This window comes from Phyllobates terribilis, unplaced genomic scaffold, assembly GCF_046119375.1.
Source record: "Phyllobates terribilis strain yellow unplaced genomic scaffold, ASM4611937v1 Scaffold_7__3_contigs__length_470593459, whole genome shotgun sequence".
Taxonomy (NCBI): Eukaryota; Metazoa; Chordata; class Amphibia; order Anura; family Dendrobatidae; genus Phyllobates; species Phyllobates terribilis.
The window spans coordinates 117,977,852-118,049,940 of record NW_027362767.1 but is presented as its reverse complement, the minus strand read 5'-3'; the positions used below and the strand labels follow the sequence as shown (position 1 = coordinate 118,049,940).

Genomic DNA, 72,089 nt, shown 5'->3' with positions numbered 1-72,089 from the left:
CCAGACCACGTCTGTAGGTAACGGCTGCCCACGTCGTACTGTGCTCACCAGGTGAGGGGCTCAGACAACTCCCAGATAACTTTGGAGCACTTCACAGGACCCCCTTTGTGTGTCCTTTGTCTGGCCTTTCTTACCAACACTTCTGTCCGGCTGCCTCGGGCCTCCTCTTGGTAAACTTGACGCCAGTTTCCCTGACCCTATGTGGTGCCTTCCTAGCGGGTGTAGCGAGGGGCTGCGCCACATAAAATGTCAGAGCCTCCGGTTTCTAGCTGAGGGTCGTTTCCTGCCTCCACTAGTTCGGGGACCGGTCTCCCCCTTTGGCCTGACCCCTCCACGCAGGTGGATTCGGGCGTGCGGTGGCGACTCGCCCGTCCGCACCCCTGGGATCCCTTCATTCCTCGTTCCTGGAGCCTTCTCCGCTCCTCTTCCTTCCTTCTCCCTCTTCCAGGCCTGGGCCTCTGTTACTAGGCCCGCCTCCGGAGCAGAGCTCATGCAGAGCCCCTGCTCCCTGCCACTTCTGCTCAGACTTCTCTGCACTGAACTAAGATGGTGCCCACCTTTTATACTCCCTTCTCAATGCACCCAGGAACTGCTTCCTCCCTGCTCCTACACTACAGGGTTCCCCTTCCTCAGTGTTCCCTCCCCCCACTCCAGCCAGGGACAGGGACTGTCGTGCCCATCTCAGGGGCATATTGGTCGCTCTGCCCCACGGCAATGTGGTGTAATGCATGCAGGTGTCGGGTCCTGATCCACACTCCATCCTTACCTGAGAGTGAGATATCACACCTCTGGGTGAGGTGCAATACGTCTGTAGCAACCGAGCCCTCAGGGTGCTACAGTTCCATTTATCTTCAGCCTAGGTGACGTATTGCGATACAGGGCCGTGATTTTGGCTATAAAAGGGTCCCCTAGACCCCTACCCCAAGCTTTTTAAGAGAATCATATATGGCGTGCCAGGAGACTCTATGGAATGCTTTCTCAGCATCCAACGAGAGTATCTAATTACAAATTTTTAACTGCATCTAGCCCAGGAAATACTTTGTGCCTAGTAGCAGTGTCTGCTAATCAGCGGATTATCCCGGCTGTTAAGCAAGCTACACCACCTGTAGTTTAGACACTTAATTTTTTCAAAGGAAATGATTCGGAACCATGGGATACTTAGTGAAGAGCATCAGGAGGCACCCCAAGGCATAGGGGCTGGGACTGGCAGTAGGATGCCTTGCGGTGGACAGCCGAGCTCGATACTTATAAAAGCTTTTTAACTGCAGCAGCTTTAGTGGACGCTACTGGAGCTGGAATTACGCGGCTGCTGGCATGAGACTTGCCCTCCAATAGATCCTTGTAAATGGATTTAAAGTGTATTCATTCAAATTAGAGAGACAATTTAAATTAAAAAGCTTAGAGCTGCCTCCACCACAGGGGGGTTCGCTCGACCCACCAGCGGACAGGCACCAGTATTGGGAGAGGGGGGCTGGCCGTCAGGGTTCACCGCGGCTCTGGCACAAACCCGGCGACACGGAGGTGGCACGGGCAGGAGCGGACTGGCCGTGTCGGCTTCTCACTTTTTGGATTTTAGAAGGGCATGACATGCCTATATCTGTGTCTCCCCCTCCTTTTACTCCTCCACCTCTTTTATTTTCGCATGACTATATGTACTTGTCACTTTTCCATGTGTTAGTTATGTCTTCTGAGCAGTTTGTCAGCTTTTGGACACCTTTGAAGGTGTTTTCTATGTGTTTCTATGTGTTTTTGTTTGCCTGCCATTGGTTTTAACGGTGTTCGAAGGTGTTCGACGAACCGAACCGAACTCGAACACTACGGGGGTGGCTCAACACTACTGCTAATGCTTATAATTTCAAAAATGACCATTTTTTTGGTCTTTATTAAAATGAAAAGGTTGATCGAAGAGTGTGGGGGATCTAAAAGTGTGGCAACCCAGTAGTCAGGATTACTTCGAATTCTGACAATCTGAGGGTCATGTTGAAGGTAGTGCAGCAAGAAGGCACTTATGTGTCTTGCGCATCTCGGAGCCCCAAAATTATTTTCCGGGCTAGATTCAGCTAAAAATTATTATTAATTTTAAATCTGGTGGAGCTTAGTATAGATGGCCTAACAGAATCAGTACTGCACACTGCTACAAAGCCCAAATTATTTTCCAGCCAAGATACAGATAAACATGATTAGTAATTTTAAATCTGGTGGAGCTTAGTATAGATGGCCTAATAGAATCAGTACTGCACACTGCTACAAAGAACAAATTATTTTCAAGCCAAGATACAGATAAACATGATTAGTAATTTGAAAGCTTAAAATGGTTGGTGAGGTGATTTTAACCAATCATCAAGCTTTTACTCTCCCCAGGATGACACAGGGGTAGAAAAGTTGTTTCGGATCCATGATTTGTTCATCTTTATGAACGTGAGTCTGTCTACATTATCAGTGGAGAGCTGCGTGCGCTTATCTGTCAGCAAACCACCAGCAGCGCTGAACACACGTTCAGACAGAACGCTGGCTGCGGGGCATGACAAGATCTCCAAGGCGTAAGTGGCGAGCTCCGGCCATATATCCAGATTGGAAGCCCAAAAAGAGCAAGGGTCCAGTGACACAGTCATGGCTTCAATGTTTACTTGGAGATACTCCTGTACCATCGTCTCTAGGCGTTGACTATGTGTCAGACTTCTTGTCTCCTGTGGCCTTGCAAAGGATGGGCTAAAAAAGTGGTGAAATGATTCCGCAAAATTGATGTTACCAGCAGATACTGTGTTTCTGTTACGGTTTGAGTGCTGAATACTCGACGGTCCCATGGTTGGCAAGTTTGAACTGTGAGATTCACTACGTGCACCACTGGTGTTTTGTGGAAAAGCACATGTAAGATTCTGCAACAGTCTCTGCTGATACTCCTGCATGCGTGCATCCCTTTCTATGGCAGGAATTATTTCTGCAAATTTACTTTTGTACCGGGGATCTAACAGTGTGGCAAACCAGTAGTCAGGATTATTTCTAATTCTCCCAATTCGAGGGTCATGTTGCAGGTAGTGCAGCAAGAAGGCACTCATGTGTCTTGCGCATCCAGGAGCACCAAGTCCCTGTTGTGTTGGTGGCGAGGTAACAATCATGCTTCCTTCCTCTGTCCTCTCCCCCCAACCTCGCACAACAGAAATGTGATCAAGGTCTCCCTCATCTGATGAGTCTTCCATCAGTTAGTCCTCCACTTCTTCCTGGGCTCCTGCACCTTCCTCACTAGTTTGGCTGCTACCATGCGCCCTGGTAAAACCATCTCCCCCACCCTCACATGCCTGCCGCCTTGGTGCTGCCGATCGTTTGGACCTTGCAGATGTTAGCCCTTCCGCATACAACTCCTCCTCCTCCTCCTCTACTTCCTTCACCTCCTCTTCTGCCACCACCTGACTCCGAATTCGGTTTAACATGTGCTCCAGCATGTAAATCACCGGAATAGTCATGCTGATAATGGCATCGTAAGCACTAAACAACTTCGTCGCCATTTCAAAACTGTGCAGAAGGGTGCATAGGTCCCTGATCTGAGACCACTCCTCCAGCGTGATTTGCCCCACCCCTGTATCCCGTTGGCCCAGGCTATACGTCAGAACGTATTGCACCAGGGCTTGTCGGTGCTGCCACAGTCGCTGCAACATGTGCAGAGTTGAATTCCACCGGGTAGGCACATCGCATTTTAGCCGGTGAAGTGGCAGGCCCAACGACTTCTGTAGAGATGTAAGTCGCTGAGCTGCGGGATGCGAACGGCGGAAGAGAGCACACAGCGACCGTGCCCTCTGCAGAAGGCCATCTAGTCTGGGATAGTGGGCTAAAAATTGCTGGACAACCAGGTTCAACACGTGAGCCATACAAGGCACGTGTGTGACATTGCCCCGGCGAAGGGCAACACCCAGGTTTGCAGCATTGTCGCACACGGCCTTCCCTGGTTTCAGGTCTAGTGGAGACAACCATTCATGAAATTGGTTCTCCAGAGCTGACCACAACTCCTCAGCTGTGTGACTCACATTTCCCAGACATTTCAAAGTAAAGACCACCTGATGACGTTGAGCCCTACTTCCAGCATAGTAAGGAGGTGTGCAGGATCCCTTCTGCGCAGTTAGAAAGCTTGTGGCATGACCAGACAGGCTTTGGGTGCAGGTGGATTAAAGAGAGGAGGTTGAGGAGGCAGAAGCAGTGGAGGAACTTTGACATAAAGAGGATTGACGCACAACTCGTGGGGACGGCAAGACTTGGACAGCAGCCCCTTGTCCTGCTGTCATCATAGTTACCCAGTGCCCAGTCAGCGAAATGTAACGCCCCTGTCCATGCCTACTTGTCCAAGTGTCTGTGGTGAAATGCACCCTGTCACACACAGAGTTTCTCAAAGAAGCAGTGATGCTGTGTGCGACATGCTGGTGGAGCGCAGGCACACCTTTCTTTGAGAAGTCGTGCCGACTGGGCATCTGGTACTGGGGCACTGCGATGGACATAAGGTCTCGAAATTCCTCTATGTCCACCAGGCGGAAAGGCAGCATTTCTGTAGCCAAGAGCTTGCAGATGGTGAAATTCAACCTCTTAGCTTTCTCATGGCTAGGAGGAAATGGTCTTTTACTTGTCCACATCTGAGGGACTGAGGGCTGGCTGTTGTGCTTAGACCGGGTTGAGAAGGGTGTCCCCGGCAAACTGCCGGTCTGTGAGGAAGATGCAGGCGGACATGTTAGGTTGCCTTGATCCAAAGGTGGTGCTATCGATGTCGGACAGCGCTGAACACCAGCTGGTGTTAACACCTCCAAAGAAAATGATGACCTGCCAATCATGCTGGCTGTTGCGGGTAAAGAGGTGGCAGGTCTGCGTCCCAAAACAGGTGTGACTGCTGTCCCCCCAGTCACAGAGAATGAAGAGGCTGCGGATGCACAAGATGTGGCAGACGGCGGTTGGCCTGGCCGGCTAGGCCGCATTGTAGCACAGTGAGCTTCCCACTGCAGCTTATGCTTCATGTCCATGTGCCGGTTCATGCATGAAGTACTCAAACTATGTATTTTTTGGCCTCTACTTAGCTTTTGCTGACAAATGTTACAGATAACACAAGTTGGGACATCTTTATCGATCTGAAAAAATGCCCAGGCTAGGCAAGGCTTAGCACCATGCGACCTGAAGAGCCACCACGACTTGTGGTCAGAGGCAGAGTTGTGTTTGAGGATGCAGTTGTTGACGTGCTTCCAGTACTACGTCTCTGTCCAGGAAGGCGCAACCTGACCTCGTCGTCACTAGCATCCTCCTCCACCTCCTCTGCTGACCTCATCACTTGGCTGACTGTGGGTTGACAGTAAGTGGGATCTCCAACCTCATCATCATCACCCTGTGTGTTATCACACCCGTCGTCCTCAGAGCCAACCTGTTCCTGCCCTGACAAAAAACTAAAGTTGTCGCTCCAATCAGGTATTTGAGTCTCATCATCGTCTTCCTCATTGTCTCCAACAACAGGAGTTACAGTTTGGGAATGAGGGTCTACATTATGGTCAGAACCTTCTGCGTCTGGTCCTGGATCCGACTCATAAAGATTCTGGGCATCAGTGCAGATTATTTCCTCGTCTGGATTCACAGAAGCGCTGGAGCCGACCTCTGATTCCCAGGCTATAGTATGAGTAAACAGCTCTGCAGACTCAACCATCTGTTCTACCTCATACTCAGACGGGCAGCTGGAGATTTGGGAGCTGTGAGGAAGCAAGTGCGAGTGGGGTGACACCTCTGAGGACTGGAGTATTTGTGATGTTGAAGTTGATGTGGAGGAGAGCCCACTTAAAGGAGCACTTGATATCCGTAGAAGCACCTGCTGTTTTTGTGCCTCATCTGGAATTTGTAGCGATTGGCGTGGCCGTAAGAAAGGGATCTTATCACATTGTCCGCTAAAAGAAGTAGACATTTTAGTTGGTCTTTCTTCTGCAGATGTTACTGTTGCTTTAACACCTACTCCACGGACACAACCTTTTTTCCCCTTCCCAACACGCCTATTCCCCTTTCCACCAGCAGCAGGCCTTTTCCATTCATTTTGGTGGTTTACTAATTCACAACTCTGGAGTTGTTTGCACAAAAAAGCAATGGATGGGAACCGAGCAGAGCTGAGTGGCCAAAGTGTGGTATTAGGCCAAAACTATTGTCTGGGTTAGATGCAGAAAAAAATTATATTCAGTTTGCAACCTGATGGAGGTCAGTATATATGGACTAATAGAACAAGCCCCACACACTGCTAGAAGGCCAAATATTTTTTCAGAGCTAGATGCAGAAAAAAATTATATTCTATTTGCAACCTGATGGAGGTCAGTATAGATGGACTAATAGAACAAGCCCCACACACTGCTAGAAGGCCAAATATTTTTCAGAGCTAGATGCAGAAAAATATTATATTCAATTTGCAACCTGATGGAGGTCGGTATAGATGGACTAATAGAACAAGTCCCACACACAGCTAGAAGCCCAAATATTTTTTCAGAGGTAGATGCAGAAAAAAATTATATTCAGTTTGCAACCAGATGGAGGTCAGTATAGATGGACTAATAGGACAAGTCCCACACACTGCTAGAAGGCCAAATATTTTTTCAGAGGTAGATGCAGAAAAAAATTATATTCAGTTTGCAACCTGATGGAGGTCAGTATAGATGGACTAATAGAACAAGTCCCACACACTGCTAGAAGGCCAAATATTTTTTCAGAGCTAGATGCAGAAAAATATTATATTCAATTTGCAACCTGATGGAGGTCAGTATAGATGGACTAATAAAACAAGTCCCACACACAGCTAGAAGCCCAAATATTTTTTCAGATGTAGATGCAGAAAAAAAATTATATTCAGTTTGCAACCAGATGGAGGTCAGTATAGATGGACTAATAGAACAAGTCCCACACACTGCTAGAAAGCCAAATATTTTTTCAGAGCTAGATGCAGAAAAAAATTATATTCAATTTGCAACCTGATGGAGGTCAGTATAGATGGACTAATAGAACAAGTCCCACACACTGCTAGAAGGTCAAATATTTTTTCAGAGCTAGATGCAGAAAAAAATTATATTCAATTTGCAACGTGATGGAGGTCAGTATAGATGGACTAATAGACCAAGTCCCACACACTGCTAAAAGGCCAAATATTTTTTCAGAGCTAGATGCAGAAAAAAATTATATTCAATTTGCAACCTTATGGAGGTCAGTATAGATGGACTAATAGAATGATGCTATGCCCAAAAGGTTTTACTTCACTAGGTGCATTAAAAAAATTGGTATTCTATACACTGGTGGTGTAGCTTGCAACACAGATAGGCTACTCCACTGACTAACACACTCTGCAATAGGCCAAAAAGGATTAGCTTTGCTAGATTTAGCCAAATGCTGTGAAAAAAACTTGTACAGCACTGGCACAGACCTGCCTGGCAAAAACTGATAGGAACGATGTAACTTAGTCCTGAAAAGGACTGCAATTACAATTAGTCTTTACTCCCACAACCTATCTATTTAAGAGCACAGACCTGCCTGATAAAAGTTGTAGGAAATGCTGTAACCTAGTCCTTAAAAGGACTGCAATCACAACTATTCCCTACTCCCAAGCTATCTGTAGATTTGTGCGAAAATTGGCTTGAAATTAACAAGGTATAGCGCACACAGCAACAGCGGTGCCGTCTAACACGCAGCTGCAGCAGTGAGAAAATGGTGGCGACGGGTAAAATGGCTGGGTCTTATAGGGCAAGGACATGTGACATACACTGCCAATGACACATGCCCTTGCTTGTGTGAAAAAAAGCACTTCGCTCCGTGTGTGCGCTGCTGATAGGCTGACAGATTGCACCTCCCCACTGTAAATGCGGGAAAGAGAAAAAAAAAGTGGATATCTTCATTATTCCTGCAGAGATCCATCCCCTGCCCCTCCCCCCGTCCCGCTGTACACTCAAACTGCGTATTAACATTCATTTTCATCATTACTGAGAAAAAATCCAGTTATGATTTTTGTGCACGAACAGTTATCGAACATAACCTCGAACAGCCGAATTTTTTTCAAATCGTTCGTGTTCGCCGAACGGCTCGAACACCGCCCAAAACTGCTCGAATTTGAGATTGGCGAACAGTTTGAGTCGAACAACACTCATCTCTAATCGTGAGTGATGTTTTTGGACAATGCGTTGATATTGATGTGAACGACCAAAGCAGTGTTGAGAGGGCCTCTTCCCATGCAATTCTCTGTCCCAAGAACGATGATGTGGCTCGCTAAATTCCCGTGTGATGGATAGAATGCCTTGAAAGTATAAATTGTACAAAAGTGATGATTCAGTGGATGTAGACAATGAAGATGAACGAGAGCATTATCCAGTTGAATTTTTAAATAATCTTACGCCATCAGGAATGCCATCCCACAGACTACAACTCAAAGTTGGAACAACGTAATGTTGCTGCGGAATCTAAATACAAAAAATGGTCTATGTAATGGAACTCGCCTTAATGTTACTGGACTCCATTCCCACATAATTCAAGCAAGAGTGATCCCTGGATCAGCAAAAGGAGACGAAGTGTTCATTCCACGCATTGATTTATGTCCTTCAGACACGGGTCTTCCATTTAGGCTTCGGCGTCAACAGTTTCCAGTAAAACCAGCTTTTCCCATGACAATAAACAAGTCACAAGGTCAAACTGTACACCGTGTTGGCATATATCTACCGGAGCACAGTTTTGGTCATGGACAACTCTACGTTGCATTTTCAAGAGTTAAAATGAGATCCAACGTCAAGGTGCAAGTTCTTCATACCCCTTTACAAGGAAGGTTGCTTATAGATAGTCAAAACGTATTCACAAGAAATGTGGTGTTCAAAAATATTTTGGGTTGATATTGTTAGCAAATGTATTATAGTGTCGATGTATTTCTTTCGTCCGATGATTTATTTAAATACAGTTAGATATTTATGTAATGGTTTATATATTTTGATGATCTGTTTAAAAATTTCGTTCAGTTGTATTAAGTTCTATGAGCAATAAAATTTAATGATAATGTATATATTTTACCCGGAACATCCTGTGTATTCATTGCATTATTCTTAAATCTTCATAAATAAACTACAAACATATTCTAGAATACCCGATGCGTTTGAATCAGGCCACCATCTAGTATAATTATATATAGTATATACAGCTTGTATAACCTGGGTATTTTCTGTATATAGTTAAATAGAACCAGTTGCATGAACTCAGTCTTGTTTAGGTCCGTTACTTTTGGGGTTGCAAGCTTGAGGGTTCGTGACTCGACGTTCTATACATGGGAGGTCACTGTGACTACTCACCTTTTCTTTAAGATCTCGCTATCCCTGTTCTAAGTCTCCTCTTACTGTTGATCACCTCAACAGCAGCACTGCTCACTTTACAAGCTAAACTCCAACTCCAACTAACTATATCCAGGAAGCAGTCACTTACCCTTCCACTATGGGCAATTCCCAAACATTAACTCTATCTTACCCTAGTAAAAAGAAGGATAAAAGGGGAGACAAGGGGTGCAGAGTCTAAGTGTTTATGAATATATGCATTTGCCACAACAATGTTTGTTTTTGCACTCACCCTTTAGATGTCTTGTGTTTTCACTCAAATGATCTGTATAGTGGATCAGCTCTTTGCAATCCTCCGGTCTGCAGCACAAATGCGGGAACTATGTCAGTCCTGGTATAAGGCTTGCATGTTGGATAGTGTATTGGAAAGACGGTTTCCCTTTTTCGGCGCTTCCGGAAGATAAGGATGGTTTAAGATGAATTATTTTTCTCAATATCAGATTTATTCGAACATTTTTCTAAGAACAAACAATGCATTTCTGGCAGCAACAGCCTTCATCAGGTATGATATGCACTTGTAAGAACTTCAAAGGAAGACAATCTTTATAGACTGGTTACTTTTAAGATGTCATGGTTTTTTCACCTTTTTATTCCCCCCCTTTTTCCCCCTTTTTTTCTGTAAAAATAACTGTCATATCTCATGATTCTTTTATGAATTTTTACAAATTAATTAATAATCATTATGCATTTTTATAATCAGTACTATGTAATTTTTTATAACCATCACCAGGTATATTTTAATCACAACTATGTATTTTAAAATTACCATTATATTATATATATTGAAAGAGAAAGAGACACAAAGGTGGGGAAAGGGAAGGTAATGAAAAGTGAAAGGAAATTTTTTTTTTTATTCTTTTTTTTTTTTTAAAAAGTTGTTTATTTAGGAATTTTTATTTTTATTTTATTTTATATATGTTCATTCTAATATCAAAAAATATACCATTCTAGTATTCAGAATGATGTTAGAGTGTAATGTTGAACAACTACCCACTCTCCTAACCCAATTAGGGTGTGGTGTCAATCCTAACTAATCTAACTAAAGAAAGGGAAGGAGAAAAAAAAGGGAAAACAAAGGGAAAAAAAGGGGGGAGGGGGAATAAAAAGGTGAAAAAAACATGACATCTTAAGAGTAACCAGTCTATAAAGATTGTCTTCCTTAGAAGTTCTTACAAGTGCATATTATACCTGATGAAGGCCGTTGCTGGCAGAAATGTGTTGTTTGTTCTTAGAAAAATGTTCGAATAAATCTGATATTGAGAAAAATAATTCATCTTTAACCATCTTTATCCTCCGGAAGCGCCGAAAAAGGGAAACAGTCTTTTCACTACTCTATCTTACCCTAATGTCATTACCTATGCTACAGTCTACTATATCCCCATACTACCTATCTTATACACTATATCCTACACTATACACCCTATACTGTATAGTACTTATCTTACATTATACGTTTGAACACAATTCACATCACATGATTTATACAAAGACGCATGTCCATGAATAGAGATGAGCGGTGTTCGACTAGAACTGTTCGCCAATCTCAAATTCAAGCTGTTTTGGGCGGTGTTCGAGTTGTTCGACGAACCCGAACGATTTGCAAAAAATTTGACTGTTCGAGGTTATGTTCGATAACTGTTCGTGCACCAAAAGCATGTCCTGTATGTCTGGCGCTATTTAGAGCACCAATCATGCAGGGATTGTCTGCCACTCACTGTAATGCCACAGCCATGGTGGTTGTGGCATTAGAGTGATTGCCCAAATCGATGGGAACTGTGCTCACAGTGAAACATGAAAAGCCAGCAATTCAGCAGCGGCGTACACCGGTACCCGACAATTTAGAACCGAAAGAATAGAGCTTCACACACAGATTAGATAGATAGAAACATGTCAGTCACATATATAAGAAGTACAGTGATAGTGTTGATTACTGTACTTGTCATTTAGTGTAAAGGATTTATTAAAAAAAATATTAGTGTTTTCATGCACCGTTTCTTTAAAAAAGCCGGCCGGCAATTCAGCAGCGGTACCCGACAATTTAAAATAGAAGGAATAGAGAATCACACACAGATTAGATAGATAGAAACATGTCAGTCACATATATAAGAAGTACAGTGACAGTGTTGATTACTGTACTTGCCATTTAGTGTAAAGGATTTATTAAAAAAAATATTAGTGTTTTCATGCACCGTCTCTTTAAAAAAGCCGGCCGGCAATTCAGCAGCGGTACCCGACAATTTATAACAGAAAGAATAGAGCATCACACATAGATTAGATAGATAGAAACATGTCAGTCACATATATATGAAGTACAGTGATAGTGTTAATTACTGTACTTGTCATTTAGTGTTAAAATAAAGGATTTATTTAAAAAAAAATTGGCGTGGGGTTCCCCATAATTTTAGGCTCTAGCGGAGGTTAAGCAGAGAGCTGGGGCAGATGTTTGAAGCCTGGGAAGGGGTAATACCCACTGAGCTTCCCAGGCTACTAATATCAGCCCCCAGCTGAATGCCTAGCCTTTACTAGCTATTAAAATGGGGGACCCCCCAAAAAAATTGACGTGGGGTCCCCCCTATTTTAATAGCTAGCAAAGGCTAGGCAGACAGCTGGGGGCTGATATTAATAGCCCAGGAAGGGTGCCATGAATATTGGCCCCCTCCCAGGCTAGAAACACCAGCCGTCAGCCGCCCCAGAAATGGCGCATCCATAGGATGCGGCAATTCTGGCACTTAGCCTCGCTCTTCCCACTGCCCTGTAGCGGTGGCAGTGGGGTAATAGGGCTGGGGTTGATGTCAGCTTATAATGCCAGCTGACGTCAAGCCCAGGTTAGTAATGGAGAGGCGTCTATAAGACACCCCCATTACTAACCCCATAGTCAGAGTTAAAAAAAAACACAAACACCCAGAATAAAGTCCTTTAATTGAAATAAACACACAATTCTTTATTGTTCTAAATTAAACCATACTTAAAATCACGCCCATTCCAGCTGAAGCCAACGATCCCCTGCAATAAAAGAAAAATAATAAAGCAACATAATCCTTACCTTTCCATGGTTCCCACGACAGCTTCAGCTCTGCTGCATCGAGATGACAGGCTGGACCGCAGCAGAAAGCTGCCATCCAGCCTGTCATCCCGCAGACACTGAGAAGCGCAGGCTTGCTTGCGCTCCTCAGCGTCTCTCTGTGACGGCATCCAGATGAGCCGAGTTCATGTCCAATGAACTCGGCTCACCTCATGCACGTCACTGACAGCGTGGGAAAATTCTCACGCTGAAGCGCTGAGTGCAGGAGAATTCTCCCACGCGGTCAGTGACGTGCATGAGGTGAGCTCATGTCCAATGAACTCAGCTCACCTCATGCACGTCACGGACAGCGTGGGAAAATTCTCCTGCTGTAGTGCCGGCGTCCCTGCCCTCTGCTAGGCAGGGACGCTGCTCCCCTCACCGCTCTGCCCCGTGCCCGGCGTCCCTCTCCCGCTCTGCTGTCAGCGCGCGCTCCTTCCCGGCGTCCTCCTCCCGCTCTGCTCTCAGCGCGCGCTCCTTCCCGGCCCCTGTGCTTAGGGCGCGCGCGCGCTCCCCTCCTCTTAAAGGGGCCGCGCGCGCCGTCCTAAGGAGTCCCCGGCCAATGGCCGGAGGACTTCATCATATATAAGGCACCTCCTCCAAAATGGAGGTGCCCGAGCAATGTTGTTTGCACCTGTGTCTCACCTGTGCTTCAGCCCTCAGGTCCCGTTGCCAGTTACCTGTCAGATTCCTGCCTGATTACTTGCTACCTGTCTGCTAGTCTGAGGTCCGACGGTCTGCCTTACTACTCCTGTCAGTCTGTCTAAGGACCAGCCTGCCCGCTCACCTGGGAGCGCACCTCAGCTACCTGCCTGCTTGCCTGAGGTCCGACGGTCTGCCTTACAACTCCGGTCAGTCTGTCTATGGACCAGCTTGCCCGCTCACCTGGGAGCGCTTCTCCGTTACCTGCCTGCTTGCCAGCCCGGAGGCTCCGCTGTCACGTGCTGTGACCACCAGCTACTCCACACTCTTGCCCGCTCACCTGGGAGCGCTTCTCCGCTACCTGCCTGCTTGCCTGCCCGGAGGCTCCGCTGTCACGTGCTGTGACCACCAGCTACTCCAGACTCTTGCCCGCTCACCTGGGAGCGCTTCTCCGCTACCTGCCTGCTTGCCTGCCCGGAGGCTCCGCTGTCACGTGCTGTGACCACCAGCTATTCCTGAGACTCTTGCCCGCTCACCTGGGAGCGCTTCTCCGTTACCTGCCTGCTTGCCTACCTGAAGGCTCCGCCGTCACGTGCTGTGACCACCTGCTATTCCAGAGACTCTCGCTTGCTCACCTGGGAGCACACATTCTTCATCTGCCTTGCTAGCCTACCTGGAGGTTCAGCCATCACAGGTCGTACCTACCCCTTTATCCAGAGACTGCCCTGATCACTTGCCGTGTCCTCCTGCCCGTACACCCAGAGACTGTCCTGGTCACCTCCTGTGACTACCTGCCTGGTCGCCACCCGCTCCCTTACAAGGACCGCCCCCTTGTATGGTAGCCCAGAGGTTCCGCCTCCCAGACCCGTTACAGTTTGCTCGGGCCATGGAACCCGGTGGCACCCAAGCTCCCTCGCTCTCGGACCTCTGTCTTGAACTGTCCCGTCAGAGGTCCCAACAGGAGTCCATCCTGGGTCACCTGCGGAATGTCAATACTCGCCTGAACACTCTGTCTGATCCACCAACAACCTCCGCCAGTGCCATATCTTGCAATCCGGCAGCTCCGCTACCCACTAATACCATGGTATCCTACCCCGGACCCCGGCTTTCTGCACCTCCTCGCTTCGGAGGCGACTCCGTCCAGGCTCGGGGCTTCTTAAATCAGTGCACCCTGCACTTTGAACTTTTGTCCCACCAGTTTAACTCCGACCGGGCCAAAATTGCCTTCATCATGTCCCATCTCACCGGGGAGGCCCTGGCCTGGCTAAATCCTCTATGGGAGAGAGGAGACCCCCTGGTGTCCAACTTGCCTGCTTTTCTCACGGCTTTCCGAAAAGTCTTCGACGAACCCGGACGGAAGACCTCATCTGCATCATCGTTGCTACGCCTCCGTCAGGAGAGTCTCACCGTGGGCCAATATGCCATACGGTTCCGTACCCTTGCCTCGGAGCTGGCCTGGGATAACGACGCTCTGGTTTCCGTCTTCTGGGAGGGTCTGTCCGGCCGTATTAAAGATGAACTTGCCGGTCGGGACATTCCTACCACTCTCGATGACTTAATAACTCTTGCCACCCGGATTGACCTACGGTTCCAGGAGCGTGCCAGAGAGGTCACCCGTGAGAGGAGGTTACCACGTCTAGCTCCTACTTTTCAGAAACCCGTCACTCCTTCTGTCTCTAACCAGGTACACCCTCCTGAGCCTATGCAGGTCGACCAGACCAAGATGGTCAAGACCCGTCAGGACTTACGCCGTGCCGAGGGGACATGCTTCTACTGTGGCAGTAAGGAGCACCGGATCCGTGCCTGCCCGGAGAGGTCGGGAAACGCCTGTGTCTAGGTTCGCTCAGAGAGGTCCACCTAGACAAGAATAAATCCTCTCCATCCCTGCTGTTGTCAGTTTCAATCGTCTACGGGGAGAACCGTTATTTCGAACTAGCCCAACTGGACTCTGGAGCAGCCGGGAATCTTATTTCACAGTCCCTGGTAGAGAAATACCGCATCCCCACCAAACCTCTGGCTGTACCCTTGTCTGTGGCTGCCGTGGATGGGGGGCTCTTACCACGCCCCATCCAACTCATCACCGAATCCATTACTCTGCAGGTGGGAATGCTGCATTCTGAAAGTATCTCCATTCATGTTCTGCCTGGACTCTCTCACGCCCTCTTGCTAGGTCTGCCTTGGCTCCAGAAACATGCACCCGTGCTTGACTGGCAAACCGGAGAAGTCCTTCGCTGGGGACAAGACTGTCATAAGACCTGCCTGGTTCCCGTCCATCCCGTCCGTCCCTCTCCTACCCCAGCTAATCTACCTGGACTTCCAATTCCTTATTGGTCTTATGCTGATGTCTTTAATAAAAAGGAGGCAGAGACATTACCCCCTCATAGACCATACGACTGTCCCATCGACCTGTTACCCGGTACTACTCCTCCCCGTGGGCGTATTTATCCTTTATCCGCTGCTGAGACCCGGTCGATGTCCGAATATATTGAGGAGAATCTGGCCAGGGGATTCATCCGGAAATCTACCTCCCCGGCGGGAGCAGGCTTCTTTTTCGTCAAAAAGAAGGACGGCTCTCTCCGTCCCTGTATAGACTATAGAGGCCTAAACCAGATCACGGTGAAGAATAAGTACCCCCTTCCGCTCATTCCAGAATTATTTGATCGTCTGAGGGGGACTAGAATCTTCACCAAACTAGACCTCCGTGGGGCGTACAACCTGGTTCGTATCCGTCAAGGGGATGAATGGAAGACGGCATTCAACACCCGGGACGGCCACTATGAATACCTGGTAATGCCCTTTGGTCTCTGTAACGCTCCTGCCGTCTTTCAAGAGTTGGTCAATGACATCTTCCGGGACCTTCTCTACTCCTGCGTAGTGGTGTACCTGGACGACATCTTGGTCTTCTCTCCGGATCTCCAGACTCACCGGAGGGACGTTCATCAGGTCCTGCTCAGGCTCAGGCAGAATCACCTCTTCGCTAAATACGAGAAGTGCCTCTTTGAGCAGACCTCGCTTCCGTTTTTGGGCTACATTATTTCTCAGACCGGCCTACGAATGGATCCAGAGAAACTGCCATCGAGAAATGGCCCCGACCGGAGGGGTTGAAGGCCATTCAGCGGTTCCTGGGCTTCGCCAACTACTACCGCCTCTTCATACCACACTTCTCTTCCCGGACTGCCCCAATTTCCGCGCTCACCCGTAAGGGTACTAATCCCAAAGAGTGGCCGCCCGAAGCAGAAGAAGCCTTTCTTTCCTTAAAACAGGCCTTCTCTTCCGCCCCGGTGCTGCATCGCCCGGACGGCAACAAGCAGTTCTTCCTGGAAGTGGACGCCTCCTCCTCTGGAGCTGGAGCGGTACTTACTCAAAAATCTTCTTCCGGGAGGATGGTAACTTGCGGCTTCTTCTCTAAACTCTTCTCCTCCTCAGAGCGCAATTATTCCATAGGAGATCGAGAGTTATTGGCCATCAAACTGGCATTGGAGGAGTGGCGTTACCTGCTTGAGGGGGCTCTTCACCCGGTAATAATTTACACTGACCACAAGAACTTGGCTTACCTCCAGCATGCCCAGAGACTTAACCCGCGCCAAGCCCGGTGGTCCTTGTTTTTTGCTCGTTTTGATTTTGTCCTTCATTTTCGCCCGGCTGACAAAAACGTCAAGGCGGACGCCTTGTCTCGATCCTTTCTGGTATCTGATCTCGAGGAAGATCCGAAACACATCATCGATCCCGCCAGAGTAATGCAGGTGGCTCCCGTGAGTCTAAATCGTCTCCCTCCCGGAAAGACGTTCGTATCAGTACCTGATCGGGAGAAGATCCTTCACTGGGGTCACTCGTCTAAACTGGCTGGCCACGCTGGTCAGAAGAAGACCCTCCAGCTTATTTCCCGGCACTACTGGTGGCCTACCCTGCACAAGGATGTAATAGACTTTGTTTCTGCCTGTGTGTCCTGCGCCCGCAACAAGGTTCCGAGACATCTGCCAGCCGGTCGCCTCCTTCCGCTCCCAGTACCTGCTGCCCCCTGGCAGCATATTGCAATGGACTTCATAACTGACCTCCCACTCTCTGCCGGTTGTACGGTCATTTGGGTGGTCGCTGACCGCTTCTCCAAGATGGCTCATTTCGTTCCCCTGCCAGGCCTCCCGTCTGCACCCGAGCTAGCTAGAGACTTTATTCGTCACATCTTCCGTCTTCATGGCCTGCCCCTCCACATCGTGTCGGATCGTGGGGTACAGTTCACCTCACGCTTCTGGAGAGCCACTTGTAAACTACTAGACGTCACCCTGGACTTCTCTTCCGCTTACCACCCACAGTCCAATGGTCAAGTGGAGCGGATCAATCAGAACCTGACCAGTTACCTCCGGCACTTCGTTAATGCCCACCATTCTGACTGGGTGGATCTCCTACCATGGGCCGAGTTCTCTTACAATAATCACGAGAGCGAATCCTCCTCCAAATCCCCGTTTTTTGTAGTCTTTGGTCAGCATCCTCGGATTCCTTTTCCTGTCTCCACCTCGGTGGACAACCCGGCTGCGGAATCTCTCGTTAGCAAATTTTCCTCCATTTGGGAGAGTACCCGATCCGCACTCCTTCAGTCGTCCGAGCGGATGAAAAGACACGCTGACAAAAAACGCCTGGATCCTCCTCAATTTCGTCCAGGAGATAAGGTCTGGCTCTCATCTAAATATGTTCGACTCAAGATACCCTCTTACAAGTTAGGGCCTCGGTTCATCGGACCTCTGGAGGTCACCAGTCAGATCAACCCGGTGGCCTATAAATTGAAACTCCCGGCCAACTTACGGATCCCTAACTCCTTCCATGTATCTCTCCTCAAACCTGTGGTACTTAACTCTTTTTCCAAGTCTACAGGTACGCCTCCTGCTCCGGTTTCTGCTGAGGACGAGTTTGAGGTAGAGAACATTCTTGCCACCAAAAGGGTAAGAGGAAAGACCTTTTTTCTGGTAGATTGGAAGGGGTTTGGTCCTGAGGAGAGAACGTGGGAGCCCCGGGAGAACATCCATGCCCCTCTCATCCTAGCTAAATTTCTGTCTGGCCTAAAAAAGGGGGGGCCTAAAGGGGGGGGTACTGTAGTGCCGGCGTCCCTGCCCTCTGCTAGGCAGGGACGCTGCTCCCCTCACCGCTCTGCCCCGTGCCCGGCGTCCCTCTCCCGCTCTGCTGTCAGCGCGCGCTCCTTCCCGGCGTCCTCCTCCCGCTCTGCTCTCAGCGCGCGCTCCTTCCCGGCCCCTGTGCTTAGGGCGCGCGCGCTCCCCTCCTCTTAAAGGGGCCGCGCGCGCCGTCCTAAGGAGTCCCCGGCCAATGTCCGGAGGACTTCATCATATATAAGGCACCTCCTCCAAAATGGAGGTGCCCGAGCAATGTTGTTTGCACCTGTGTCTCACCTGTGCTTCAGCCCTCAGGTCCCGTTGCCAGTTACCTGCCAGTTACCTGTCAGATTCCTGCCTGATTACTTGCTACCTGTCTGCTAGTCTGAGGTCCGACGGTCTGCCTTACTACTCCTGTCAGTCTGTCTAAGGACCAGCCTGCCCGCTCACCTGGGAGCGCACCTCAGCTACCTGCCTGCTTGCCTGAGGTCCGACGGTCTGCCTTACAACTCCGGTCAGTCTGTCTATGGACCAGCTTGCCCGCTCACCTGGGAGCGCTTCTCCGTTACCTGCCTGCTTGCCAGCCCGGAGGCTCCGCTGTCACGTGCTGTGACCACCAGCTACTCCACACTCTTGCCCGCTCACCTGGGAGCGCTTCTCCGCTACCTGCCTGCTTGCCTGCCCGGAGGCTCCGCTGTCACATGCTGTGACCACCAGCTACTCCACACTCTTGCCCGCTCACCTGGGAGCGCTTCTCCGCTACCTGCCTGCTTGCCTGCCCGGAGGCTCCGCTGTCACGTGCTGTGACCACCAGCTACTCCAGACTCTTGCCCGCTCACCTGGGAGCGCTTCTCCGCTACCTGCCTGCTTGCCTGCCCGGAGGCTCCGCTGTCACGTGCTGTGACCACCAGCTATTCCTGAGACTCTTGCCCGCTCACCTGGGAGCGCTTCTCCGTTACCTGCCTGCTTGCCTACCTGGAGGCTCCGCCGTCACGTGCTGTGACCACCTGCTATTCCAGAGACTCTCGCTTGCTCACCTGGGAGCACACATTCTTCATCTGCCTTGCTAGCCTACCTGGAGGTTCAGCCATCACAGGTCGTACCTACCCCTTTATCCAGAGACTGCCCTGATCACTTGCCGTGTCCTCCTGCCCGTACACCCAGAGACTGTCCTGGTCACCTCCTGTGACTACCTGCCTGGTCGCCACCCGCTCCCTTACAAGGACCGCCCCCTTGTATTGCAGCCCAGAGGTTCCGCCTCCCAGACCCGTTACACCTGCACTCATCGCTTCACCGTGAGAATTCTCCCATGCTGAAGCGCTGAGTGCAGGAGAATTTTCCCACGCTGTCAGTGACGTGCATGAGGTGAGCCGAATTCATTGGACATTAACTCGGCTCATCTGGATGCCCTCACAGAGAGACGCTGTGGAGCGCAAGCAAGCCTGCTCTTCTCAGTGTCTGCGGGATGACAGGCTGGATGGCAGCGTTCTGCGGCGGTCCAGCCTGTCATCTCGATGTAGCAGAGCTGAAGCTGTCATGGGAACCATGGAAAGGTAAGGATGATGTTGCTTTATTATTTTTCTTTTATTTCAGGAGATCGTTGGCTTCAGCTGGAATGGGCGTGACGGTAAGTATGGTTTAATTTAGAACAATAAAGAATTGTGTGTTTATTTCAATTAAAGGACTTTTTTCTGGGTGTTGTGTTTTTTTTAAATACTTTACTAGAAATTCATGGTGGTCATGTCTAATATTGGCGTGACCCCATGAATTTCGGGCTTAGGGCCAGCTAGTAATGCCAAGCTGGCCCTAACCCCTTTATTACCCAGTGAGCCACCGCATCAGGGCCCTGGATGAGTTGGGTACAGCGCCAGAAGATGGCGCTTCTATGAACGCGCCATTTTCCGGGGTGGCTGCGGACTGCAATTTGCAGCAGGGGTGGCCCAGAAAGCTTGGGCCTCCCTGCGCTGCGGATTCCAGCCCCCAGCTGCCTAGTTGTACCTGGCTGGACACAAAAACAGGGCGAAGCCCCACGTCATTTTCTTTGAATTATTTCATGAAATAATTAAGAAAAAAAGGGCTTCCCTATATTGTTGTGTACGGCCAGGTACAAATAGGCAGCTGGTGGTTGGGGGCAGCCCGTTCCTGCCTGCTGTACCTGGCTGGACACAAATATAGTGCGAAGCCCCACGTCAATTTTTTTTTAATGAATTTCATGAAATAATTAAAAAAAAAAAGGGCTTCCCTATATTGTTGTGTCCGGCCAGGTACAAATAGGCAGCTGGTGGTTGGGCGCAGCCCGTTCCTGCCTGCTGTACCTGGCTGGACACAAATATAGTGCGAAGCCCCACGTAAATTTTTTTTTAATTATTTCAGGAAATTCATGAAATAATTAAAAAAAAATTGATGTGGGGCTTCGCCCTATATTTGAGTCCAGCCAGATACAGCAGGCAGGAACGGGCCTGCCCCCAACCACCAGCTGCCTATTTGTACCTGGCCGGACACAACAATATAGGGAAGGCCTTTTTTTCTTAATTATTTCATGAATTTCCTGAAATAATTAAAAAAAAAATACGTGGGGCTTCGCCCTATTTTTGTGTCCAGCCAGGTGCAACTAGGCAGCTGGGGGCTGGAATCTGAAACGCAGGGAGGCCCAAGCTTTCTGGGCCCCCCCCCCTGCTGCAAATTGCAGTCCGCAGCCACCCCGGAAAATGGCGCGTTCATAGAAGCGCCATCTTCTGGCGCTGTACCCATCTCATCCAGGGCCCTGGTGCGGTGGCTCACTGGGTAATAAAGGGGTTAGGGCCAGCTTGTTATTATCAGATGGCCCTAAGCCCAAAATTCATGGGGTCACGCCAGTATTAGACATGACCGCCATGAATTTCTAGTAAAGCATTTAAAAAAAACACAACACCCAGAATAAAGTCCTTTAATTGAAATAAACACACAATTCTTTATTGTTCTAAATTAAACCATACTTACCATCACGCCCATTCCAGCTGAAGCCAACGATCTCCTGCAATAAAAGAAAAATAATAAACCAACATCATCCTTACCTTTCCATGGTTCCCATGACAGCTTCAGCTCTGCTACATCGAGATGACTGGCTGGACCGCAGCAGAACGCTGCCATCCAGCCTGTCATCCCGCAGACACTGAGAAGAGCAGGCTTGCTTGCGCTCCTCAGTGTCTCGCTGTGACGGCATCCAGATGAGCCGAGGTCATGTCCAATGAACTCGGCTCACCTCATGCACGTCACTGACAGCGTGGGAAAATTCTCACGCTGAAGCGCTGAGTGCAGGAGAATTCTCCCACGCTGTCAGTGACGTGCATGAGGTGAGCTCATGTCCAATGAACTCAGCTCACCTCATGCATGTCACTGACAGCGTGGGAAAATTCTCCTGCACTCAGCGCTTCAGCGTGAGAATTCTCCCACGCTGTAAGTGACGTGCATGAGGTGAGCTGAGATCATTGAACATGAACTCACCTCATGCACATCACTGACAGCGTGGGAAAATTCTCACGCTGAAGCGCTGAGTGCAGGAGAATTTTCCCACGCTGTCAGTGACGTGCATGAGGTGAGTTCATGTCCAATGATCTCAGCTCACCTCATGCACGTCACTGACAGCGTGGGAAAATTCTCCTGCACTCAGCGCTTCAGCGTGAGAATTCTCCCACGCTGAAGCGCTGAGTGCAGGAGAATTTTCCCACGCTGTCAGTGACGTGCATGAGGTGAGCCGAGTTCATTGGACATGACCTGGGCTCATCTGGATGCCGTCACAGCGAGACACTGAGGAGCGCAAGGAAGCCTGCTCTTCTCAGTGTCTGCGGGTTGACAGGCTGGATGGCAGCGTTCTGCTGCGGTCCAGCCTGTCATCTCGATGCAGCAGAGCTGGAGCTGTCCTGGGAACCATCGAAAGGTAAGGATGATGTTGGTTTATTATTTTATTTTTATTGTAGGAGATCGTTGGCTTCAGCTGGAATGGGCGTGACGGTAAGTATGGTTTAATTTAGAACAATAAAGAATTGTGTGTTTATTTCAATTAAAGGACTTTATTCTGGGTGTTTGTGTTTTTTTTAACTTTCACTATGGGGTTAGTAATGGGGGTGTCTTATCGACGCCTCTCCATTACTAACCTGGGCTTGATGTCAGCTGGCATTATAAGCTGACATCAACCCCAGCCCTATTACCCCACTGCCACCGCTACAGGGCAGTGGGAAGAGCGAGGCTAAGTGCCAGAATTGGCGCATCTTATGGATGCGCCATTTCTGGGGCGGCTGACGGCTGGTGTTTCTAGCCTGGGAGGGGGCCAATATTCATGGCACCCTTCCTGAGCTATTAATATCAGCCCCCAGCTGTCTGCCTAGCCTTTGCTAGCTATAAAAATAGGGGGGACCCCACATCATTTTTTTGGGGGGGTCCCCCATTTTAATAGCTAGTAAAGGCTATGTATTCAGCTGGGGGCTGATATTAGTAGCCTGGGAAGCTCCATGGGTATTACCCCCTTCCCAGGCTTCAAACATCTGCCCCAGCCGTCTGCTTAACCTCCGCTAGAGACTAAAATTACGGGGAACCCCACGCTAATTTTTTTTTTAATAAATCCATTATTTTAACGCTAAATGACAAGTACAGTAACCAACACTATCACTGTACTTATTATATATCTGACTTACATGTTTCTATCTATCTAATCTATGTGTGATGCTCTATCTTTCTGTTATAAATTGTCGGGTACAGATGCTGAATTGCCGGCCGGCTTTTTTAAAGAGACGGTGCATGAGAACACTATTATTTTATTAAATAAATCCTTTACACTAAATGACAAGTACAGTAAGCAACACTGTCACTGCACTTATTATATATGTGACTGACATGTTTTTATCTATCTAATCTATGTGTGATGCTCTATTCTTTCTATTCTAAATTGTCGGGTACCGCTGCTGAATTGCCGGCCGGCTTTTTTAAAGAGACGGTGCATGAAAACACTAATATTTTTTTTAATAAATCCTTTACACTAAATGACAAGTGCAGTAACCAACACTGTCACTGTGCTTCTTATATGTGTGACTGACATGTTTCTATCTATCTAATCTATGTGTGATGCTCTATTCCTTCTTGTCTAAATTGTCGGGTACCGGTGTATGCCGCTGCTGAATTTGCCGGCCTGCTTTTTTAAAGAGAGTGTCTTCTGAGCAGTTTGTCAGCTTTTGGACACCTTTGAAGGTGTTTTCTATGTGTTTCTATGTGTTTTTGTTTGCCTGCCATTGGTTTTAACGGTGTTCGACGGTGTTCTAAGGTGTTCGACGAACAGTTCCTTGAACATCCCGGTGTTCGACGAACCGAACCCGAACACTACGGGGTGGCTCAACACTAGCCATGAAATAATACACATTATACAAAACACATGACACGATTGGTATCTTCAGGGGTAGGAACGCTGCAGCACATTCCGCCATCCTATGTATAGCTGGTATATATTATATATCTTCTTGTATATTTGGAAATGGAGGATGCTGGTAAAACCTGGGAGTCTTCTGTATATAATTAAATATGTACAGCTGGTATAACCTGGGCATTTCCTGTAGATAATTATATATGTACAGCTGGTAAAAGTTACAGTCTTCTGTATGTAATTACATTTGAACGGCTGATATATATTACATATCTTCTTGTATATTTTGAAACGGAGCATGTTGGTATAACCTGGGTGTCTTCTGTATATAATTACACTGTATATGTATGGCGGGCATAATCTCGGTATCTCCTTTATATAATTATATACACTGTATGTACAGCTGGTACAACCTGGGCATTTCCTGTATATAATTATATATGCACAGCTGGTATAACCTGGGTGTCTTCTGTATATAATTACACTGTATATGTACAGCGGGCATAATCTCGGTATCTCCTTTATATAATTATATACACTGTATGTACAGCTGGTACAACCTGGGCATTTTCTGTATATAATTATTTATGTACAGCTAGTATAACCTGGATATCTTCCATATATACTGTAATTATTTATATACAGCTGGTAAAAGTTATACGTCTTCTGTGTATAATTATATATGGACAGCCGTTATAACCTGGGTATCTTCAGTTCTATATATAATTATATATGTATAGCTGGTATAATCTGGATATCTTGCATTAAGTTATTTATGTACAGCTTGGAAAATTTTTACTTTTCTGTATATAATCATATATGTACGGCTGGTATATGTTACATATCTTCTTGTATAAATGGAGGATGCTACTATAACCTGGGCGTTATATAATTATACTGTATATGTACAGCCAGTATAACCTGGACATCTTCTGTATATAACTATATATGTGTAGCTAGCATAAGTTAAACGTCTTCTTGTATATAAAATAGATAATTATGGTGTAACTTTGGGCATTTTCTGGAATATAATTGTATATATACAAAAATAACCCCACATTTACTAAGGTGTTATCCAGTGAATGCAAGTTTTCAGCTGGTATAAAAGTGCCTTGTTGGGGATAAATTCCCCTTGCTGATGTTTGGTGGGGGTCTTAACAATCAGACCCCTCAGATCAATATGCTATTATCACCTTTGCACAGGTGAAATATTTCTTATTTCTGCACAACCACTTTAATGCACCCACATGCATAACAACTTAAATTGTAAATGAATGCCCTTTTATTTTTATCAGCCTTTAATAGCATGACGAAAAAACAATCATGAAGAAATTGTGAATTTTATTTTATTTGTAAAATAAAATGAATAAAAATGATAAATAACAATAATACAAAAAAGGATAAAAACACAAATTACAAAATTTTCCCCTGAAACATTCAGTTTATGACAATGCTGCTGCAATAACAACAAAAAAGTTAAATTAAAATCCAGAATGAGACAAAAAAGCCTGGTCATAACAGGGTTAAACTTGACTTTTAGCATGAAAGATAATGATTATGAATAAGCCAATTAACAGGCAGACGGATAATATCAGTCTTATTAAATTCTGCTCTTTGTGATTCTTCTTTCCACCTAGAAGAGAACAAACCTAAATTTCAGTGCATAAGTTGTGTAATTAACTTATGTAAAAAATTCAATGAGCTGTTTTCTTTCCATATCTCAGACTGCCCCTTCTTAAAGTAAGTCTTGCTCCACCCCTGCTTAACATGGAACATGGCTGCTGAAAATGAGGGAATTTAATTTGCCTTGATTTTTACAAAAAAAAATTGGTTTCATCAGAATTGAATGATTTTTGCTATTTGTTCTTGGTGACGCCTGTAATATGGCAGCTGGATGGCCAACATAAAGATCTAGGAAATTAATAAAAGTAGTCGTATCCTCACCTCCTCTGGGCCCTTTTTGTACCTGTCCTGACACCACCAGTCATCCAATTGCCTTTTCTATCTGCTATCCCCTCTTCTCCCTCTGGGCCACCGCTAATGACAAGTTGGGGTTTCCATTCGTTAGGTCCCGTGTCGTCCTTTGGGGGTGTGATGCCACACTTTTCCTGAGGCCACCGGTCCTCCAAATGGTTTCTTCTGTCTTCTAACTTCTCTCTGACTGAGCATTCCATTCTAAGTCACAGTGGCCTAGTGAATGGAAGTGGCCAGAGCTCACGAGCAATGTTAGAAGAGCAGATCAGTGGACTAGTGGCAGCAAGACTGGTACAAAGAAGGCCAAAGACAGGGGAGTATGTAAGATATATATTGTACTATTTCCACCATGTGAATTTCCAATTCATTTTTTTTGTGTGCAAATCAAATTTTGCCCTAAATTGAGCAAATCTGCCCCATTCGAATTTCAGGAGATTGGCTCTACTGGGATAGGTGAAGTTTTGCTTTTGGCTATGCCACATAAAGGGGTTATAATAAACTATTTTATTTTTTTTACTATGGGTCTAAGAACTTACGGGCAGGCAGTTGCTAACTACCTGCCTGTTCTACCCGGCATAAGCTCAGAGCAGTCGCAGATCGCTCCTATCGTCGATTCTGTTTCTTCCTCTGTCAATTTGATAGAACAGCTGCTTCTCTTCTGCACTGCTCTGTTGACGAGGCGTGACTGACAATGTCTTGCCGATTGACAGCTGGTTAGCCTGCTGTAAATCAGTATGACCTTGACCGTAACGACAATCGACAGGGCAGCCCATAACAGGAAAGGCTGCTGTTGATGTGAACCAATAGAATCACCATTGATGCCGGGTAGAACAGGCAGGTACGGTAGTTAGTAGCCGCCTGCCTGTCAGTTATTCGTAAAAAAAATAAAATAGTCCCAGATAACCCCTTTAATAAAAAGGTGTATTTGATCACGACTTCTAATGAATCATCAATAATAGTAGAGATGAGCAAATAAATTCAAGTGGAATTGAATTCTATTCAAATTTTACAAAAATCTGTATCTGCCAAACGTTGGATTTATTTTTTTGTAATTTGCTTGGACTGGTTGACACTTTTCTGATTCTTAACGGGCCGTCAAAAGGTTAAAAAAAATGAAAAATCTTTATGCTCACCTGTTAAATCCCACTGTCAATCTCTGACTGTGGCATTTAATACACGCTGGCAGAGCGGGGGGCGCGTTGTTCTACGCTCCCATCGGAGCACTTGTGACGTGATCGCAGGGCACCGATGGATTGTCATGACAGCTGGGGGTCTGCTGGTGACCCCCGTGCCTGTCATTATGGTCCTTCTGTGAAAGCCAGTGTTTAGATGGCGTTCATAAGAGATTGTGCCCGAAACACCGTGTCTGAAAATTGAGATTCTGATTTGGCTTTTATCCTAAGTCATATTGCAAGGCTTGTTAAAGGGTTGATTGTGACTTGTAGGATTGCTGCTTCCAATAGGTGGCGCTATAGTGTTCAAGTTCTCTTTTTCTCTGAAGAGGCAATTTGCACATAAGAAATTGTGAATTTCTCTATATATAGCAGCGCTGATGCACAGCTATATATAGCACAAGTGATCAGTGATCACAGCTTCAAGTTCCATGTTTGGTACCTTCATACTTCGAATCATATTTACCAGGTCAGTTTTACCATAAAGTGAACATGGTAAATAAAAAAACCAAACCACAATTGTGAAAGTGCACTATTTTTGAAATTTCAGTGCAACTGGAATTTTTTTCCTGGTTTCCAGTACACTATGTGGTAGAATGAATAGTGTCATTCAAAAGTACAACTCGTCCAGCAAAAAACAAGCCTTCCTATGAATATATTGAAAAGAAAAATAAAAAAGTTCTGGCTCTTGAAAGAAAGGGAGGAAAAAAATGGAAAATTTTGATGTCATAAAGGGGTTAACTCTTGCAGAATGGAAGATTTCTGGCTTGCTGCATGGAGGCACACATCACTCCTCAGACACCCCTGATTCATTAAGAGGCATATACCTGCAGACATCATGCCAGAAATCTTACTCCAGTGCCGGACTAGAGGAAGATTTCTTTTATAAGGAACGCCACAGCTTGCGTTGTGCAAAATTGTGACTTTTTAAAGCAATTTACTAATGATGAGCGAACACTAAGATGCTCGGGTGCTCGTTGTTTGAGTCGAACAAATTGGAATGCTCGAGTGTTCGGACCGAGTAATGAGCCCAATGTAAGTCTATGGGAAACTCGAGCATTTTTCCCGCGGCTTCCCCCGGTGGTCTTCAAAGGGTCTAAAAATTGCCCAAATCGATGGGAACAGAGCTCAAATGGCATGGAAACAACATGCGGAAGACCCCTGGAAGCATTTCTGACTCCCAGATCAATGCTGTCAACAATGTTGTCAGAGGTATTACGCCACTTTTACAGACTCACAATAAAACATACAAAAACGAAACCAAAATGGCTTTTCCTGGGAAATATATTAAGGAACATCCTTTCCAGGGTAGTGACTTGTATATAAGGCAAAATAAATAACAAAAAACAGAAATGCACACCTTGGGCTATGTTCACACAAATCCACACCTTTGGGCTATGTTCACACGTAGCGCTTTTGATGCATTTTTGCACTTTTGCATTGCTTTCAACCAACACAAATGCATTCACCAAGAAATGTCATTTTAACATTTTACAACCTTAACTGGCCATGTGGTGTGTGACACATCATCAGACACATCCTGTTTCATTTATGAAGGAGGGACTCTGAAAGTCGCAAAGCCTATTTTTATAGGGCAATCAGGCGGCCCTTACTATTCTTAAAGGGCCAGCAGTCGGTCTTTGCTATTGTTAGAGAGCAATCAGCCAGCTATGCTTTGTTGTTCCCATTATTAACGAGTGGGTCTCCTATACTGTTATTGCGTATGCAGTGACTGCAAGGGCTGCCAAAAATTTAAACACATCCCAATACCCCTTTGAAGAGACATAGAAAAGGGTCTCAGTAAAAAAAATGTTCCCATTATAAAGCGGATCTCCTATAGTGGTAATGTCCATGCTGTGACTGCAAGGGCTGCCATAATTTGGGAAAAACCACACTAATAATTTAAAGACACACAGAACTGGGCCACAGTAACGAGTACAACATGTTCCCATTATAAGAGAGAGCGTCTGCTATACAGTTATAGGGTATGCAGTGAGTCCAACGGCTGCCAAAATTTAGCAAAAATCCCACTAACAATTTAAAGAGACAAAGAGCTGGGCAACAGTTTCGACATGTTCCCATTAAAAAGGAGAGGGTCTGCAATTGAGTTATAGGGTATGCAGTGAGTCCAATAGCTGACCAATTTTAGCAAAACCCCATTAACAATTTAAAGACACATAGAGGTGGGTCTCAGTAACTACATATTCCCATTAGAAAGGAGAGGGTCTTCCATACTGTTTACCTGTGCAGTGACTGCAATGGCTGTCAAAAATTTGGCAGGAACTCAAATGCCCCTTACAAGAGAAGTAGAGGTTGGAGGGCCTTCTGAAACAATGTTGAAATTATTAGGAAGTGTGTCTCCTATACTGTTTGCCTATGCAGTGAAGCAGCAGCTGCCAAAAATTTGGAGCAACTCCAATGCCCCTTGCAAGAGATGTAGAGGTCAGAGGGCCTCCTGAAAACAATGTTCCCATTATTAGGAAGTGGGTCTCCCATACTGTTTGCCTATGCAATGAAGCAACGGCTGCCAAAAATTTGGAGGAATTCCAATGTCCTTTGCAAGAGACGTAAATATCTTGATATGGTACTGTAGGGTTTTGTACTCACTCAGCTGCGTTAGAGGTAGGGACAGGACACTTTCTCTTTAAAATGTACAAGGCAGGTTTATTCAGGCTACACAAACCGCACTTTCAAAGGAAACAAAACACAGCCTTATCCGGCACAAAGTAACAAAACAGGAAAATAAACAGTCCATATAGTACTGTGGGTCCACCCACTCACAGTCAGTGTCTTTTAGCACAGACACGCTGGAGGTCTAAACACCTCCAGCCACAGACACTGAATGAGACACTCGGTCTCCATTTTATACACACACTCTTGGGTGGGGATATGTGAGCAGCCAATCCCACCCATCTCTTATGACTGCTCGAAAAAAAACGGCCCTGATATGCCCTATTAACCCTCTCAGCACTATGTGTGCTGGAGCATGCTTTCCCGGTTTTACATCACTGAAGCTGCCAACCTCAGCGATACATATCCCCCTCAAGGACTTGTCTGGCGGCCATCTTACAGTACATATGGTGGTGGAGGATAAGTATGTGAAGAAGGAGGAGGACACGAACAAATAGACAAAATCAGGAAGCGTATACCCATGTCTGGGTGTGAAGACAGAGGTGCATGGGAATAGAGTTAGACCTCCCAAAAAAAAGACACTGCATGTGAGTTTGTTACGCTTCCATTATTCGGTGGTGTTGAGAAGTCTGGCCCAATCCAGTCCTTGTTCATTTTTAGAAGAGTCAGCCTGTCAGCATTTTGAGTTGACAGGTGGATGCGCTTATCAGTTATAATTCCACCGGTGGCACTCAAAACCCGCTCTGATAAAACGCTGGCGGCAGGGCAGGCCAGGACCTCCAAGGCGTAGAGAGCCAGATCATGCCACGTGTCAAGCTTGGATACCCAATAATTATAAGACACAGAGGAATCATGGAGGATGTTGGTACGGTTGGCAAGGTACTCCCTCAGCATCTTCCAAAACTTCTCCCTCCTTGGGAGAGTACCCGTGTCACGGTTCCACCCCTCATTGTGTCTGGGATGCAGTTACTAACAGCTCAGCCGTCCAATCATGTACTGGGGCGTACTGGAGCTGTCAGTACTGTGATTGACAGCTTGACCATCCAATCTGGTACAGGGGTGTGCAATAACTGTCATTGTGGTGATTGACAACTTGGCTGTCCAATCTGAGACTGGGAGGCACTGACTATCTTCATGTGCTCATTATCCTAGTTGAATGCCTGGCTACTTAACTGAGCTTTTCCCCCCAAATCTATGCCAGACGTACATTCGGCTAGTGTGTGGTTTGTTCTCTGTGCCTTGAGTTCTGTTTATTGATCTTCTGCTGCCTGACTTTGGACCTTGTTATGACCATCCGTCTGTTTAACCCCTTCGGCTCTGATCTGCCTTCCTTCTGGTATTCTGATCTGCGGAACGTTTCCTGACTACTCCTTTGACTCTTCCCTCTGTTTATAACTTATCCTCCTGACTTTGAATTTGGACTCCTTGACTATCCCGTCTCACGGCCTGGCGGTGAAAAGTGACTCAGCGTCACACCCCGCGCATCAGGGCTTGTGTGATGGGAGGGTCTGAGAAAACTGTCCCAGAACTTTGACAGTGTTCCTTTGCCTCTGCTGGATTGCATTTGTGTCTCTATCGCCTTTACTCCTTGGTTGTCCAATGAACTGTGACCTCTGCCGCCAGCGTTTTCAGATGGGAATTTTTTAATAATTCCGCAACAAGTGCCTTCTCATACTGCCCCATTTTATTCGGCCTGTCCTGGGCAAGAATAAGAGAAAGAAAGCTATCCATGTAGCGTGGGTCTAGAAATGTCACCAACGAATAATGACTGTCACCCAAAATTTGAACAACGCGAGGGTCACAGGAAATGCAGCATAACATAAACTCAGCCATGTGTGCCAGACTGCAAAGAGGCAAGACTTCCGTGTCCTCACCAAGAGGACGACTGACCATGCTCTCCTCCTCATCCTCCTTCTCTTCCTCCTCCTCCCTGTCTTCAGGCCATCCATGCTGAACAGACAGTATGACAGTTGTGCAGGTAGTACCATGTGTAGCGAAGGAAACTAGCTCCTGTTCTTCCTACTCCTCTTCTTCATTGTCACCCAATCCATGCAGATGAGGCTGGGCAGTGTGGAATCACCCTGTATGGTTCCTTGCTCCATCTCATCGTGCTCTGCCTGCAATGCATCCTCTTTAATTGTGAGCAGAGAGCATTTCAGAAGACAGAAAAGCAGGATGGTGACGCTAATTATGGCGTCATCACAGCTCACCATCTTGGTGGAGTCCTCAAAGTTTCGGAGGATGGTACATATGTCTGACATCTATATCCACTCCTGAGGATTTATGTGTGGAGTCTGAACTGAATACCAACGAACTTGTTGATGCTGGTAGTCAACAACTGCCCTCTTCTGCTCCCAAATCATTCCCAACATCTGCAATGTAGAGTTTCAATGCATGGGGACATCGCAGATCAGTCGATGAGCTGGAAGCTGCAAATGCTGCTGAAGCACGGCAAGGACGGCGGAAGCTGTAGCTGACTTTTTAAAATGGGTACACAGGCGGTGTACTTTTACAAGCAGATCTGGCAGATCTGGGTAGGTTTTGAGAAACCGGTTAAGCACAAGGACCAGGCATGGTACTTGTGTGAGCTTGCCTCGCCTCAGAGCCGCCACCAGGTTCCGGCCATTGTCACACATGACTATGCCTGGCTGGAGGGTCAACGTCATCAGCCACAGATCTGCCTGCTCTTTCAGAGCTGTCCACAACTTTTCAGTGTTGTGCGGTTTGTCACCTAAGCATATTAGCTTCAGCACAGCCTGTTGCCACTTAGCCATAGCAGTGCTGCAGTGCTTCCAGCTTGAGACTGATGTGGTCATTTCAGAGATGGAGGCTTAAGAGGAGGAGGAGGAGTTGTGGGACACATGCTCGTGTAATGCGGGGACGGCACACCGGGAGAAATAGTGGCAGCTGGGGACCAAGTACCGAGGGATGGCCGCCGCCATCAGTTTGCGGAAAGCTTCAGTCTCCACGAACCTAAAAGGCAACATTTAGAGAGCAAGCATTTGCAAAATGTGTGAATTTAGTAGTGTGGCCTGTGGGGAGTTAGCTGAATATTCGCACTTGCGTTCCAAGGACTGGGTAGGGACAACTGAACCCTGTGCTGGGACAAGGACGTGGACATGCTTGCTGATGGTGCTAGTTGAGAGTGTTCAACGACAGGTGCATGGCGGGAGGCATATTGGCATGTGCCATGGACAAGGGATTGGCGTGCGCGCACAACAGCAGAACAAGCAGTGGTGTCACCCGCAGCACTGTTGCTGGACCCCTGGGGTTCATCCCACTTAGTCGGGTGTTTTGCTGCTATGTGCCTGATCATGCTGGTGGTGGTCAGGCTGATAGTTTTGCTACCCCTGCTGACGCTGGCCTGGAAGGTGGTGCAAATGGCCTTTTTGGGGTTATCTGCAGAGTCTTTAAAAAACAACCAGACTCGGGAAGACCTAACAGTTGTACTGGCAACTTCTGTCGTGTTGGCGTTAAGAGGAACGCTTTCCCGCCTTATATCTGTGGCCACCACACTGCTTCTTCCTGCCTGTTGCAGTGCTAAACCTCCCTCCCCCTGTGTGCTGCTGTCCTCGCTATGCCTGTCCCCCTGCCAGGTTGGGTCAGTTACTATATCATCCATCACCTCATCTTCCACTTTTGCACCCTGGTCCTCCTCCTGTCTTTCTGGCAATTGTGTCTCATCATAATCATCATCATCCACCTCTTGCGACAGTAATTGCACTTTCTCACAGTCGCCTTCGTGTGACTGTGGTTGCTCCAATATTTGGACATCGCTACACGCTTTCTCCTCTTGACTTGCTTGAAGCTGGCTGGGCGAAAGGCCTGAATCTACAAATGAAAAAGTGAACAGCTCTTCTGAGTATCCAATTGTGGGATCAGTTGTCTCTCTGGACACTCAGCATGGTGGGAGGGAGGAGGATCAGGGTGAGGAATATGCGGTCCAGACTCATGGCTACTGAGACTTGACCATGTGGAAGACAAGGTGGTGGTGGTGGCAAAGTGACGGGAAGCATTATCTGCTATCCAACCAACAACCTTTTGACACTGCTCTGTGTTCAATAGTGGTGTTCTGAGGTCTTCTAGGAATTGGGACAGGAAGGTCGGGCGAGAAGAAATGGGTGTTTGTTGTGGCACAATTTCGGCTTTCCCACGTCTTCGGCCTTGGCTTCTGCAGGCACCATCACCATCACATCCACTTCCCCTTTCCTTGCCACACACCTTGCCCATTTTTAATAGAGGACAATATTTTCCATGATCATGAGAAATAGCTGATTTTGGAACACAGTTATATGTGATACGTCTGACAGACAACCACGATTTTAAATAGCAGGCCTGTAATTTACTAAAACTATTCATCAAAGACACCTAGTGTGAATAGCTTGACTGACACACTGCAACAGAATGGAAAAGGAGGTCAGTATTTTCCATGTTCAGTTTAAATTTCTGGATTTTTATTGCTGAAATATGGAACAGATATGGCTTTATTCTGCGGTGAGAACAAGCAAATGGAGCAGCAAAATTGTGTACTCTGCATTGGTTTTTAAGCAAATAACCAGGATTAAGATCAAAAAATTGCCCTGGTCCCTGATATCTGGGGCTATGTTTACAAATATCTGTAATTATTACAGTAGCAGCAGACAGGACATTCAATGGACCATCTAGCTATATGCACTGCAGTCTGCCACATACACTGCCTGCCTGCCTAACTCCTGCTATCACCACTGAATATATGCAGCTGGATTAGTCCTCAGAAGGACTGTTTGTTCAGTTATATATAGTACAGACCAAAAGTTTGGACACACCTTCTCATTTAAAGATTATACTAACAATAAAGAAGCAAATCTCTCCCTAACGCAGCAGCACCTTTCCCTACTCTGCCTGATTCCAGGCTAGACTGTGACTAGCATGGCGGCGCCAGGTCTTATATAGACCTGATGATGCTGTGCGGCCAGCCAATCATTGTAATACCCACAACCAACACGGCTACGGCATTACAGTGCGTGACAGGCAATCCCTGCATGTTCATTGACTCTCTAAAGAGCGCAAACATGCTGGGAGGGGACCCGAGCTCCTGCCCAAGCAACCCGGAAATACACACCGAGCTTGTCGATCACAGTGATGCTCGGGCGACTACCGAGCAGTGGCGAGCACATTTGCTCATCACTACAATTTACGTTTGAATTTTGGCTAAATTACTTTGGTAAATCAGGGGCATTGATTTGTTGCATTTAATGTTTTTGGATGGCTACTGCCGTTACCTGATATTGCACTCATGGGCCTTTTTTAAACACTGCTTTTTAATTGAGTAGAATTCAGCCAGTTTACATGTAACCGGTGTGCATTTGATCTGTATATTCTATAGACCCATCTTATGTAGTTACATTATCATGGAATGTTGGCTCACACAATTTGATAAAAATGTGTGCTAAGAACCTCACATTCATATCTAAATTATTTAATAGCAATAACGCCATTTATAATGATCCATATATTTAGCATTCATTTGTAAGTATCTGCTGCATCTTTTGTGTTTGTTTGCTTCTGTATTGTATCATCTAACCATTTATTACACTTTGTTAGGAGGTACTGACTTCTTTATTTTTAGATGGTTAAATAAGATATTTCATGATGGACTTTTTAGATCAAGGAGCATCTACTATTGAATTATTGCTTACTTTTTATAAGGACAGCAAAGTCATGACTCCTCTTTCTCATATCATTGGTTGAAGCTTTCACCTCACAATAGTAAATCCCGGAATCTTCAACATGAGCGGAAAGAACGTCATATTTATTGGATAATTCGAATCCCTGAGCTTTTTCTCCATCTTTATATAAGGCAAATTGTAGTTCTGAATTCCTCCTCTCCCGACTAAGGCTTGTGTCAAAATACAGGGAAATTTCATCACCCTCCACCACTGAATCTTGGGTTATGTTTATGACTAGAAAAGAAAAGAACTCTGGAGGAGACAAGAAAGCAAGAATTTAATTATTGTGTTGATAGAATTTGCCCAATTATGGGGACCCGAATGTGGCCATCAGATGTTTCTATGTTTCTAACAGTCATCACAGTGCATTATTAAAGAAGTTATCCACTACTTTCACATTGATGCCCTATCCGCAGGATAGGGCATCAATGTACGATCAGCCAGGGTCCAGCACGCAGCACCCCTGCCGATCAGCTGTTATCGGTGCTAGTGGCCGCCGGACGGAAGTCCTTCCCTGCGGTGCTTGGCCGTCCATCTGTAGTGGCAGCCGCGGGGTACTGCATATCTGCCTCCCATTCAATTGAACAGCAGGTGGATGTGCAGTAACAAGTGCCGGCCACTACAACTTGATGGCCAAGCACCCCAGGTAAGGACTTCTGGCCGGCGGTTGCCGCCGCTGGCACCGATAACAGCTGATCGGCGGGGGTGCTATGTGCGGGATCCCGGCCGATCATACATTGATGCCCTACCTCCATCAATGTGAAAGTAGTGGATAACCCCTTTAAGAATGCCAGACTCGTGCTAAAGCCAAATGCACCAATAACCAATAAGGGTCAAACAGGTGTCCGACTAAAAGTACTACTTCTGTCAGTTAACAATAATAACCACATTAATGACCTCATAACAGAGCCAGCTCTATTAGTAACCAATAACAGCCACATAAGTCATCCCTTAAGTATACCAGCCTCCTCAGGACCACTATCGAGCATCTAGCCAAATGGTCAAATTAGAGGCAGCCATACCATCTTTAATATAAAAATTCCAGCCACAGTGAATTAATAAAATAATTAAATACAATTGCCTCCATAGTGTAACTTTTTTTTCAATATCGGGGAGTAAAATGTAAGGAGTGAACTCCTGGGAGAGTTATTAAAGTTGATCTGCCCCAAGGGCAAAAATGTTGAGTCTTTTCTCTCGCTTAACTCCTGGTGCTTGCGTGAGTATGCCGTTTTTTGTTTTTATTGTAAATTCGCTTAGCGCTATGTGGCTTTTTATTTAGTGCTACTTTTTATGGTTCATAAATTTGAAATAGATGAATTCTAATCATCGTGTGATTTATATTATACAATAAATAGTATGGTGTTTTAGGCTGCTGACTCAAAGCAGAAGAAATCTCTACTGAAGTTATGAGAGCAGTCAACTCACATGGCAACCCATCTACAGATCACTATGATTATTGGCATAAAGTGTTGCTTACCTTTTATAAGGACAGATAAATCGTGACTTCTCTTCCGTATATTGTTGGTTGATGTTTTCACCACACAGTAGTAACTCCCAGTATTCTCCAGTTGAGCGGACAGAAGTTCATATTTGTTAGATAAACTGAATTTTTGAACGTTCTCCTCATCGCTATAGAAAGCAAACTGTAGTTCTGTATTCTTCCTGTCCAAACTTAGATATTTGTCACAGGTCAGAGTGATATCATCACCCTCCACTGCTGGATCTGGGGTTACATTTATACCTGGGGTAGAGAACAATTCTAGAGAAGAAAATAGTGAACATGAAGTTTATTTAATTTATATCAGGCCATTTTCAAAAAAACATTAAGATTATTTTTCTGTCACACTGATAGGAGATGGGTTATTGGAGAGGAGACCGCTACCAAAGTTCTGGTCCTGGTTTTCAAAGGAGAGTTGTGCAGTCCCTCTCCAAACAATAAATTGCATTCATGGAAACCTTAGAGATAACAGGTTTTTAAGATAATAATTATAGATGTCAATGAAGGTCCTAATTTTTGACTCGCTAACTTAAAATTTTTGTATGACATATTCTATGATATGAAAGAAACCTCTAATTTGGAGGAATGTCTTTTTTTTTAAAAAAATACTGGCTTTTGTTGCCTGGTGGACTTACACAATTTTCATCAAAATTTGTTCAAGAAACTTAAGCTATGAGTATCCTGTTAAAAATGAAGCTGTAATGAAATTGAAATAACCTAGATATTCCATGTTTGTGTATATCTTTGCCCTTGCAGAGCACTTTTGAATCTTTTGTGTTTGTTAGCTTCTGTATTAGAGTCATAGCAAATGTACACATGCTGTCATGGGTGTGTCAGGTTTGACAAACAGTCATTCTAGATCCGGCTGTAGAAGGTCGCTGCGCTTGGCCTTCCAGACACCTTCTTGATCTTTTCATCATCCCTCCCTCTCTAGGGCCCAGCGATGATCTCCTCCTTCTGCTGCTAATTGACACACCCTTGCTGGATCTTTAAATACCCTCAGTTTCTCGAGAGAGTTGCTGGTGATAGAATTAATTCCTCTGTTCAAGTCTAGAGTTCTGGCAGTCAGCTGGATTCTCCTTGGAGTTCCTTTGTAGATTGTGGTCGTCATCTCTCTGGTGTCTTCTCAAAGCTAAGTGTATCCCCTTATATGTTTCCCTTGTTTATCTTTAGTTGAAGTGGGGCTGAATAGTGCTCACCCCTCCCCCTCCTTACCCAGGGCCTAGCTCTAGGGTCAGCCAAGGCTAAGGTATCCTGCTCAGCGATAGGTGTGTAGCCTATTTAGGGATGATAGGAGAGTCAGAGTGTTGTTAGATCTGCTTAGGGGTCTCCACTCCCCCTTTCCCTAGTTGCAGGGCTTCCGCTCTTTTCCCATCATCGTACGCTGGGTTCTTCCTATACCTAGCATAACCCATGCCCACTAGAGATGAGATGAGTGGATCGATCAACTTTGAGTCAAATTTCATGACATTAACAGGTCTGACTTTGAGTAGTGAGATTCGATTATTGAGGGTTGGCAAAATAAAAAAAATCCCGGTGCTATTTCACACACTGCTGAAGACTCAAAGTGGGCTAATGATTTCAGACACAGCGGTGTGGGCTCCCTCATAATGCCATCCAGTTATGACATCACATGGCCTGGTGAAGCGAAATGGGGGGGGCTATAATAGCCAGTATAAAAGATTAGGGCCAGCTAACGATCGCCTTTTTGGGCTTGTACAGTGGTGGGATAAGAAGTTAGCACACACTGTTCATTCCACCTATGGAGAGAAAGGCAAAATGTAACTGTGGCATGCTACTTCAGTGCTGAAGCAGATTGATAATGCGAGTGATGGTCTCAGTCTCTGACTACAAATCCAAAAATTCAAGCAAAATATAGAGAAGTGCTGTAGCTGTATAGTCACTCAGTGCAAGTGTCAATTGATTGATATGTGATATACTGCAGTAGCAAAACAATAATGGCAGCCTTTATTAAATTATTCCCACATTGAAAACTAAGAGGGCAATATTAAACCCCTCAGTGATAATTTTTGCTACTCTAACAAATTCCTGAATCCAAGGCTTGAGTGTCTTGGAAAATTAGTTTCTTCCATTGTAGCTATTTTTTTACATCAAAAAGAGAAATCTCTATAATTCAGAAATACAGCTTTCCCGATTCCTCCCCTCAGGGTGTCATGGGCGCAGTGAGTGACAACTCAGTCATCCAATCGGGTGCAGGGACGTGCTGAGCTGTCCGTACTTTGATTGACAGCTCAGCTGTCCAATCCGAGACTGGGAGGTTCTGAGCTTCTTGCAGATGCTCCCTGTTTCTAAATAATTACTTTGCTACTTAGCTGAGCTCTCAGCCCCAGATCTCTGCATTCACTCGGTGGTGCTGTTTGCCTGGAAATTCTGTGTTTTGTTGATTGATCTATTACTGCCCGACCTTGGAGCTCATTCTGACCATCTGTTTGCTCAACCCCTTTGCTCTGCTCCGCTATTTTCCTGGTATTTTGACATCGGACTATTGCCTAACTTTGCCTTTGTCTTTTCCCTTTTGTTTACTATGTGCACTCTTGGTATCTGACCCAGGAACATTTGACTACCCTGCCCCATGGCTTGTCCGTGGATGGTGACAATCGTTACATCAGCATTGTGATTTTTGGCAACTTTATTTGCCACAAATTGACTTTTTGGGTAAAATTTGCGAAATCTAGTGAATTCTAATTTTAAATTATCCGCTCGTTTCTACTGACCACTTATTAAAAATTTTCAAGAGGTGCAGACTTTTTTTTCTCTGTCTTGTACATTTGTGGTTTACTGCCTTCTTTTTGGTAATGTACTCCTATACCCTATTTAAGACTGTTTTTAATTATACTATAAAAGAGTTAACTCATTGGAGTTCATTTTATCAGGATACTATTAAGATGGGCAGCACGGTGGCACAGTTGGTAAGACAACATCTGCAAGTAGTTTGTACGTTCTCCCCATGTGCGTGTTCCCTCTGGATTCTCCGGTTTCCTCCCACACTCCATGGACATTCTGAAAGGGAATTTAGATTGTGAGCCATAATGGGGACATCAATGTGTGTAAAGCACTGTGGAAGTAATGGCATTTTATAAGCAAGTATCATAAATGGTGAATATATCCCAGACCCAGATATATGAGCTTGTGGAATGGGGCTCACACAATTTGTTCAGAATGTGTGCTAAGTACTAATTAAATATTGCTTACCTTTTATAAGGAAAGGTAACTCATGACTCCTCTTCCTCACATTGTTAGTTGATGTTCTCACTTCACAGAAGTAACTTCCAGAATTGTCAAGGCGAGCAGACAGAAGTTTATATTTATTGGAAGATCTGAAATCTTGAATGTTGGTCTTGTCTCTGAAGAAAGCAAACTGCAAATCTTCATTTTGCCTGTATGGATTTAGACTTGTCTCACAAGTCAATGTGATGTCATCACCTTCTACTTTTGCATATGGTGTTACAGTAATAACTGGAGAAGAGAAGAGTTCTAGAGAAGAAAAGGTTGATCATATAATTTAGTTAATTGATATTAAGTCATTATTTTAACAGCTAAAAATTTTTTTTTTAGCACACTGCTGGAAGGTTGTGAGTCCTACTGGATTTTCAAGTTTTCCACACTGACACCTGAAGGGTTATATGAAACCATTGAAAACGCAAGATAGGGTCTCAAGTTCCAGTATATCCACAGTCAGAAGGAGTCCCCAAATATAAACTAACTTAAAAAATATATAGCTTTTTTCTATTATCATTTTTATACAATTTTAAGACATCGTACATTTACTCAACGGAATTCACATTTACCGTACACACCAAAAGTTTGGACACACCTTCTCATTTAAAGATTTTCCTATATTTTCATGACTATGAAAATTGTACATTCACACTGAAAGCATCAAAACTATGAATTAACACGTGGAATTATATACTTAACAAAAAAGTGTGAAACAACTGAAAATATGACTTATATTCTAGGTTCTTCACAGTAGCCACCTTTTGCTTTGATGACTGTGACGCGCCCCTGGGCCTGCTGTGACGTGCGGCATCGCGCGCACGGGGGCTTACCCAGAGCCGGATCAGATGGGGGTAGTAGTCTCGTGGCGGTGACCCGGTCCGTGCCCAGGGAGTCAAACTGAGCGGCAGTCTTTAGCAGTAGATGTTAGAATGTTCGACTACGCCACCCGTTGAATGCGGCTATGAAGCCGCCGCTGCAGGGCAGACCGCTGAGGCCGGTGGTAAGGTCGTGCAGCGTAGCTGGTAGAACCCCCAACGGGAGGGGTATGGCCTCAGGGCAACCGACGTGTTTGAAGGGGGTAGCAGGAACCACTCAGAGACGGTGCGGTGTAGTTCTGGGTCTTTACTGGTGACAAAGTAGACCCTCCCGGAGTACTGGCTAGCGATCGGGGCCTGGTCAGTCCGTGAGCTGATGGGATCTCCCCTGGCCAGGCGGAGTTGTAGGCCTCCCCAACTAATCGTACTCTTCTGGCTACCTTGCTAGAGGCTGATAAAAGTAGCCCACGTCCCTGAGTGTACCGTGTGGTGCTCACCCGTATGGCCGGTGACTCGGGGCCTTTTGGTAGCTTCCGCTCCACGTCGCGGTGCTGGTCCCTTGCGTGTGACCGTGCCTTCGGGTTTCTTGGCCAGAGGACCTGAAATCCCCTGCCGGGCGGTTTCTGCTGCTGGGTAAGGATTAGTCCCCACAGCCTCAGACTCCGGGTCCGGTAAGAATTCTTCAATCAGGGCGAGCTCTACAGCTTCCAGCCCTGACCTCTTTTAGCACTGCTCCCACTGAGCTCCTGATCTTTCTTTCCTATAGCTGCTCCACTACAGACCAGACTGTGTCTCTGTCTGTGTTCTCTCACTCTACTCACCAACCCTGCCTCAGCCCCGGCTTTATATAGGGGAAGTTCTTCCCCTCCCAGGACTGGGCAGGAGGTGTGGCATGCATAGGATGTCTGACCAGGAAACCTCCCACCTGCTCACAGACGTAATATTGCTATCACTGTGGGAACCAGACCCCTGGGGTGCCACATTCCCCCCTAGTGAAATTTAGTACTCCGGGACTAAACATATTTTTGTAAAACATAACAAGTAAAAACAGAAACAGTACAATAAAGAAAAAACACATTAGGATGGTCACGGCATGTCCGCAACCGGGTGCAGTCTTTGAAGAAAACAAAGGTGTCCATTTCACCAAGAGACAGGGAGCCGTAACCAGGTAGGGGTCTGTCCTACCCCGAGTCCTTAACAGTCTTTAGTCCATTCCTGGTTATGCTCCAACATATGTACAAAGGATTCTGGATAATCCCTAAACGACACCTATAGAATAACTAAAAATACACAATTATTTACAGGCAACAATAAACAGGTAAATACAAATAAACAGTCTAAACACTTAGATCCTCCAACGTACGGGTAACTGGCCTCTAGTGGTTCTAGTGGACCTACGGAGCTGACTGACTGGTCCTGAGCTACCAGGTGTAGGAGCTGTCAAAGGTAAACTGGGCAGCTGTCTACGGGCTCTTTGGCTCACTAGGGGTACGGCAGGCTCACTATAAGCAGAGGGTTGATCCTCCTGGTCTGCTTGTGTGGGGTCTTCTGCCTCCTGGACCGGCTGCTCTTCCAGCTCTACCTGTTTCTCCGTAGGTACTTGAGATGCTGGTTGGAGGAAGGTGAGGACGGGTACCACAACTGCACCATTGACTTGAGTCCAAGACCGAGGGAAGTCCCCGAGAACAGTACTAACCATATCTTCCCTTTCCTCTGTGGGTCGAGGGTCTTCTTGTTCTTCTTCAAGGTTTCGTAGCTGTTCGGGACACTTCTTCAGGTGATCTCGGGAGACAATGGCTGTGGTTTCTCCTCCGTCCTTACTGATTGTGCAGACCTTTGGGTTCTCATGGCTTGAGGGTAGTACGGTGTACGGGTCCTTCTCCCACTGGTCGTCCAACTTGTGGAGGCGTCTCTTCCTCTTCAAGACCTGCTCTCCAGGTACCAGGGGAACAGCGGGAGCATACTGGTTGTAAGTCTTCTCCTGTCTTTCTCTAGCTTGACAGAGACTTCGCTCCACGCTCTCCTGTACTTTCCGGTACTGCTGCTGCCTTTCGGTGTCCCAGTCTGCTTCTGGTGAAGTGTCCTCGGGTGTCAGGACTCCCATCTCCAGATCAACAGGAAGCTTACCAGGTCTTGCTCTCATTAGGTAAGCCGGGGTACAGTTGGTAGAACCTACCGGGATGTGGTTGTATAGGTCCACCAGATCAGGCAGTTTCTCAGGCCACAGACTGCGTTCCTCCAGGGGCAATGTTTTCAGAAGATCTATCACCACCTGATTCATTTTCTCGCAGAGCCCATTGGTTTGCGGATGATAGGGTGTTGTTCTTATCTTCCGGCAGCCATACAGAGTACAGAACTCCTGGAAGACTTCCGCTTCAAAGGCAGGTCCCTGGTCCGTCAGCACCTGCTCCGGGTATCCGTGTGGACGGCAGAAGTGCTGCTGGAAGGCTCTAGCTGCTGTTTGAGCCGTTAAGTCCTTGACCGGGACCACCACCAGGAACCGGGAGTAAGGATCTACGATTGTGAGGGCGTAGACATACCCAGATCTGCTTGGAGCCAGTTTCACATGGTCCAGGGCTACCAGTTCCAGTGGCTGTCGGGTGATGATGGGCTGCAAGGGAGTCTTCTGTCTGGCACGGTCCTTCCTTCTTAGGTGGCACGGTCCACAGTCTCTGCACCACCTCTCGATGGTTCCCCTCATGCCTACCCAGTGGAACCGCCCGCGCAGCAGGAACTCCAGCTTCTTCCATCCGAAGTGCCCAGCTCCATCGTGGTATGCCTCCAGCACCATAGCCGCGTCTCTTCTTGGCACCACTACTTGCCAGATCAGTTCATGCATCCGGGAGTTAACCATTCTGCGGCACAACTTCCCCTTGTAAAGGAACAGTCGACTCTTCTCAATCCACAGTTGCTTGGCCTCCTCCGGAGCGTCTGGGTCAAGGCGGGCATCTGGCTGAGTCAGCATCTCCTTCACCAGTCGGACGGCGGGGTCACTGTCTTGCGTTTCCGCCCAGTTGTAATGAGGTAAGGGGTTGAACGTAGCGGATTGCTTACTCCTTACACGGTGGGAATACTGGATAGTCCCATGCCGGTGGAACGCGGGAAGTTCAACCTCCTCCAGTTCCTCTGGATCTTCCCCCACGTCCGGTAGGTTTGGCATTCTGGACAAGGCATCCGCGTTGGTATTGGAGCGTCCTGCCCGGTATTTGATTGTGAACTCAAAGTTGGACAGGCGGGCCATCCAACTCTGCTCCAGGGCACCGAGTCTTGCTGTGTCCAGGTGTGTCAACGGGTTGTTATCCGTGTACACGGTGAACCGGGAAGAGGCGAGGTAGTGCTTAAAGCGTTCGGTGACTGCCCACACCACTGCCAGGAACTCTAGCTTGAATGAGCTGTAATTCTCAGGGTTTCTTTCGGTGGGTCGCAGTTTTCGGCTGGCGTAAGCAATTACTCGTTCTTTCCCCTGCTGGATCTGGGACAGTACGGCTCCTAGCCCGATGTTACTTGCGTCGGTGTAGAGGATAAAGGGCTGGCTGTAATCCGGGTACCCCAGGATTTCATCCCCCGTGAGGGCCATCTTCAGCTGGCGGAAGGACTCTTCTTCCAGCTTCTCCCATCTGAAGGGCGGCTTCTGGTTCTTGGCCTTCCTGGACTGGCCTATCAGGAGGTCCTGCATAGGAGCTGCCTTTTTGGTGAAACCGGGAATGAATCTTCGGTAGTAGCCTACCAACCCGAGGAACTGCCGCACTTCCTTTACGCTGGAGGGGCTTGGCCATTCCTTAATTGCGGTGATCTTATCAGGGTCGGGAGCCACTCCGTCAGCACTCACCACGTGTCCCAGGTACTGCACCTTTGGTTTCAGGAGGTGACACTTGGAGGGTTTCACCTTTAGGCCGTAGTTTGCCAGGGCTTCGAACACTTCTGCCAGGTGTTTCAGGTGGTCCTCGTAGGTCTTGGAGTAGACGATGACATCGTCCAGGTATAACAGGACCGTCTCGAAGTTTCGGTGTCCCAGACAGCATTCCATCAATCGTTGGAAGGTTCCTGGTGCGTTGCAGAGTCCGAACGGCATGCAGGTAAACTCGCTAAGTCCCATCGGGGTGGTGAATGCGGTCTTCTCCCGGTCCGCCTCTGCTACAGGAACCTGCCAGTACCCGCTAGTGAGATCCAAAGTGGAGAAGAAGTTAGCAGATTTTAAAGCAGCCAAAGACTCCTCTATCCTTGGTAAGGGGTACGCATCTTTGTGTGTGATACGGTTGATTTTCCGGTAATCTACACACATTCTCATGGTGTTGTCTTTCTTTTTAACCAAGACTAGTGGAGCTGCCCAGGGGCTACAGCTATCCCTGATTACCCCAGCCTCCTTCATGTCTCTAAGCATCCCCTTGGCGTGTTGGTAGTGTGCAGGGGGTTCGGGTCGGTATCTCTCCTTTATGGGAGGATGGTCTCCCGTGGGGATGTGGTGTTCTACCCCCTTTACTCGCCCGAAGTCTAACGGGTGTTTACTAAACACTCTCTCGTACTCTTGAACCACCCGATAGACTCCCTGTTTCTGGTGTGAGGGAGTGGAGTCAGTACCCAAATGTAGTTGCTGACACCAGTCCTCTATTGTTTTCTTAGAGCCGTTACCTTCCTCTGGTTGAGATGGAGGCAAGGGTTCCACGGCCTGTACAGAATTCTGGTTTATGGTGAACAATTTAGTTAGCGTGGCATACTGGGGCAGGTGTACTTCTCTCTTCCCGATGTTTATTATGCGAACGGGCACCCTCCCATGGCGTACATCAACCACCCCCCGTGCTGTCAAAATGGTGGGCCTACTGTCTGAGTAGACGGGTTCTACCATTGCTTGGTAGTCTCTACCTCTTAGACCAATAGCTGCCCGGCACCAAATCATCATTTCACTTTTTGGGGGCATGGCAATTGGGAAAGGGTCACACATTCTCACGCTTCCAATCTCACCACCGGAGAGTTCCACCTGTTGCCGTCGCATCAGTGCCCGGATCTCTTTTTGGAGCACTCGCTGCTGGCCGGAGCTGGCGTTCTTGGCAACCTGCTGTAAAATGAAAATCACCTCTGCAAGACAATTTTCAATCACATTAGTTCCTAGCGTTATCTTTGGGTGACTCTCGCGCTTGTCAATGTCTACAATGATCAGTCCCTGTGCTGCCAGTTCGACTCTACCGATTTTAATGGTCACCTCTTTGAATCCGATCTGTGGCACGGGTTGACCATTGCTGGCGATGATACTCAAGTCGTCGTCTGGGTAGCGGGTTATATCCGAGTCATTCCAGTACTGCTTGAAGAGCACGTACGGGATGGTGGTGACCTGTGACCCGGTGTCAAGTAGGGCACTCATAGGAATGCCATCCAGTACCACAGGCAAGACTGGACGTCCTCCCACATATTTGTCACGCCAGTTTGATGGGCCTGGTGATCTTATTCCTGGGGGTTGGCCCTCTACCCCAGGTTGTGCCAGTTTAAAGGACAGTACCTTGCCATATGTCCGGGTTGATTGCAGCGGCGGCAGATGGGTTGTCCGTCCTCGTCGTATCGGTCGCTGGGTCTTCCTCTGGCCGGTGGGGTCCTCCTTGGTCGACGCCACGGGATGTCCTCCGGTCCGGATGCCAGCTGGATCTTCCCTGGAGCAGAAACCTGTAACGACTGCACAGTTCGGGTTAGCGCGGCAACGCTTTTAGCTAGCTCTTGGACCTGATGCTGCAGGTCTGGAGCCGGGTCATTGTTCAAAGCCTGCGCATCAGCTCCCACAGGCCCTGCCGACAAGGGCGCCGCCTCCTGGTGGTAAGCGGTAGTAGGGCGCCTGTGGGTCACAACGCCACCCGGTGCCGGTTCTTGGAGCACCCGGATGGCTCTGTCCTTGAACTGTGCAAAGTCCAGATGAGGATCCTGTAAGGCCATTGCCCGCAACTGGGTTCGGTGGGCATTGCAATATAGTCCCTCTATAAATTGTTCGGTCAACAGCCTGTCCTCGTTTCCCACGCCGTCAGGGTCGGTCTGCTTAATGGCTCTCAGGGCCTCTTGTAGGTTTAAAGCATAGTCTCTTATACTCTCATGTGCTCGCTGTTTGCACCCGTAGAATCTAAGCTTAATCTCGGCTTAGGTGCGGGTATCAAAGGTGTCCTTCAGCCGGGTTAATATCCCTGCGACAGTCCTCCTCCCAGGTGGCCAGGACTTTACCTCCCTTTGGGCTGCCCCGGTTAGTTGGGCCACCAGGATGCTCACTTTTTGCTCTTCTGTGAGGGGGTACACCTGGAAGAGGCTATCCAGCTTTTCTCTAAAGTCATTCAGGGTATGTGACTCCCCTGAGTACTGGGGTAGCCAGGCTGCCCCCGGGATATAGGGCATGGTGAAAGGCATGACCGCTGCAGCGGTGGCGCTGGCGGTGGCTGTGGCAGTGAAGCTCTCCTCCGTATCCGACATCCTCCTCCCCCCTAGTGGACCGTGGCCTACCTTGCGTTGATCCTCTTCCGTAGGCCGCGGCTCCGCAGTGGATCGTCAGGGTCGAGGACCTTCCGTCGCGCTCCTGTGACGTCGGCGTCTGCTGGGCTCCTTCCAGGACCTTACGCAACGTCCGGACGTGAGGCGGGGCTTCAGTTCTCGCGGGCTTTTCGGAGTCCACGCCCCTCTTCTTCCCGCGCGGCGTCTTCAAGATGGCGTCCAACGGCGGGAAAACTCCACGGATGGCGGGAAGAAGGCAGAAGATGGCGTCCAACGGCGGGAAAACTCCACGGATGGCGGGAAGAAGGTAGAAGATGGCGTCGGATGGCGGGAATCTTCACCACAGGTAAGTTTAAAAGTCTCTTTTTCAGGCACGCAGTACCCGGTGGTTGCGGGCACGTAATCCTGCCGACTACGCCAAAAGTTGACGCGCCCCTGGGCCTGCTGTGTCGTGCGGCATCGCGCGCACGGGGGCTTACCCGGAGCCGGATCAGATGGGGGTAGTAGTCTCGTGGCGGTGACCCGGTCCGTGCCCAGGGAGTCAAACTGAGCGGCAGTCTTTAGCAGTAGATGTTAGAATGTTCGACTACGCCACCCGTTGAATGCGGCTATGAAGCCGCCGCTGCAGGGCAGACCGCTGAGGCCGGTGGTAAGGTCATGCAGCGTAGCTGGTAGAACCCCCAACGGGAGGGGTATGGCCTCAGGGCAACCGACGTGTTTGAAGGGGGTAGCAGGAACCACTCAGAGACGGTGCGGTGTAGTTCTGGGTCTTTACTGGTGACAAAGTAGACCCTCCCGGAGTACTGGCTAGCGATCGGGGCCTGTTCAGTCCGTGAGCTGATGGGATCTCCCCTGGCCAGGCGGAGTTGTAGGCCTCCCCAACTAATCGTACTCTTCTGGCTACCTTGCTAGAGGCTGATAAAAGTAGCCCACGTCCCTGAGTGTACCGTGTGGTGCTCACCCGTATGGCCGGTGACTCGGGGCCTTTTGGTAGCTTCCGCTCCACGTCGCGGTGCTGGTCCCTTGCGTGTGACCGTGCCTTCGGGTTTCTTGGCCAGAGGACCTGAAATCCCCTGCCGGGCGGTTTCTGCTGCTGGGTAAGGATTAGTCCCCACAGCCTCGGACTCCGGGTCCGGTAAGAATTCTTCAATCAGGGCGAGCTCTACAGCTTCCAGCCCTGACCTCTTTTAGCACTGCTCCCACTGAGCTCCTGATCTTTCTTTCCTATAGCTGCTCCACTACAGACCAGACTGTGTCTCTGTCTGTGTTCTCTCACTCTACTCACCAACCCTGCCTCAGCCCCAGCTTTATATAGGGGAAGTTCTTCCCCTCCCAGGACTGGGCAGGAGGTGTGGCATGCATAGGATGTCTGACCAGGAAACCTCCCACCTGCTCACAGACGTAATATTGCTATCACTGTGGGAACCAGACCCCTGGGGTGCCACAACTGCTTTGCACACTCTTGGAATTCTCTTGATGAGCTTCAAGAGGTAGTCACCGGAAATGGTTTTCACTTCACAGGTGTGCCCTGTCAGGTTTAATAAGTGGGATTTCTTGCCTTATAAATGGGGTTGGGACCGTCAGTTGTGCTGTGCAGAAGTTTGGTGGGTACACAGCTGATAGTCCTACTGAATAGACTGTTAGAATTTGAATTATGGCAAGAAAAAAGCAACTAAGTAAAGAAAAATGAGTGGCCATCAGTGTCTGCAGTGTATATACAACAATTAGTTCTTTGTTGCAAATTTTACATGTGTGACTTGTATAAATTGTTGGTTTTAATTAATTATTTATTGTATTAAGTTGTGTAGAAGTTTCTTCCCTCCCCTATATAATATACATACTACACCTGATGAAGGAGTCAACCCGAGTTCAAAGCGTGTTGCTGAAGTGAATTGAGATCCAGAGAACCTCTCACCTCTACTTCATCTTCATTCTTCTCCTTCCCTCACCTCACCTCATTAAGGACTGTAAATAAACCTGTTGAATTCATCACTGCATCATCCTTCTGGACTAATCGTGCAGTTCATAAGGAGTAGAAGCACAGGTTAGTGAGTAAAAGCTATCCGCCATCGCTTATACAGAGATCTGTGTTCACATCCTTCAGACACATCTCGCCCCACGTACATCGGTGGCAGAATCGTAAGGAGAGACCTAAGTCTATAGTGTCTGTACGCATATGCATTGTCTGCTAGCAAGTCTATGACCGTCCACCATCTTACCTATAGAGTGTCCACAAAAGGCACAGTGGATCCCTCTGTGGGAGAAGCACATCATGTTCCTGACACCACTGATGCTCCTGGAGCAGAGTCCACACTTACTGCAGAGCAGGATGTATGACCCAAACGTGTAACCAAGCCGACACAAAAGGTCAGAGAGAACCTGGAGACAACCAGAGATGAGTTCCATGATAACATTTATGGGACAGAGTTGACCGATATTTAGCAGCTCTTCCACGTGCTAACAATGACGCAGCAGATTTAACCGCCAAATTGAATAGTTTGTCTGCCGCCTATAATCGCTACCAGAGACTGTCTGTTAAGTACATCACATTCCTGAGTAACTGTGATATGGATGATGCCCCAGCAGAGCTGGCTGAAAGGTAGACTCTTCTCCAAGAAAAGACCGCATTCGTGCGAGATGCCCAGGATAAGGCAGAACTCTGCATCGCACACCTCCAAGAGGTTAGGTCACATCGCACAACATCAACCAAAATCACATCTCGGTCTTCTAGATCATCTCACTCCAGGAAGTCAACATTGTCTGACAAGCTACTGGAAATCTGTGTGTCTGCAGAGGAAGCTAGAGTAAGAAGCTCCTTTGCTAGGAAGGAGGCTGAGATAAAAGCAAAAGAAATGAGATGGAGGCCCAATTAAAAAGTCAGGAAGCACAGATGGAAACCCAATTCAATATACCCCAAGCAGAAAGGGATGAAGCAACAGCCCTTGCTAAACAGAAGGTCCTTGAACAAGCAGTAGGTCATGATACTGATATGGACTGCTTTATTCAAGGAGAAATGGAGGACCCAGCTGATCGCATTACAGACTATGTGCTAAAATATTTACCATCTGTACCAGGTATGATAATATCACCAAAAGTAGAGAGTTAAGGAGTACAGTATTCGTGAGGAAGACTGACGTTCCACTTACTGCACCCTCCTTTCTTAAAACAAATGCTATTGCCCCTAAAGCTATGGACGGAAACAGTATGTGTCCTATCCACAAAAGACTTCACCCACTTAAGGAATGCCGTGGACTCAGGGCAAAGACTTTGCAGGAGCGAAGAGATACTTTCAAGGAGCTTGGGATATGTTATAAGTGTTGCGCCTCCTCAGACCACCTTGCTAAGGACTGTAAGGCCGTCATTAAGTGCACTGAATGCAGTAGTGACAAACATGTTACATCCCATGTCAGCTACACACAATTCACAACCTTCTGCAGCATCCAATCATGCTCAAAAGCATGGCGGGGAGCCACAAGTTCCTAATCGAGCTGCAACTGCTGTTTCCTCCTCATGTATTGAAGTATGTGGAGAAGGGACTGGACCAAAATGCTGTGCCAAGGTATGTCTGGTCAAAGTCTACCCAGAAGGACAACCCGACAAGGCCTCCAAAATGTATGCCATAATAGATGAGCAAAGTAACAGGTCTCTAATAATGCTGAGCGAGCATGCTCACTACTGCTCGGTGCTCGCCCGAGCATCTCACTACTCGAGATGCTCGGCGCTCGCTGAGTATCTCCGAGGTTGCTCGGCGGGAGCTCGGGTCCCCTCCCTGCATGTTTGGCACTCTTTAGAGTGCCAATCAACATGCAGGGATTGTCTGCCACACACTGCCATGCCACAGCCATGTTGGTTGTGGCATTACAGTGATTGGCTGGCCGCACAGAGTCATCAGGTCTATATCAGACCTGGTGCCGCCATGCTTATCACAGTCTACTCCGGAATCAGGCAGTGTAGGGAGAGATGCTGCTGAGCTAGGGAGAGATTTGGTTGTTTATTAGTTAGTGTAGGTATTCTACAAGATTCTCTACATATCCATCTCAACTAATCCAGCTGCAGAGATATCAGTGCTAGGCAGGCAGGCAGGGTATATAGCAGACTGCAGTGCACATAGCAAGAGGGTCCATTCCAGGTCTGTCTGCTGGTGCTTTTGTAGATATTTGTAGAAATAGCCCCAGGTACCAGGGGCTAGGAATATATATTTTTTATCTTAATCCTGATTATTTGCTTAAAAAGCAATCCAGAGAGAACCATTTTCTGCGCCATTTGCTTGTTGGCACTGCAGAATACAGCCAGATTCTTTCCATATTACTGTGATAAAAATCCAGCTATTTAAAACTGTGGTTTGTTCGTCACACGGATCACATATGTTCGCTCCAAATTCAGCCATTTGTAGTGAGCATGGAAGATATTGCCTTCCATTTAAAATGGGCAAGGCGCATGGCAAGGGACGGGGAACTGGACGTGATGGTGATGGTGGTGGTGCATGCAGAGGTCGAGGCCGTGGGCAAGCTGAAATTGTGCCACATCAAACACCCACATCTTCTCGCTCGACCTTCCTGTCCCAATTAATAGGGGACCGTAGAACACCACTATTGAACACAGAGCAGTGTGAAAAGGTTATTGGTTGGATAGCAGATAATGCTTCCAGTCACTTAGCCACCACCACTACCCTTTCTTCCACGCGATCAAGTCTCAGTAGCCGTGAGTCTGCACCACATATTCCTCACCCTGATTCTCCTTCCTCCCACCATGCTGAGTGCCTGGAGACAACTGATCCCACACTTGGACACTCCGAAAGAGCTGTTCACTTTTCCATTTATAGATTTGGGCCTCTCGCCTGGTCCACTTGAAGCGAGTCAAGAGGAGATCGCATGTAGCGATGCCCAAATATTTGAGCAGCCACGGTCATACGAAGGCGACGGTGGGAAAGTGTCTCAAGAGGTGGACGATGATGAGACACAATTGCCAGAAAGTCAGGAGGAGAACTAGTGTGCGGAAGTGGAAGACGAGGTGGTGGATGATATAGTAACTGACCCAACCTGGCAGGAGAACATGCAGAGCGAGGAGAGCAGCACACAGGGGGAGGGAGGCAGAGCACCCCAACAGGCAGGAAGAAGCAGTGTTTTGGATGCAGACAGAAGGCGGGAAACCATTCCCCGTAACACCAACACGATGGAAGTTGCCAGTACAACTGTTAGGTCTTTTCGAGTCTGGTTGTTTTTTAAAGACTCTGCTGATAACCCCTAAAAGGCTATTTGCACCACTTGCCAGGCCAGCATCAGCAGGGGTAGCAAAACTAGCAGCCTGACCACAACAAGCATGATCAGGCACATGGCAGCAAAGCACCCGACTAAGTGAGCTGAACCCCAGGGTCCAGGAACAGTGTCTACGGGTGACACCATTGCTTTTTCCACTGTTGTGCATGCAAGTCAATCCCCTGTCCATAGTGCATGTGAAGATGCCTCCTGCCCTGAACCTGTCGTTGAACACTCTCAACTAGCACCATCAGCAAGCACGTCCTTGTCCCAGTGCAGCGTTCAGTTGTCCATACCCCAGTCCTTGGAATGCAAATATGCTGCCAAAGCCCGACAGGCCACATTACTAAATTCCCACATTTCGCAACTGGTTGCGCTCGAAATGTTGCCTTTTAGGCTCGTGGAGACAGAAGCTTTCCGCAACCTGATGGTAGCGGCCGTACCTCGGTACTCTGTCCCCAGCCGCCACTATTTCTCCCGGTGTGCCATCCCCGCATTACACAAGCACGTGTCCCACAGCATTAGCCGTGCCCTCAACAATGCAGTTACTGGGAAAGTCCACCTAACCACGGACACATGGACAAGTGCTTGTGGGCAGGGACGGTACATCTCGCTGATGGCACACTGGGTTAACATAGTGGAAGCCGGGACCCAGTCGGACCTTGAGACGGAACACATCCTCCCGACACCGAGGATTGTGGGCCCTAGGTCAATCAGGGTTGCCCCCACAGTCTACAGCTCCTGCACCTCATCCTCCTCAGACTCCTCCTCCTCTTCAGCCTCCATCTCCAAAAAGACCACATCAGTCACAAGCTGGAAGCACTGCAGCACTGCCTCAGCCAAGCAGCAACAGGCTGTGCTGAAGCTAATATGCTTAGGTAACAAACCGCACAATGCTGAAGAGTTGTAGACAGGTTTGAAAGAGCAGGCAGATCTGTAGTTCACACTGCTGAAACTAAAGCCAGGCATGGTCGTGTGTGACAATGGCTGGAACCTGGTGGCGGCTCTGAGGTGAGGCGTGCTCACACATGTACCATGTCTGGCCCATGTGCTTAACCTCGTGGTTCAGCAGTTTCTCAAAACCTACATGGAGCTGCCGGATCTGCTTGTCAAAGTACGCCACCTGTGTGCCAATTTTAGAAAGTCAGCTACAGCTTCCGCCGCCCTTGCCGTGCTTCAGCAGCATTTGCAGCTTCCTGCTCACTGACTGATGTCTGATGTTCCCACGCGTTGGAACTCTACACTACAGATGTTGGGAAGGATTTGTGAGCAGAAGAGGGCAGTTGTTGACTTCCAGCATCAACAAGCCCATCGGTATTCAGTTCAGACTCCACACATAAGACCTCAGGAGTGGACATGGATGTCAGACATCTATACCATCCTCCAATACTTTGAGGACTTCACCAAGATGGTGAGCAGCGTTGACACCATAACTAGCATCACCATCCCGCTTCTCTGTCTTCTGAAATGCTCTCTGCTCAAAGTCAAAGAGGATGCATTGCAGGCAGAGCATGATGTGATAGAGCAAGGAACCATGCTGGATGATTACACACAGCCCAGCTTCATCTCATCCCAATGTTAACTGGGTGACAATGAGGAAAAGGAGGAGGAGGAAGAACAGGATCTAGTTTCATGCTCTGTAGATGGTACTACCTGCACAACTGTCCTACTGTCTGTTCAGCGTGGATGGCCTGAGGACAGGGGGGAGGAGGAGGAGAGCATGGTCAGTCGTCCTCTTAGTGAGGACATGGAAGCCTTGCCTGTTAGCTGTCTGGCATGCATTGCTGAGTTTGTTACGCTGCCTTTCCTGTGATCCTCGCGTTCTCAAAATTTTGGGTGACAGTCATTACTGGTTGGTGACACTTCTAGACCCATGCTGCAAGGAGAACTTTATATCTCTTATTCCTGAGGCGGACAGGTCTACAAAAATGGGGCAGTACCAGAAGGCCCTTGTTGTGGAACTATTAAAAAAAATTCCCATCTGAAAACGCTGGAGGCTGAGGTCACAGTTCGTTGGACAACCAAGGAATTCAAGCGAGAGAGACACAACTTCAATCCAGCAGAGGCAGGAGAACACTGACAAAGTTCTGGGAGAGTTTTCTCATCCCCTCCCATCGCACATGTGACGCCCAGCTGCGCTTGGTATCACAGATCCTGGAAGAGTGCATTGATGGATTCCTCCACAAGAGGCCCCCATAACCATTCACACATCTCCACCTTCCACCTCAGACCACCAGAGGGAGCCCGATAGGGATAGATAAATAGGGAAGGTGGAGCCAAGCAGCAGTTGTCTACACTGGAGTCGACAGAGAGCCAAGCCTGTTGAGAGAGTTCCTGCAGTAGATAAGCCTGAGAGAGGTTAGTTTGCAGTGGAGCACAGTCCAGACTCGGTGTAGCTCAGAGTAGTGAGCTTTAGGTGTGCCGGCGCCATAAGATCGGTGAAGCGCGGCAAGCTGCCGTTAGTGTGAGTAGCCTAGTGAGGGCCCGAGTAGGCCGAAGGCGAGTGGAGAGTTAGTACATAGGGGGCAGAGGAGCTTAACTTGCTCACCCCGAAGAATTTACCGGACACCGGGTCCGAAGTTTACCGGGATCTCTATGACCCAGTAAGGCATAACCGGAATCCCTGGAGAACTACAGGTCCCAGGATCGCTAAAGTGCTGATACGTAACAGAGCCGGGAGACACATAGGCCCCACAAGCTGAGGAGCGTGTACTCCAATGAAAGGCCCTACCACAAGGTCAGCCAGCGCAGGACAGAGACAAAGTTAGGCCTAGCTCCAGGCAGGTAAGAAACTTACTACGCAGAGGCAAGTAACAGGAGGCCCTACACCCACTCATTGGGGAGGATCCTGACATGCACCCTTCACCCTACAGTGCTCTGGGACGTGCCTGAATTTCCATCAGTAAAAGGTACTGAAGTGACTATCGTGTCTGTCCCTGTTCTTGCTCTGACCCGGCTGGGTCCCCTCTGAACTGCATTCCCCTATCCGTACACTGCCCTGAGGCCTAGCTCCACCTGTGGGGAGCGAAACCATCTAAGCTGCCTTATCACCGGCCTCAGTGGACTGCCGAAGCGCTGGTGAATCTCACCAGAAACCACAGGTGGCGTCATGAACTTTTTTAAAATAAACAACTATCAACGCTTTTAAAGATTGACCCCAGGGTACGGGCCCGGGAGCCGACCACCGCGACATCCCCAAGGCCAGGCTAAAGGCCCGGGTACCCGAGTAATCCCGATCCCCTTGTGCTAGTCATGTTCTCTGGCGTCATGAACAGGATGACGTGCCGGCTGCAACGCCCCAGTGCTATGCCCGTTGCCACCAGGTACTGTGCGCCTTTATTCTGAACTGTGTACGTAAAGTTGTGGTGAAGATTGCCGCCATTGTTGGGCCGCCGAGCGTGAAGAAGGGCGTAACCGCGGGAAAATTAGGGGCGTACCTGCAAAAGAGTGCAAAGCCCCGGACACGCCCCACGCCTCGACGTCAAACCAGGAAGCGCCAGGCCCTGTAAGGAGCGTCGCTGAACGCTCTGACGTAGGACGCGAGCGACGGAAGGTCCTGAAGACGACCGTCACCTGCGGAGCTGCGGCCTACCGGAAGAAAAACTACGAAGGTAGGCCACGGTTAACTAGGGGGGCGCCAGAATGTCCTACGATCAGCAGAACGCCGACATTCCGGTTAACGTCCTTGAAGTTCAGCCCGCGCCCGATGATGAGCAGGCCGAAGCCGCCGCTCCACAAGCAGCGCCTGTAACACCTGTCATTCCTATGACTTTACCGTACATTCCTGCAGCAAAGTGGCTCCCCCAGTATAACGGCAAACCAGATACCCTGTCTGGATTTAAACGGAAGATATGTGGTATCTTGGATATGTACTCTATGACAGCCAAACAAAGAGCCGCCGTTGTATTAGGACAACTGACTGGTGCTGCGGAACGGGAAGTGGAAACATGGTCGGCCGCAGACCAGGAGTCAGTGTCCACAATATTTCAAAAACTACAGACTATCTTTGAGGACCTTACTGAGGCGGACCTCAGGATGAGGTTCTACAACTGTTCTCAACAACCGGAGGACAATGTTCAGGACTATGCCTGGCGTCTACAGGGGGCCCTGCAGGCTCTTAAACAGGTCAGTCCAACCAGCATTGAAAATGAGAACATAATGCTAAAGGAACGGTTTGTCCGGGGACTGAAATCTCCTGAGGAGAGCAGGACTGTGCGATGGTGGTCCCTGGATAATCCAGATGCCACCTTTGACAATCTTAAGGACATGGCTATAAAAGGACTGCAGCCCCTGGAAACAAATCCCATCCAACATTACCAGGGTGGGGCTACCCCAGTGCCTGCAGCACCTACCTTTTCCCCGGTGGCTGCTGAAGCCAAGGTTCCAACAACGTCCCCCAGAGAGCTGGACAGTCTGCGCTCTGAAGTGTGTCAGTTGAGCAAAACCCTGACCACTGTGCTGAGTGCTCTGCAGTTGCGGACGGAGCCAGAGGAAGGAGGGAAAATCCTGTTAGCCGATAGCCCTGAGGATGTCCCCTGGATGAGGAGGAGGAGGAGGCCAACACCACCCTCACCGAGGACCAGTGACCAGCGCCATCCACAAAAGGACACTACCTGCTACCGCTGCCGCAAGACCGGACACATCGCCCAGAATTGTCCTTTAAATGAGAAAACCCTGGGTCCGAGGGCCGACACCCAGGAGTAAACTCACCAGGCCCATCAGACTGGTACAACAGGTTCGTCGGAGGAAGACCGTTCCTGTCCATTGTGCTGGACGGGATCCCGACGCACACCCTGCTGGACACAGGATCTCAGGTAACCATCATGCCTGATGTCCTCTACAAGAGGTTCTGGTCCATGGACGACCTACGTCCTCCAGCTCCAAATCTTTCTGTTTATGCCTCTAATGGACTCCTCCTTAACCTAATCGGGGTTAAGAATGTGACTGTAAAGGTGGGGAGAGTGGAGCTGAAGGACCAGGGGCTAATTGTAGTAGAGGCTAATCCTGATGACACCAATACGTATATGGTACTTGGCACTAATATTGTTGGTAACTGTTTGGGAGAGGTTGTGTTCTTGCTCCAACAGATAGCTGATACTGCCAGACCAGGACAGAGGAGGGCGCTGCAGAAGGAGATCCGAGTCCTGATGTATCAACAGCAAGTAAGGTTAACAGACGTTGAAATCAGTAACGTGCGGGTGATGGACCCAATACCCATTGTCATCCCCCCAATGAGTGAAATGCTCATCTGGTGTAGGGCTGCTATAGGTCTTAGAGGACAGAGCTACCAGACAGTAGTAGAACCCCTTTGCTCCGAACACAGACCCAAGCTCTTAACCGCCAGAGGAGTGGTAGATGGGAGGGTGCCCGTCCGTCTTCTCAACTGTGGGGAAGATGAGGTCAGATTGCCACGTTATGCCACTGTTGCCAAATTACATGCTGTCAATAACAACTGCATTCATGAGGCGGAGTCCTTAACCTCACCAAATGAAGTGGAGGATAATGACCCTGCAACCCAGGTGGAGGATTTGTGTCAACAGCTCCATGTTGGGACCGACACCACTCCTGCCCATCAAAAACAGGGTGTACACCGGGTGGTTCAAGAACACTCACAGGTGTTCAGTAAACATCCACTTGACTTCGGGAGGATTAAGGGGGTTCAACATCTTATCCCCACAGGCGACCATCCCCCAATCAAAGGACATTACAGGCCTATACCACCAGCTCACTACCAGAAGGCTAAGGAGATGCTGCACGACATGAGAAAGGCGGGGGTAATAAGGGATAGTTGTAGTCCCTGGGCAGCTCCCCTAGTGCTAGTTAGGAAAAAGGACGGGAGCATGAGAATGTGTGTAGATTACCGTCAAGTAAATCGCATTACACATAAGGATGCATACCCTTTACCACGCATAGAGGAGTCCCTAGCTGCCTTAAAGTCTGCCAATCACTTTTCCACCCTTGACCTCACTAGTGGGTACAGGCAAGTAGCTGTGGCTGAGGAGGATCGGGAGAAAATGGCCTTCACCACCCCGATGGGACGCTGCGAGTTCAACAGTATGCCGTTTGGACTCTGCAATGCCCCTGGAACTTGCCAGTGATTGATGGAGTGCTGCCTGGGACACTGCAACTTTGAGACTTTGTTACTTTACCTGGACGATGTGATAGTGTACTCCAGAACGTACGAGGACCACTTAAAACAACTGGCAGAGGTATTTGAGTCACTGTCCCGGTACGGGATGAAGTTGAAGCCCTCAAAGTGCCACCTGCTTAAGAAAAAGGTACAGTACCTGGGGCACATTGTCAGTCCGGAAGGGGTAGCACCAGACCCGGAGAAAGTCACAGCCATCCAGAAGTGGCCGGAGCCGAAGAACCTCAAGGAGGTGCGTCAGTTCCTGGGACTAGTAGGATACTACCGGAGGTTTGTAAGAGACTACACCAAGAAAGCAGCTCCTCTGCAAGACCTCCTGGTAGGGCAGTCCCCCAAAGGCAGAAATCCCCCATTCCACTGGGGTAAGGAGCAAGCGAAGTCGTTTCAGGAGATGAAGGAGATCCTGACAGATGATGAGATCCTAGCCTACCCTGACTACAGCCAACCGTTCCTGCTGTATACAGATGCCAGCAACGAAGGGCTGGGCGCAGTCCTAAGTCAGAAGCAGAATGGCCAAGAGAAAGTGATCGCATACGCAAGCAGGAAGCTCCGCCCGACTGAGAGGAACACAGAGAACTATAGCAGCTTCAAGTTGGAGTTCCTGGCCTTGGTCTGGGCCATCACTGAAAGGTTTAAGCACTACCTGGCCTCCAGTAAGTTCACTGCCTTCACCGATAACAACCCCTTGACCCATCTTGACACAGCTAAGCTCGGGGCACTGGAACAACGATGGATGGCTCGGCTGTCAAATTACCAATTTACAATTAAATACCGGGCGGGCCGCAAGAACGCCAACGCCGATGCCCTATCTAGGATGCCTCACCAGTCAGACACAGAAGAAGAAGTGGATGACCTGGAAGAGATAGAGCTACCTGCCTTTCACCGGAGTGGGATGATCCACGACAACGAGCCTCCAGGAAGCAGCGTGAAAAGATGTTAAACCCCCTGACTCACCACAGCTGGAAAGAGACTCACGACAGTGACCCGGTTGTCAGCCGCATTAAGGAGCTGATAACCCAAGAAGGTGCCTCCCTGGAAAAGGAAGCGTCTCTGCAAGCAAAGCAGCTGTGGAACGAGAGAAGCCGGCTGTTTATCTACCGTGAGAAGCTATGCCGGAGGTACGTCAATCCAAGAACCCATGAGATGGTATGGCAGATGGTGGTTCCCAAGACAGACATCCAGATGGTATTAGAAGCTTTCCACGATCAGGCAGGGCACTTTGGCTGGAAAAAGCTAGAGACCCTGCTGAAGTGTCGATTCTACTGGGTAGGAATGCGCAGCTCCATTGAGAGGTGGTGCCGGGACTGTGGACCCTGTGGCCTTAGAAGAAAAGACTTCAGCTGCCAGAAGTCACCCTTGCAACCCATCAAGACGACTCGAACCCTGGAGATCGTGGCCCTGGACCATGTCAAGCTGTCTCCCAGCAGGTCAAGGTACTCCTATGCTCTGACCATGGTGGATCACTACTCACGTTTCCTGATGGTCGCCCCTGTCAAAGACCTGACGGCAGAGACAGCAGCAAAGACGTTCCAAGCGTATTTCTGTGGACCCCATGGTTATCCTGAGCAGGTGGTGATGGACCAGGGCCCGGCCTTGGAGGCTGAGTTGTTCCAGGAGTTCTGTCATCTATACGGCTGTAAGAAGATAAGAACTACACCGTGCCACCCACAAACCAATGGTCTCTGCGAAAAGATGAACAACATCATCATCGACCTGCTAAAAACCATACCACTTGAGGAGAGAAACCAGTGGCCAGACCTACTACCTGACCTAGTGGATCTGTACAATCATATACCAGTAAGTTCCATACTGAAGCTGATATGACCACTGAGGACTGGGACAAGACCAGACAAGAGCAGTACAGGAGGGTACAAGCCTGTGTCGAGGACAGTCTCACTCGGGTGAGAGAAAATCAGGAGGCGCACTACAACAAAAACGCACCCGCAGAACCTTTCACACCTGGCGAAACAGTATTGAAAAGAAAAAGACGCAATCACAAACTAGATGACCAGTCGGAGAGAGAACCCTACACTGTGTTACCGTCAAGGTTTGATAACAAGAAGACCTGCATAATCAGTCGAGATGGAGGAAGGACGACAGTAACAGTGTCCAGCGATCATCTAAAGTTATGTCCAAATCTACTGAAACCTCAAGAAAAAGTGCCTCTCGTTATCCCGGAGGAATGTAAAGAAACAGTGATCCACACTGATTTAGGAGATTTCCCGGCAGATTGGCCTCGAATAGGAGGTGCAGTAATCATTCCAGTACTCCAATTCTATGAACAGCCAGAAAACCCTCCACAGCAAGTTGAACCTGTAAGTGCTACAGAAGAGCCAGCTCAAGAAATGTCCCCGGATGAAGGATCCTCGGTAGGAGCAGAGCAAGAGGGCCCAGCCAATGGTAGACTTGCCAGCCCAAGAGAGAGGTTAAGGCAGTTTTACAACTTAATCACACGTAGAACAGGTAGGGTAACTGAAAATACAGACTCTGATACCCCACAGACCACCGCACTACGCAGATCAGCACGTAGCACGAGAGGTAAACCCCCTGTTAGGTACACTCAGTAAACAGTCAAATTGCTGAAAATGTAGATAGTTACCCTTGGGGTATTAAATTGGAATGTACTGTATAATTGTGTACTTTCTTATATGCATGTTTTTATCAATTTGTGCTTTACCTCATTATTTATTTTGTTGCATACCTAAGAACTTCGTGGCTGAGGACTGTGTGCAGCCCAAAAACTGCTTTTGTATATAATTGCGCTCCCTGGAGTACCCCCTTTAGGTGACCTCAGAAGCAAAACCTGTCGGGAGTAGCTCTATTTGAGGTCCAACTCGGGATCTTCATGCCCTGCTGCCACCCCAGGGCCTACGTTGAGGGATTGGGACAGGTCCCTCAAAAACTACCAAGTACTCTACCCTGTGAGATGGACATCCTTCTTGGGAACCTCACCATAGGAAACTCGAATTCTGAGTACACTCTGTATTTGTTATTGTTATGTAACGTTTAAGATTTGTGCCTCCCATAAATGGAAGATTGTTCTTATTGTTAATGCATTGTTCATGTTTCCTAGTGTTATTATTGTTTTATAAAAATGTACTTCAGCCCGGGAGTGCTGAGCTTAACTAGGGGGGAATGTGACGCCCAGCTGCGCTTGGTATCACAGATCCTGGAAGAGTGCATTGATGGATTCCTCCACAAGAGGCCCCCATAACCATTCACACATCTCCACCTTCCACCTCAGACCACCAGAGGGAGCCCGATAGGGATAGATAAATAGGGAAGGTGGAGCCAGGCAGCAGTTAGTCTAGACTGGAGTCGACAGAGAGCCAAGCCTGTTGAGAGAGTTCCTGCAGTAGAGAAGCCTGAGAGAGGATAGTCTGCAGTGGAGCACAGTCCAGACTCATTGTAGCTCAGAGTAGTGAGCTTTAGGTGTGCCGGCGCCATAAGATCGGTGAAGCGCGGCAAGCTGCCGTTAGTGTGAGTAGCCTAGTGAGGGCCCGAGTAGGCCGAAGGCGAGTGGAGAGTTATTACATAGGGGGCAGAGGAGCTTAACTTGCTCACCCCGAAGAATTTACCGGACACCGGGTCCGAAGTTTACCGGGATCTCTATGACCCAGTAAGGCATAACCGGAATCCCTGGAGAACTACAGGTCCCAGGAACACTAAAGTGCTGAAACGTAACAGAGTCGGGAGACACATAGGCCCCGCAAGCTGAAGAGCGTGTACTCCAAGGAAAGGCCCTACCACAAGGTCAGCCAGCGCAGGACAGAGACAAAGTTAGGCCTAGCTCCAGGCAGGTAAGAAACTTACTACGCAGAGGCAAGTAACAGGAGGCCCTACACCCACTCATTGGGGAGGATCCTGACATGCATCCTTCACCCTACAGTGCTCCGGGACGTGCCTGAATTTCCATCAGTAAAAGGTACTGAAGTGACTATCGTGTCTGTCCCTGTTCTTGCTCTGACCTGGTTGGGTCCCCTCTGTCCTGCATTCCCCTGTCCGTACACTGCCCTGAGGCCTAGCTCCACCTGTGGGGAGCGAAACCATCTAAGCTGCCTTATCACCGGCCTCAGAGGACTGCCGCAGCGCTGGTGAATCTCACCAGAAACCACAGGTGGCGTCACGGACTTTTATAAAATAAACAACTATCAACGCTTTTAAAGAGTGACCCCAGGGTACGGGCCCGGGAGCCGACCACCCCGACATCCCCAAGGCCAGGCTAAAGGCCCGGGTACCCGAGTAATCCCCATCCCCCTGGGCTAGTCATCTTCGTCACACAGGCCCTGAGGCGAGGGGGAATCTCACAAGGAGTGCATAGTTTGGGAAGATGCTGAGGGAGTACCTTGCCGACCGTACCAATGTCCTCCGTGATTCCTCTGTGCCTTATAATTATTGGGTATCCAATCTGGACATGTGGAATGAACTGGCTCTCTACACCTTGAAGGTCCTGGCCTGCCCTGCTACTAGCGTTTTATCAGAGCGGGTTTTTAGTGCCACTGGTGGAATTATAACTGATAAGCGCATCCTCCTGTCAACTGAAAATGCTGACAGGCTGACTCTTATAAAAATTAACAAGGGCTGGATTGGGCGAGACTTCTCAACACCACCGAATGATAGCAGCGTAACATAAACTCAAATCCAGTGTCTTTTTTTGAGAGGTGTATGCACCTTTTCACACCCACACATGGGTATATGCTTCCTGATTTTGAATATTTGATCTTGTCCTCCTCCTTCTCCTCATCCTCATCCTCCACCAACATATCACCAGGATGACCATGGTTCATGATGCAAAACCCACATAAGTTTTTTAAAGGGTGTTTATGATGCCCAAAAAAAAAATTTTTTTATACAGTATGTTCAAGTATACCCCCCAGGGGTAAATGTTTGTCAGCCCATACGCTTAGTGCATGGATATTACAAGTAAAGGAGAACCGCTCCTTTCTAATGGAAATATTTTTTATTTGGCCCTCCTCCACATCTTTTCCAAGGTGCATTGGAGTGCCTCCCAATTTTTGACAGCCCTTGCATTCACTGCATAGGCCAACACTATGGGAGACCCACTTCCCAATAATGGGAGCATTGTTTTCAGAAGGCCCTCTGACCTCCACGTCTCTTCCAAGGGGCATTGGAGTGCCTCCAAATTTTGGGCAACCCTTGCATTCACTGCACAGGTAAAAACAATGGGAGTCCCACTTCCTAATAATGGGAACATTGTTTTCAGGAGGCCCTCCTCTAAGTCTCTTCAAAAGGGGTATTGGGGTGCGTCCAAATTTTCAAAGGGGTATTGCAGTGCATCCAAATTTTGGGCAGCCCTGCCACTCACTGCATATGCAATAACAGTATAGGAAACCCACTCTTTAGTAATGGGAACAACAAAGCATAGCCGGCTGATGGCTCTCTAACAATAGTGAGGGCCGACTGCTGGCCCTTTAAGAATAGTAAATGCCGCCTGATGGCCCTATAAAAATAGGTTTTGTGACTTTCGGACTTCCTCCTTCATAAATGAAACAGTATGTGTCTGATGATGTCACACACCTCATGGCCAGATTAGGTTGCAAAATGTTAAAATGACATCTCCCGGTGAATGCATTTGTCACGGTTGAAAGCAATGCAAAAGTGCAAAAATGTATCAAAAATGCTACGTGTGACCATAGCCCATGGTGAGAGGAGTATTTTTGATTTTGGTTATTTTTTTTTTGCCTTATATACAAGTCATTACCCTGGACGGTATGTTCCTTAACATATTTCCCAGGAAAATCCATTTTGGTTTTGTTTTTTGTATGTTTTATTGTGAGTCCGTAAAAGTGGCATAATACCTCTGACAACGTTGTTGATAGCAGTGACCTGGAAGTCAGAAATGCTTCCATTGGTCTTCCCCATGCCATTTTAGCACTGTTCCCATCAATTTGGGCAATTTTTAGGCTCTCTGCAGACCGCCAGGGGGAGCCGCTAGAAAAATGCTCGAGTTTGCTATAGACTTACATTGGGCTCGTTGCTCGGGTGGAACACCCGAGTATTCCAATGTGCTCAACCCGAGCATCGAGCACCTGAGCATTTTACTGCCCGCCCATCACTAGTGCTCACCCATCACTACTAAAGAAATAATGCTTACCTTTTATAAAGATGGTTATGTCAGGGCTCCTTTTGTTCACATTGTTAGTTGATGTTCGCACCACGCAATAGTAACTTCCAGAAATCGCAAGATGAGCTAACTGAACTTCAAATTGATTGGTTGAGCTGAATTCTTGAATTTTTTCCTTGTCTTTATAGAAAGCAAACTGTAGTTCTTTATTCTGTCTATATGAACTTAGGCTTGTGTCACAGGTGAATTTGAAGTCTTCACCTTCTACCACCAGATCTCGGCTTGCTTTTATATCTGGAGAAGGAAAGAGCTCTAGGAGAGAAAATATTGATCATTCTGTTTGGTTAATTTATTCTATTCTCCAATTCTAAAACAAAGAAATGTTTTTTTTCTGTATCCAAATTAATGCTGAACTTTTCCCTAATCTCAATTTTCTAGACCATTTGACTTCCCAGGTAAGAAATACATTTTCAGTTTTGGAAACTTTAAGGAGTTTCACCTTATCGCTTGCCTTTCCGGTCCCTATGTTTCGCAATGTCACCTGCCCGGTTCTTGCCATATCTTCAGATTGCCGCCTCTCGTTCTTAAATTGCTAAGCTTCTCACACTGAGCCAGGACTTGATAAGACCAGGAGGGTTCTGCACATGCACTACTGCTCATGATTCTCCTGGGCCTCTTCAAAACCAAAAGTTCAAGCCTAGTGTGAGAGGGATTTCAGTGTGAGATTGAGGGATCAGAAGATGCGGTGAAGATTGGACATGTGCACTGAGGACCAGAGAGGAGAGTGATAAGGTGAGTAAGGATTTTTCTTTAAGATTTTGATGACTTTTTACTGTTCAGAAAAATTGCGGCTAGAGGACGCAATTTTGCTAAATCCACATGGAAACAAATTACAAAAAAAAATCTACATTTTGGAGAATGCAAACTTTTATAATTCAATTGAACTCAAATTTATTCGCTCATCTTTACTAATCATAATAATTGAGGTAAATGAAGATCCCAGTTTTATACTCCAGTATCATGTCATACACACGTTTCAAGTCAGTGGAGCCCAAAACCTTGGGCCCTTCATTGATATCTATTACAACATGGCAGATAATTTGGAACTAATCCGTAATTTGGAAAGCTGTTCGGTGTAAGGTTGTGGCAGATGGGCTCACACAATTTGATCAAAATGTGCGCTAAGATCATCATTTAGCAAATATTTTGTAGATACAATTAATAATGCAGTTTAAAATATTGTATATGTTTAATATTCACATATATCTTAGATCTTGCAGAGTGCTGTTGAATCTGTTGTGTTTGCACAGCCATTAGAGAAAAGGTCTTGACTCCTGACTAATTTTGTTTTCAGTGTGATAGACAAATTTGACACACATACAGATATATTATTTTAGACCGTTTTGCATAAAGGAGAATGTACTATTGGAATATTGCTTACTTTTTACATGGACACGTAAGCCAGTGCTCCTTCTGTACATATCGTCGATCAATGTTTCCAACTCACAGTAGTAGCTCCCAGAATCTTTAATTTGAGCAGATGGAATTATATATTTATTGGATGATTGAAATTCTTGAACGTTCTCCCCATCTTTATAGAAAGCAAATTTTACTTCTGTGTTCAGTCTATCCAAGTGTAGATTTATATCACAAGTCAGTATGAGGCGGTCATCCTCCACCACTTGATCTGGATTTAGATTTATGTCTAGATTAGGAAAAAGCTCTATAGGAGAAGAAATTACCAGAAAGTTTGGTTAATGTTAAGCCACAATTCAAACACAGATACATTTTTTTTTTATTAAACTGAAGGGAGATTGTGGAGATGTGCGAATCGATTCAAGGAAAATGGAATCTGCAGCAGATCTACTAGTTCTCTGAATGCTGAGCTCTGTATAACCCCACCCACATCACTGATTGGCAGCCTTTGCGCAGTGTATACAGAAAGCTGCCAATCAGTGGTGAAGGCGGAGTTATACAGAGCTCCGCATTCAGAGGACTGGTATATCTGCAGTAGATAAAACAGTGATTTTGCCAAAACTTGAAACAGCCAGTATGTGACACATCACTGTAATCATAGTCTCGGCTTCTACATCATGGTGCTCTTAGATGGGGTAGCAAAAAACATGTAACCAGAGATGGACACTGACTGTGAAGGGCCCCTGTGCAAGACTTAAATGGAACCAGTCATGCCCTAGCTGCCCTCTAGACTGCTCCCATAGTGTTGTTAGTGATGTAATGTGCATCACTAACAAGCTGTTTTCATGAAAATTGGTGAAGCTATAATGATTTTATAACATTTAATATACTTAGATGCTACCTGCCTTTTCAGTCATAGGGGTGTGCTTGTCATATTCAGTCATGGGCGGGTGCAGCACCCGTATGTTCATCGAACTTTTCGTCGAACTGTTCGTCGAACACCTTTGAACACCATTAAAACCAATGGCAGGCAAACAAAAACACATAGAAACACATAGAAAACACCTTCAAAGGTGTCCAAAAGCTGACAAACTGCTCAGAAGACACAACTAACACATGGAAAAGTGACAAGTACATATAGTCATGCGAAAAGAAAAGAGGTGGAGGTGTAAAAGGAGGGGGAGACACAGATATAGGCATGTCATGCCCTTCTAAAGTCAAAAAAGTGCGAAGCTGACACGGCCAGTCCGTTCCTGCCCGTGCGACCTCCGTGTCACCGGGTTTGTGCCAGAGCTGCGGTGGACCCTGACGGCCAGCCCCCCTCTCCCAATACTGGTGCCTGTTCGCTGGTGGGTCGAGTGAGCCCCCCTGCGGTGGAGGCAGGTCTAAGCTTTTTAATTTAAATTGTCTCTCTAATTTGAATGAATACACTTTAAATCCTTTTACAAGGATCTATTGGAGGGCAAGTCTCATGCCAGCAGCCACGGTTGCAGGAGGAGGAAGAGGCGGAGCCTGCCGTGTGCTGCTGTGTTTGGTGTGTGGAGAGAGCTCCTGGGAAGGGAGGTTTTGCCTTTTTCATCTGGGACTTTTTGTCTGCCCCCTTCCCAGGAAAGGAGACTTGCTGTGGGATTGGCCTCCGGGGATGGGCCCCCAGCTCCTGCCCCCCGGTCCAAGCCGGCGGGGGGCAGGAGGAATACCATCGTGGCTGGGATGACCAGGTCCGGAAAAGGCAAGGGGTCCGTCATGAAGACCAGAGGGACCCCCGAGGCCACGGCCGCGGCAGCTCCTCCCCCCGGAGGTAGGCCGAGTACGTGCAGGGGTGCTGCAGCGGTGCCCCATGATTGGGGCACCAAGGTGGCGAAGGAGTCCACTGTTATCTATGGCTCCCGCATCCATGCGCACCTCTGCGAGTATGAGGACGCCTCTAGGAAGCTAAAATCCCTCTGGGGGGAGTTGAGGGTAGCTCAGGAGAGGTCCGACAGGGCCTCTAGCAGCAAGAAGCCTGAGCTATCTGCCGCGGTCAGGAGGATCAAGAAGGCCATCCAGGAGGTGGAGAACCGGCGGTGTACCATCCTGGCCGGCAGCGAGCCATTCAGAGAAAAATTGGAGAACGACGACCGGTTCAGAGCCATGGCCGGTGGATCTCTGGAGGGGTCACGGATCTCCAGCCAGGTGGTGGCGGTGGAGGATGAGGAGGAAGAGGACTGTGAGGAGGAGGTTGCACCCTACCCGCCATCTGGTGGCCTGGTAAGTGATCTCCAGGCATCGCATAGCGGGATAGCCCCTCAGCAGATGGCTCTCCCGTCTGACTCTAGCACTTCAGAGGGCAGCGGGAGCGAAGGGGAGGATGAGGATGGTGGTAGTACTAGTGAGGGGGGCTGCCTCGTCATGAAGCAGATCAGGCAGATTGAGTCCCCGGTACGTTTTAACCAGCTGACGTTCAGGGACGAGATCTGCGAGGACGAGGCAACCGGGAGGGGGATGAAGAGGAAAGCGAAGAGAGCTATGAAAAAGAAAATATCGGTAACAAATTTGTGTATGTCCCCCTCTCTGGGGCCCCCCGGCCCCGTTGTGCGGCACCCGCCACCCACCCCAGCTCGGGCCCTGATGTGGGTCCGCAGCGAGGGGGCGGGGAGACTATAGGCCATGGCACGCAGAGCGCTGCCTCTGTTTGCAGTAATGAAGGTGGTGTGTCGGATGTGTCTGACATGGAGCATGGCACGGAGGGCGGCCCGGCGGCGGGCAAAAACCATGGTGGTGCTCAGGCTGGGTCCCCTGTGAGAGAGGGGGCTGGTGCCAGGCGGCTGGCCTGGCACCTGGTGTGCCTGCTGGCGTGCGGGGGGAGGCGAGCGTAACTGCCGCTGCCACCTGCACTGCTGGCGGCACAACGGCAGCCGGGGCCGCATCTCCGGCGGCGTGTGCTGGGAAAGTGTCTGGGTCCCTCACTCACGGATCCGTTAAATCTGGATCACTTTTGGGGACCCAGGCACCCGGTAAGGCATCTGGCGGGGCAAAAAGTGCGGGGCCTGCAGCTCCGGCAGAGCCGGTTCGTAAAAGGAAGGTGGTGGGGCCTGCTCCCCCGGTGGGGTCCGTGGCGAAGTCGGGGCCCCCGGCGCAGGGGCCCAGTAAGGGGTCGGCGCTGAGGGCTCTGCCGCCGGTGGACGCCGAGGGGGAGTGGCCTAGCCTGGGGCCGGCCGCCGGAGTTGCTGTGGCCAAGCTCTTTGTGGCTAAGGGAGTGACGGTGGGGGGTGTTGTGCCTCCGGGAATTGGTGCCGCTGGACCGGGGACCCCCGAGAGTAGACCCGGCTCTGGGAGGGTTTTGGGGGTCCCGTCGTGGTCATTTTCGGGGGGGTGTGGCCTCCCTGGCGTCCCCCACCCATGTGGGAGTGGCCACGGAGGGCCGCACTGTGCTGCCGGGTGCAGGGGGTGTGGCTTCCCAGGCGGGGCCGCCCATGTAGGAGTGGCCACAGTGAGCAGTACTGTGCTGCCGGGCGCTGGGGGCGTGGCTTCCCGAGTCGAGTCTGCCCATGTGGGCGTGGCCACGCCCGGGTGGGGCTTAGCGCCGGGGGCTGCTCCTGGAGCAACAGAGACCACAGCTGCGGCCAGTGCCAGTGTGGGGGCTGCTGCTGTGGCTGATGCGGGTGCCTGTGTGCCGGGGTCCACTGTGTCAGGGGGCTTACCTGGAGCAGGGGCTCTGGCACTGTGGGTATCCAGGAAAGCTGCAGCAGGGCTGGATGGTGCAGTGGGAGGAGCTACACCTGGCTCTCTTCCTGCCAGTAAAGCAGGAAGCTCCAGGTATGCTGGGAGCAGTGGTGCTGCACTGCTTAAGTCCTGCAGCGTGGTGCTTGATGGGCCAGCAGCATTAAAAGTGAACCCCCCGGCAAGGAAGACGCCACCAGCAGGCGGCAGTACCGGCAACACAAGTAATATGGACGGTGGTAGTGAAACTGTGCCCAGAAAGTGTACACAAAAAAAGAAAAACATTGACCCCGGTGCACATGGGAGTGGGAGCGGGGCGAGTGGGGTGATTGTGGACACAAATGGGGATGGTGTGGGTAGGAATGTGTCTGTGGCTGGGGATGCAAATGGTGGGGTGTCTGCGGTAGGGTGCGTGAATGGAGTGTCTGTTGGTAGCGGGGAGCACGGGAGGGGGACTGGTCCATCTGCTCCACCGGCCGCGAGCCCCCGGAGTTTTACGGGGGTAGTGGCCGGGGCCTCGGGGTCCTTTTCGGGGGGTTTCCTCGCCTCTGGACCTCCGGGACGGTGACTTGCGACGCCGTTTTCTGGAGGCCCTCAAGAAGGGAGAACGGACGATCACGGTAGAGGGAAGAGAGGTGGATCTGGCCTTTTGGCTGGACAGGCATGGCCAGGCTGCCTTCCAAGATAAAAGGGAGGGGGAAACAGTGTGGTCCCTCCCGACAGCGGGGCAGGGGGTGGCCAGGAGGAATGTGGTCCGTCTTCGGTGGAGGGGCAGTGAAGCGTGCCCGCCTAGAGCGAGGGTCGTGGAGATTCTCCTGAAGATGGGCTTCAGGGCAATTGACATCTTTGCCCTGATCCATCCTTTTGGTACCTCCATCTTTGACATCAGTTTTGTTCGGCCAGAGGGCTTAGAGCTTTTCTGGTCGAATTTTGAACTGGTGAAGGGGGAGCCCGGCTGGCGAGACTTTGCCGTACAGGCGGTGTCTCGCCAAAATGGCGTAAAGAGTGTGACCGTTCTAACAAATAACGAGTCACTCTCAGGGATCGATATTATGACGTGGCTTTCTCGTTATGGGGAAGTCACAGAGGTCCCAAAGAAGAACAGGGATGAGTTTGGCATTTGGTCAGGGAGCTGGACCTTCATGATGAAATTGAAGGTTTCAGGTGGTACTGTCACTCACATCCCCTCCTCAGCATTCCTGGGGAGGGACAGGATCCTGATCTTCTACCAGGGGCAGCCGAAGGTCTGCCACAGGTGCGGTGACCCCCGCCACTTCAGCGCGGGCTGCAAGCTGCAGAAATGTGCCTTGTGTGGCGGGGTAGGTCATCTGGCCGCGGCCTGTGGTGACATTAGGTGTCACCTGTGTGGTGATCTAGGTCACCCGTATAGCCGCTGCCCACATTCCTTTTCCAACACCATCTCTGGTCAGGTGGAGGAGGGCCGCGGGGGGGTCCCCAGTGGTTCATCTTCTGCTGGAACTGGAGGTGGGGGCGGGAGGGGAGTTGAGGGGTCAGGGAGGAAAGGCGAGGCGAATACACCTGCCCACCAGTGGCAACAGGTGAGGCGCCGAAGGGACAGGGGGAAGGATAAGCCCCAGGCGACTGGGGTGATGACTGTCCCCTCCCCGGAGGTTGCAGTCGGAGCCTCTGAGGCCCTGGGGGAAAAGGGGGTGAGCGAAGAGATCAGGAGGATGGAGAGGGAGGAGGCGGCTGCTTCCGATAACTCCTCCCAGTATGAAAGTCTGGATGAGGAGGTGGTGGAGCAGCCAAAAAAATCAGGTGTCAAAAGTATCAGTAGTCGGAGGAAAAAGAACAGGAAAAGGGTAAAAAAACCTTAAGCCCCCCCCCCGACCGCTACGGTGCCTACGAAAGGGCTCACCGACTCCCCTCTGATCCCCCTCGCCAATCGGTTCCAAGCCCTCGATGACTCTGCTGTGTCGGAGGTCGGGGGTAAGGAGCCGGAGACAACATCTGGGGTGCCTTCAGGGGGCGGCGGGGTCTGTCCCCTGGGGGACTCGGCTGCCCCTGGGGGGGGACTGCCCCGGGGTCCGGAGGTGAGGAAACCTGTGCTAGGAAGGAGGTGTCCGATGCTGGAGGGGCGGTCATGGACACCTCGGTATCCCTAAAGAGGAGGGGTGACTCGGGCTCCTCCTCAGAAGGCGAGAGGAAAAAGGGGGGTACGGGGAAAAAGATGGCCATCTAACTCAATCACCCATGATGGCGGAACCTACCCCGTTGACTCTGGCGTCGATTAATGTCGCCAATATAAAGTCAGATGCGGCCAGATTTACGGCCTTTGAATTTTTCACCCGAGTTGAGGCTGACATTTTATTTTTGCAGGAGACCAGACTAACGGACATGGGGGCCATTTATAAAGCAAAGAGGGAGTGGAGGTGTGGGCCCTCATACTGGTCTCTTGCGGCCGAGCCGTATAGCGGGGTAGCGGTCCTTTTT

At 48.5% G+C, this 72,089-nt stretch overlaps 1 protein-coding gene across 1 annotated transcript; it reads right to left on the bottom strand.

Moving 5' to 3' along the window:
• Nucleotides 1-25,061: 25,061 nt before the first annotated feature.
• On the bottom strand, nucleotides 25,062-49,438 carry LOC141155393 (Fc receptor-like protein 2). The gene is made up of 5 exons (XM_073642261.1): nucleotides 49,351-49,438; nucleotides 39,735-40,016; nucleotides 36,501-36,782; nucleotides 34,994-35,275; nucleotides 25,062-25,171 (listed from the first exon to the last, which is right to left on the bottom strand). Exons 1-5 carry the CDS (start codon nucleotides 49,436-49,438, stop codon nucleotides 25,062-25,064), a joined length of 1,044 nt encoding a protein of 347 aa, XP_073498362.1.
• Between the last annotated feature and the right edge of the window lie 22,651 nt (nucleotides 49,439-72,089).

What these genes read in the sequence shown, in the direction of transcription:
- LOC141155393 (XM_073642261.1), bottom strand. Translation starts at nt 49,438, where the DNA reads ATGGAACTCATCTCTGGTTGTCTCCAGGTTCTCTCTGACCTTTTGTGT. An exon ending in GTTACCTTTCCTTATAAAAG is followed by an intron (nt 36,783 to 39,734) that starts GTAAGCAATATT and finishes TTTCTTCTCTAG; the next exon opens with AATTGTTCTCTACCCCAGGT. An exon ending in CTTTGCTGTCCTTATAAAAA is followed by an intron (nt 25,172 to 34,993) that starts GTAAGCAATAAT and finishes GTTCTCTTCTAG; the next exon opens with GTGGAAAGAAGAATCACAAA.